General features: G+C 48.1%; 2 protein-coding genes across 7 annotated transcripts; both read right to left on the minus strand.

Moving 5' to 3' along the window:
* Positions 1-1,386: 1,386 nt before the first annotated feature.
* UPK3B (uroplakin 3B) lies at positions 1,387-5,410 on the minus strand. The gene is given in 7 exon segments (XM_049905060.1): positions 1,387-1,531; positions 1,975-2,104; positions 2,842-2,921; positions 4,206-4,443; positions 5,005-5,112; positions 5,115-5,147; positions 5,299-5,410. Coding segments are annotated over 7 exon segments (846 nt in total).
* A 661-nt stretch (positions 5,411-6,071) lies between these two features.
* Positions 6,072-55,208, minus strand: DTX2 (deltex E3 ubiquitin ligase 2). 6 transcript variants are annotated; one of them, XM_049903564.1, is made up of 11 exons: positions 55,074-55,208; positions 53,387-53,471; positions 39,130-39,487; positions 36,631-37,261; positions 30,020-30,120; positions 24,200-24,340; positions 21,084-21,157; positions 19,510-19,668; positions 18,312-18,473; positions 11,091-11,180; positions 6,072-9,399 (listed from the first exon to the last, which is right to left on the minus strand). In XM_049903564.1, the coding sequence occupies exons 3-11, from the start codon at positions 39,395-39,397 to the stop codon at positions 9,172-9,174; spliced, it is 1,854 nt and encodes a 617-aa protein (XP_049759521.1). In that variant the 5' UTR covers positions 39,398-39,487; positions 53,387-53,471; positions 55,074-55,208; the 3' UTR covers positions 6,072-9,171. The 6 variants fall into 6 exon arrangements, with proteins under 6 accessions (XP_049759521.1, XP_049759523.1, XP_049759522.1 ...); XM_049903566.1 differs by having other exon boundaries at positions 55,144-55,194; XM_049903565.1 differs by lacking the exon at positions 53,387-53,471.
* Positions 55,209-71,542: the final 16,334 nt, after the last annotated feature.

Here is a 71,542-nt window from a genome sequence, read left to right on the forward strand (position 1 = left end):
AATCGACTCCACGGCACTGGGTTTTGTTTTTTTTGTTTGTTTTTAAGATTGGGGCAGCCTGCTGGTCACTGGCCGGGCGCCCTTCATGGGTGCGGCCTACACAGTGGGAGCCGTGGTCAGACTAGAGGGCTGGGAGCAAGGCCCAGGGGCACGGGGTCGGGGTGGCAGTGGACAGAGGGAGGAGGTGTGCAAATCACTGGGCCTCGGTTTCTTCATCTAGAAAAGGTTGGGGCTGTGAGTTTGGATGGCTCACAACAGGCCTATTAGCAGGGGCTTGATTGCTCAGCCCTCTGGCTTGGCCAAGGTGAGGCCTCGAGCCCTGACCTTCCCAGAACCCGCTGAACTGCATCCACTATCCCACACGAGGCCACCATGCAGCCTGGTCAGCACGCCAGTCAACAGGTTCGTGAATAGGTTGCGCATGCGCGTGAGCCGTGCAGCTGCAGCGGCGTACTGGCGCCCCCGTGTGGCGATGGTGGGAAGCACCGGCCTTGAGGATAGAGGGATGCTTGGGGGCTTTGATCCTGAAGCGTTTCCTTCCAGGTGATCCACTGGGTTCAAGAGGCTAAGGGGCCTCGTAGGCCCCAGAGAACCCTTTGGGGTGACTGAGGGATTATAAGCCTGAGGGCTTGTGACTATCTGAGCCATAACCCCCCAACTATAATGGGTGACATCTGGACACGTGGTCATCAGGTCCAGAGCAGTGAGTGAGCTCCCCAAGGTCAGGACCTGCTCTGCCTGCTGCCCCATGTCTGACACTGTGCGTGGCACATGGCAGACTCTCAGTAAATGTGGAGTGGGTGGACAAGTGTGTGAGCCGTCTGTGTGTGCCGTATGGTTGGAATTGATGGCCCAAATGGGTGATCATATGTGTGTCTACACTTGGCCCAGAAAGTCCCTCTCTCAGTCAGAGCCCTACCCAGAGATGATGGAGGTGCCCCCCCCCCCCCCCCAGGCCTCACTCCAGCCCCAGCCTCTAGTGGCTGGGACAGAGGGAGGCTCAAGCCTCATATGACTGAGATGTGCCCAGTCCAGCTCCCTGAACAGGGCCAAGCAAGACCCTCTATGGCCTCCTCCTGAGGCCTGGAAGCTTCCTGTCAGGGCTGCCCCTCCACATGAACTTCACCTTCCCTCGCCGGGGTCCAGCAGAACAGAGGGAGGGGCTGAGGCGGGCACTAGATCTCAGCCTGACCACGCCACCCCCCAACTCTGCTAACTATAATATATAGATGCCTGGGGAGGGCAAGCAGGATGCTAATGGGGGGGGGTTTCAGGCAGCTGGGGGTGTGGGCCCAGGGGCTGGAGTTGAGCACTGCACACCCTGCTGCCCTCCCCCTCTGCCTGCCCCCCACCCCCCTGCTTCAGGGTCCAGCCATGCAGGCCTGGCTAGGGGCTGAGGCTGGGGAGAGGGGCCAGGCCAGGCTCGAAGCCCAGGGGCGGGATGTGGTGGGTTGTGTAGCGCTTCCCCATGAAGAAGCCGATCCGCAGCTGCTCAGGAGATTGGGCCTCTTTGGGCAACCAGAGGCTGGAGCTGGCAGGGAAAGGAGGACGCGCTGAGTCCCTGCAGCAGGGTGGGGTCGGGCTACCAACCTGGCTTCTCCTGCAGATCCCTCATCTTTCTAGCCTCACCTTTTCTCCCTTCGAGAACCCACTGCAGGCTTGCCTGACTACCCTGGTGTCCGTTCACTGCAACCACAGAGTAAAAAACAACGCCCAGGAGGAGAAGGGTGTGGCCAAGGACACACTGGAGGCCAGGGCCAACTGAGGCCCTTCCCTGAGGCCCGTCCCGAGGAGGTGCTGGACCACCTCCCTCACCCCTGAGGTGAGATGTGCAGTGTAGAAATTCCCTGCACACTCCCTGGAGGGGCCCTGCCTCATCAAAACTGCAGCGAATGGAGGCCTCTAGTCTGTGGCTGAAGAGGTTCGGGTGGGTGAGGGATGGGTCTGCCAGGGTACGGGGTGTGGGCCACTCACAAGTGCACGGTGGAGGCAGCCAGGAAGGCCAGGAGCAGGAGGCCAGCCAAAGAAGACAGGACAGCGGTGATGACAATCATACCCCCACTTCGCCGCCCTGGCCACGTGTCGATGGAGCCTGGGGCCCTCCCTGTACACACAGCGCCGCTCAGAGACTGTCGCCTCCCTCCCTCCCACCCATGCTCACACCCCAAGGCCTGGCCACCTCACCTCCCCAGATTCCTGACTCTACCCATCTGTCCAGTTTGGCCAGGCATCAGTGGTCAGCTAGTCTGATCACCCCCTACCCCAGCCTGTACCTGGTATCACAGCCCAGGCTGTCCCCGTGAATCCCCCCACCCCTGGCCTGCCTATGGCAGCAGAGTGGCTGCAGACCTCAGGACTGATCTTGGCTTCCAGACCTTCAGATAACAACCTCACCTTCCCCTGCCACTGCAGGTCTCTCCCTCCTACCACCCCCACCTCTGCAGCCCTCTCTATCCCCCAGCTCTGGCCCCTGTGGGGCCCTGCTCAGGGAAGCCTCCCCGTTCTTTCTGACTCTGCCTCCTTCGTGGGCTGCCCTTCTCCCACCACAGCACCACTTGGCATGGGGCTGGCTCCCTGCAGGAGGCGAAGCTGTTTCTGGCCACACTGGGCTGGGGCCTGGCACCCAAAGGTTGGCCACGCTTGGGGATGGGACTGACCCATGGTCCCACCCTCCCCTCCAAGGTGCTGTTGGGTGGGCCAGACTTGGGCACTGCCTGCAAGCCCCCAGCCCCATGGGAGCAGCACATGGAGTCAACTGAGCTCAACCATTTTGCAGAAGGTGTCAAGTTGACCCAGAGAGGCCAGTGAGTCCTCTGGGGCAGGCAGGCTCCCCCAGGCTACCTTGGTGGAGAGCAATGGAGTCTGACCACCTCGTCTCCGCCTTGGGTGAGCCCTCAGTGTCCATCAGGAGGAACTTCACGCTGGGGGAGGAAGAGGAGGGACTCCTCAGATGCCTCAACTGCCTGGGCAGGGTGCCTCCTTGGCCAGGCCCCAGACCTCTTCTGGGCCAGGCCTCTGGCCTTGTCTGTGGTTCGTGGGCGGGGTGGCTCTCCCTGGGGCATTGCTACCAGCCATGGCCTGGTCCTGTTACTGCCTCTCCGGCCACAGTGACCTCTGCCAGCCACCCCAATTTATCTGAGCTGTGGCTTTCCTGATAGCTGCCACCCGATTTAGGCTGGATATGCTGGGGTTTTTTTAATTTTTTTTTTTTTTTTATGCTGGTTTAGGGTACCCCAGATACTAAATGTCACACAGTCACCAAAAGGCAGAGAAGGAGGGAGGGCTAGTGGGGCTGGTTGGGTGGAGTCAGTGAGGGTGGAGGCCGGAGGGAAGGTGTGGCCAGGGAGAGGGACAGGGAGAGCCAAGGGCACCAAGAGCCTAGCAGAGGAGCTCCCATCTTATCTTTGTGCAGAATGGGGAGTTCTGGAAACTTTTTGAGCATTGAGGGATCCAGGGAGGTTGGCTTTGAGGGAAGCCAGCTCTGATGGCTGCTGGGGTTGGGGGCAGGGTGGGGAGATGGAAGCTGAGCCCAGGTGTGGCCACAGGGGAGGTGGGATGGTAGAACTGGCAAAGGTGAGTGAGAGGGCAGAGGGAGACGATCCTGGGCTTCGCTCTGCTGACAGAGTGGATGGCAGAGGGCTTACAGCCCCATGACCCACCCTGCAGTCCCCCCTTTCCCTGCTCCCACTTGGCCTCCAGGGGCTGGGGCAGCCTTGGTCCTGACACCTGCATTCCCATCTCAGCGCTGCCTTTGACCTTGACAGGCCACTTGACACTTTGTACCTCAGTTTTATCATCTGTAAAATGGAATGGTAGCCAACTCTCCTGCTTCCCGCACCCCTTAGACCCACCTGGTTATGCCTGAACCAAGCCCCCAGCCTGTTTCCTGCCAGGTCTGCCAGCGGTAGGAACAAGCGGGGTGCAACTGTGGCTCTGCAGTTCCCTGGCTTTGGTGCCCTTGTCTCCTCTTCTCCAGGCTCCAGGGAAGGCTGTATCCTGCCCCACCCCACCCCACCCCACCCCCACTGCTGGGATAAGGACTGTTGCCCCACTACAAGAAGGAAGAGACCAAGCAAGGCCTGCGTCCTGCAGCCAGGAAGGGGCAGGCCCAGGACATGGGGCTGACCACTAGGTGAGAGGCTGGGGAGGGCAGCCCTTGGCCCCAAGCTCAGCCCCAAACCCAGGTGCTAGGTGGGGCCGCCCACCTGTAAGGCCCAGGGCTGGGTAGGGGGGCATTGCAGTAGGGTGACTGTTGGAGGTCAGCCAGGCAACGGGCATCATTGCCCACCCGCAGCAGGAGGGCGCTCCCACTGCCTCCCACGGAGTCTGTGCAGGGCAGCTGGACTGGGGACAGGGGCAGTGTCATACAGTGCCCATCGGTCAGCAGCTGGGCAAAAGTGGGGATCTCAGCCTGTGTCTTTGGGTTTTGGAAGTCCTTGGAGGCTGCAGGATGGAGAGACAGATCAGGGTGTGGGGGAAGAGGCAAGGCCAGGTCATACTGACCAGGGTCCTGTCTTTACCTGCCCTGCAGCCTACCTGACCATAGCCCCTTGCTGGGTCTTTGGCCTCTATGCCTGCCACCTTAGAGCCCAGAAGGACCATCCGGACACAAATCAGGCTTTGTCATCCTGTAAGAACCCTGTCAGGGTGGAGCCCAACCCTGCCTGCACCCGACCCCTAAACGAGCTCCTCTCCCTCAGCCTCTGCATTCCCCTTGGCCTGGTGCAGACTGGCTGCCCTTGCCTGGAAAACTGCTCATGCTTCAAACCCCAGCTCAAATGTCACCTTCCCAAGGAATGTTTCCCTCACCTCTCCCTCCTGCTGCCACTACACAGTCAGACATTTCGGGTAGGGGCTGTGTCCGAGCCACCTGCATATTCACACAGCCCTGTAAGGCACTCAAGTCTTTGAACGCGAGGGGATATGTCGGCCTGGGCTTCCAGGCCTCCTGCCCCCTTCTTGGCCTCCAACCCTCACCCCAGGCCCCAGACCTGCACCACACACCGTTGCTGAAGGCCACCACCAGCCAGACGGTGTCTGTAGCCCTGGCATGTCCGTCGAGCACGCAGCACGGCTGCTCCAGGGAGAACGTGGTGGCTGTGACCTTCCCTCCCAGGCCGTTATCTGTGGCATGGAGGGGATCAGCTCTGTGGCCATGGGGGACAAGGTTGAGTACTGGTGGCCACGGAGATAAGAGTGAAGGACCACTGCCTCTGGGAGCTGCCTCTCCCAATTGAGGGATGGGCTCCCAGGGTCTGAACACTCCAGCAGGCCCACCCATCCCAGGACCCTACTCACCCAGGCTCCCGGTGGCCCTGAGCCAGCTCAGCACCAGGATCAGCAGCCATAAGTGAGGCTGCGTCTAGGGGAGCCCCGTGCTGGCCAGCCACCGCCTGGCCTTCTTGCACATCCACAGCCTGGGAGGGGCTGCGCAGTGATTCTCAGGGGCTACCCACTCCCATCCCAGAAGAGCTAGTCAGGTTGCCAGGTTGGCCCCAGGGCTGGAAAGACTTGTAACTGCAAATGCCCGCCCCCAACCAGCCCGCCCACCACGGGTAGCAGGCGTGGCCAGCACTCTCATGTGGGGCAAGCCAGTGCCAGGCCCCACCGCCCAGGCTGAGGGAGAAGGGCCACTGGATATCCAGATGCCAGCCCAGCCACCCCAGCACCCCAGAGTAAATATGTGGACCTGGACCCCACCAGGCCTCCCAGTCCTGGGGAGGGGGGGCCAGCCTCTGGCAACATTGCTCTGGGCTGCGTGCCTCAGATTCCTGTGCCCCAGGTGCCAGGAGCCTCCCTCAGGCCTCCTATCCCCACCCAGGAAGTGGGGAGCAGGGAGCAGGGTGTGCGGAGGGGGTAGGGAGCAGGGAGCACCCCAACCTGCCCAGCTCCAGCCCCATCAGAGGCCATACCACTCCTTCTTGGCCAGCCTCAGCTCCTTTGTCCAAAGCTGGACTCAGAGAAACGTTGGTGGAGTCCTCAACAGCTAACAGGTGGCCGCTTACGTTACTCCTTTTGGTTCTATGTATGTATTTTATTGAGATAGAATTCACGTATCATAAAATACCCTTTTAAAGTGAGCAAACCAGTGGTTATTAGTGTATGACAAGGTTATGCAATTGTCATTACTATAAAATTCCCAAACATTTTCATCACCCTCAGAAACCCGATACTCACTCTCTAACCTACTTCCTGTCTCTATGGATTTGCCTCTTCCGGGCATTTCACGTACATGGAATCACATAATCTGTGGCCTTGTGTGCCTGGGTTCTTTCACTCAGCATTGTTTTCAAGGTTCATCCATGTCGTAGCACATATCAGAACTTCATTCCTTTTTATGGCTGACTAGCACTCCATTGTACAGATAGACCACATTTTGTTCACTCCTCAGTCGATGGATACGTTCATTCAACGCGTTTAGTCGTCGTCAGCCACTTTTTGGCTATTATGAATAACGCTGCTAGGAATATTCACGTGGTTTTTGTGTAGGCGTATTTTAAGTTCTCTCAGGTCTACACCGAGGAGCGGAATTGCTGGGTCATATGGTAATTCTTGGAGCCCAGCTGGTGCAGTGGTTAAGAGCTCAGCTGTTACTCAAAAGGTCAGCAGTTTCAATCCGCCAGCTGCTCCTTGGAAACCTTATGGGGCAATTCTACTCTGTCCTACAGGGTCACTATGAGTCAGAATCGACTTGACCAGCAACGGCTTTTAAAAATTTTTTTTTATGGCAACTCCACTTTTTGAGGAACTGCCAAACTGGTTCCCAAAGTCGCTGCATTTTGTATTTCCACCAGTAGTGTATGTGGGTTCCATTTCTCCACATACTCACCGACACATTTTATTGTCCATCTTTTTTATTATAGCCATCTGCCTTAGTTGTCTAATACGGCTGTCACAGAAATACCACAAGTGGACGGCTTTAACAAAGAGAAATTTATTCTCTCACGGTCTTGCAGGCTAGTAATCCAAATTCAAGGTGCCAGCTCCAGGGGAAGGCTTTCTCTGTCAGCTCTGGGGAAAGGTCCTTGTCATCAATCTTCCCCAGACGAGGAGCTTCTCAGCGCAGGGACCCTGGGCCTAAAAGGATGCACCATTCTCCTGGCTCTTGTTTCTTGGTGCTATGAGGTCCCCATGATGTCTCTCTGCACACTTCTTTTATATCTCAAGAGATCCACTTAAGTAAAACCCAATGTTGTAGATTGAGTCCTGCCTCATTAACATCATGAAGAGGTAGGGTTTGTAACACATAGGAAAATCACATCAGATGACAAAACGGTGGACAATCACACACTACTGGGAATCATGCCCTAGCCAAGTTGACACATATTTTGGGGGGACACAATTCAATCCACACCATCCTAGTGGGTATGAGGGGGTATCTTATCTTGTTGCGGTTTTGATCTGCATTTCCCTAATGATTAATGTTGTTGAGCATTTTTTCATGTGCTTCTTGGTCATTTGCATATCTTCTTTGGAGAAATGTCTATTCAGATCCTTTGCCCATGTTTTCCCCTATTTTTTAATCAGGTGTCTTGCCTGAATTCCAAGAGTTTTTTGTATATTCTGGATACTAGAGACCTGGTGGCACAGGGGTTAAGAGCTATGGCTGCTAATCCAAAGGCGGGCAGTTCGAATCCACCAGCCGCTCCTCGGAAACCCTATGGGGCAGATCTAGTCTGTCCTATAGCATCGTCAAGTTAGAATTTACTTGACGGCAATGGGTTACAGGTTATGTGTTTCAGACCTTTATGAGATATACAACTTGCAAATCTTTTCTCCCATCCAAATTTTCACTATATTTTAATGGGTCCCAGCCTTCGAGTCCTCCACCCCCGTGCTCTGAGCAGCAGTGAGTCTCAAATTTGGAAACAGGTTTGGGGTAAGGCTGAGCTGAGGTGCTGGGGTTCTCTACCAAGACCTACCCTGCCCTTTACCACAGGACCAACTTACCCACTAGGCCACAATGCCTACGGCCCACGAAAATGTTCCCCCTAATATTATCATGTTATATAAAATTAATACATTCATCTTTATACCAACATGTTATAAAACAGATTTTTTTTTTTAAGGGATAAGAGGGCTCCCCAAGGCAAAAGTACCTCTGGCCCATAACAGTCATAATGTGGCCCTGTTTGTCCATCCAGCCCCAGGTCTGAACCCTTCTTCTCAGGCAGAGCCAGGTCTCAGTCCTGCACTGTTGGTGACTGGGAATATTAGTGACTGGTCCTCCTTTTAAGAGGGTCCAGCAGAATAAGAACTTTGAGGATGGAGCCAGGATCAATCTTCCAGCCCCAGGCCTACCACGTGACTAGTCTATGACCTGGAATCAACCACTGTGCCCTTCAACCTCATTTTCCTCACCTGTAAAACAGAGACAGCAGCACCTGCCCTGTGCGAACAGCATTCTGTAAACCAGAACCCTGGGGAGTAAGCATGGGGGGCGTTCTGGAATGGTAGGATGTGGCAGAGTTGTTGCCCTGAACCCTGGAAGGAGAATCAGACAATAGGAGGAACTGCAGCAGCAGTATAGGTCAGTGCCAGGGGCTGCCCCTCACTCTGACCTCAGCTTCATTTATCAAATGGGGGGTTGAACAAGCAGCCTGGGGGTACTCTTCCTGCTCTTGATGTTCTGCCTGCAGTGAGCACTGTGGGACAGCTGTGTGCTGGCCTCCTCACATGGGGTCCAATCATATACACACACACAGTCTTCCCACTGACAAACACAAGAGGGCCTGCTGACTTTGGCTACTGGGCATTTATTGCGAACAGAAAATATGAGGTATGAGAAGCTGACCCAGAACCTATGCCCACCCCTCGCTAGGGATGGGGCAATCTCCACTCACCCTGCACCAGGCCTGGGCACTGTGGGCCCAAAGCAGCCCTCCAGATGACAGAGCGGCCCCATGCACTGAGGTAGCTGCATCTTACACCTCCCCTTCAAGTACAACTCCCCAGGGTTGCCTAATTCCCCACATGCCCAGGGGGAAGAAGAAGGGAGACAGGCAGGTAGGTGTAGCCTGGCATCAGGGGAGCACACCCAGTGCCTGAGCAAACATTCTAGCCTCTTGGGAAAGGCACCTTCCTGCCTGCCCAACCCAGCCAACAGTGGGGGAATGGGCAGCTGCCAGAGGAGGCATGGCGGGGTGGGGTGGGGCCGGCCAGGCTGGTGGGTCACTGCTGCTCCAGGCAGTCCTCAGTCACCCCCTGGGCAGCCAGCTCAGCCAGCACGTTCTGCAGGTAGTTAGGGTCGGGGTAGCCGTGGCCTGTCACATTGCGGTCCATCTCTGTCTTGTGGTGGATCTCATTCCATACTACTGTGTCAGTCTCGCCTGTGGTACTGGACGTCCCTACTGTGAAGATAAGTCGCCTCTTCCAGGCCACCTTCAGGAGCTCCAGAACCTGCCCAAGGAGGAGGAGGAGAAGGTGGGGAGGGCCAGGTGAACAAGTACCCAGCCTGAGCCTTCATGTCCTCACCCTGGGGACAGGAGATGAGAGGCAGCAGGGCAGGAGCATCCCACCACCCCTCCAACCCGTCTGCAGCCACCCCTCCTCCTAAAACTGGTTCAAGTTTCCCCAGTGATAAGGACACAGCAGTACCCACCCACCAAACGCCAGCTGTGTGTAGGCACAGTGCTGGAGTGGGGCCTTTCTCCTCTCCAAGAGGCTCAACCCCAGTGATATCATCACAGCCCCTGGGCATTCAACACCATCGGGGGGGTCCCCCAGTCTCTAGCTCCAGCCCCAAACCCCCTGGAACTGGAACTGCCTAACAGAAATCCCAACGGCATCTCACGCACAACCTGCTCACGATACATCTCTTGGTTCCACCGGCACTGCCCCTACCCCTACTCCTCCCTTCTTCAGAAAACGGCACCGTCAGCTCAGATGCTCCAACCCTGCTTCCAAAATCCACCTAAGAGGAGCTCCCTCCTCTACATCCTCATTCAAATCCCAGCCTCCTTGGCCTGTCCCATTCTCACTGCTTGCTCTGCCTGCACTCCTGGCCACCTGTCCACCCTCCACAGCAGCCAGTGTCAGGTTTTAAACCTAAAAGTAGAGGCTCCTACTCCTCTACTGCCCCCGACCCATGGCTTCACATAGCACTTAGAATAAAACCCAAATGTCTATTTCTTGGCACTTGGGGGCTGCCAGCCCTGCCTTCACTCTCCCATACCCACTAGTTTAACCCCGGCTCTTTGTCTGACTCTTCATACACCCCAGCCCCACTCCCAACTCAAAGACTCCACATCAGTTATTTTCTCTGCCTGAGATGTTCTTCTCTGGACTTCTCCTAGCTAGAAACTCCCCATTCAGGTTCAGGCACAGCCCTCACTCCTCAGGCATGCCTGATCACCCTCCTTCCCTATCATGTCATGCTATACTGACTCGCTGAAGAACATGTAACCCCATCCAACAGGTTGCTGGAAGATTCTCCTTCTCACTAGAGCCCCTTGTAAAGTTCAGGTATCTCTGTTATGGATTGAATTGTGTCCCCCAAAACAATGTTAAAGTTCTAAGCCCCGGTACCTGTGACCTTGTTTGGAAATAAGGTCTTTGAAGATGGTATCAGTTAACATGAGGTCATACTAGAGTAGCGTGAGCCCTAATCTAATCTGAGCAACTCCCTATTAAAGGTGGAGAAGAAACACAGACAGAAAGGGACGAGGGCCATGTGAGAGCCAAGAAACACCAAGAAGCTGGAAAAGACAAAGAAGGACCTTTCCCTAGAGTGGAAGAGAGAGAGAGCCCTGCAGATGCCCTGAGTTTGGACTCACAGCCTCCAGAAGTAAGATAATAAATTCCTATTGGTTATAGGAATGCCTAACACACAGCAGCTGGGAAGGAACACTGGCAGGGTGGCAAATGTCCCAGCCCAGCCCCCGGGGCTCATCCTCACATTGTAACAAAGAAGGTGACCCAGAGGCAGAGCTGGGTATGGCAGCCAGGCCAAAACCCTTCCTGCACCCCAGCCTACTCTGCACTTTGTACAAGCAGCTGGCGCAGGCCAGCTTCCAGGAGACGGGAGTCCACTCTGGCCCACTAACCAGAGGTGAGCTCCCGCTTGCCATGGGCAGGTGGCAGGGCCTTACCTTACGGCCCAGTGCATTGTCCGGAAGGTAGCAGTGGCGGGGAAACCCTCTGGCGGTGAATGGCTTTCCAGGGTTGGGATGTTCAGGGCCCTGCAGGAGAAGCACAAAACCAGAAATGGGAGGGACCAAAGAGAGCCTCCTCCAACTGCTGCCCAGCTGCGGGGTCTGCAGGACACAGAAGCCCAGCCCCAGCCCTCGCCTTTCTGGCTGGGGCCTTTTCTTGCACTGAAGGGACCAAAAAATCCCCATCTTAAATCCCAGCCCTTCAAACACCCCACATAAACCTCACCTCAGCTTTGAGGGATTCTGAATCAGGGAGCGGAGGAAAGCAGTGGGGAACTGCATACAGGCAAGAGTCAACAAATCAACAAGTCGCAACAACCCACAACTACCCTCCCTGGTGAGACTGAGAGCCCTTCAGGGGCTGGGACAACTCTCTCCTAATCCTTAGCACACCCCTGGGCACTGAGCTCTCTGGACTGAATGGAGGAACTTCACTGATGATGCCCACACATCAGCACACAGAACACCCTCCTCCCTGTCAGGCTGCTCCTAGGTCTAAGCACTGGCTGGGGCAGGGGAGCTGGAGCAGGGGAGCTGGAGACAGCAGCAGCAACCCGAAGGGCAAGGGGCTGGAGCAGCAGACAAATCATGCTCCCTGTCCTCTGCCACACCGGTGATACGCCCTCATGCAACCCAAACACCCCCGTCTCTGCTCTGGGCTCTAGCCCTGTCTTGAATGTGTTAAATATCACCTGGAGCCTTGGAGAGAAGTGGAGGAAAAGGGGGAAAGCATGTTGATTAAACAGACCAGGTAAACAAAAACCCCACCTGCTGTAGACTGGCCCCACTTGGCTCCAAGTCCCCATAGCCCCATGTCTTCCCACCCTGTCCCAGAGTCTCAGATCAACCCTGGCCTAATGCAGGGCATCTACAGGGCCAATGCTCCTGTCTGGGTCTCCACTGGGGTTGGGCGTCTGGGCTTCTGTCTTGTTCCTGACATCCAAGATCCCGCCTTACCACTCCTAACACAGGCCTGGGTCTGGGCCTGTCTGTCAAGAACAGAGGTCCTGATCCTGGGGAAGATGGCGATATAAAAAAACCATCATTCTGACCCTGCCTCACAAATACAAGAAAAAAGTCATGCTCAGTTTTGAGGAACTCTGAATCAGGGAGCAGAGGAAAGCAGTAGGGAACTGCATATAGGCAAGAGTCAACAAAGCAACCAGTTGCATATAGTAGGAAAATCATTTCTCCCATCCCTGCCCCTTCCCCAGCCCTGCGGGCTGCCAGCCGCTGTGAACTGAAGTAGCGGCCCCAGAAGAAGAGCCTGCTTCCCTAACGACCATAGCCCCTGCTTGTAGAGAGACAGAACCACAAGCTTCTGCCCTAAAATCAACAAGGCAGACCTCCCCAGGGGTCCGTTTGGAGCTTGCCAGCACCTCCCCAACCCAGGCACTATCCTTTGTAAGCCTACTGCAAACTGCTACAGGAGGCCCATTCCGTGGAGTCTCATAGTCAACACGCTACCTGCCTCCCTGTGCACCCCATAGCTCTGACATCTGAAACCAACGGGACAGACCTCCCGGGGAGTCAGTTCTGGTCTGTCTGCTGCCTCTTTCAAGACAGTGCTGAGAACTGCTGACTGAGGCTGCTGTATGCTAAGAAGCAGGCATCTTCAGTGGCGGCTATACCCTCAGCCAACACACTCCAGCGCAGGGGTCTGATAGGAACAAGGCAGACCTTCTTGAGAGTCCATTTGGAGTGTACCAGCACCTCCCCCACTCAGACACTGTTGGCTGCAAGCCTACTGTGAACTGCTACAGAAAGCCCATAAAGTGGAGTCTGCTCCCATAATGAACACTCTATTGGCCTCCCTGAGCACCCTATAACTCAGGCCTCTAAAACCAACAGGTCAGCCCTCCCTGGGGATCAGTTCAGGTCTGTCTGCTCCTCCTGACAGTCAGCACTGAGGACTGCTCACTGAGGCTGCTGTGTGCTAAGAAGCAGACATCTGAGTAAAGCTATACCCACAGCCAACATACTCCAGTGAGGGGGAGGGGGGCTCTAATACCAACAAGGCAGACCTCCCCAGAGGTCCATTAAGAGTGACTACCCCTCCCCCAACCAGTAACTGTTGGCTGCTGGACTGATGCAAACTCCTACAGAAGGTTCCCTACAGTGGAGAGTCAGGAGGTGGGTCGCCTAAGTGGAGAACGCTCCCCCCAACCACCACAGGGCCACTGGGGCTCTGAAATCAACAAGACAGATCTCACGGAGGTCCTTCTGGGGAGTGCCAGCCCCTTCTTCTCCTGAAATGAAGGAAAGGAAAGTCTGCCTATGCTTCCTCTGAATGCCAGCTCAGTTATAAGCAGCACCCACAGTGCAGGGAAGGAAACCTGGAGCAAAACTGGAAGGCAACACCCAGGCCCAAACTGGGATCATTGGGTGTGGGTTTTCTGACTAAAAACATCACTGCAGAAACAGAGAACGGAAGAAAGTAATAACCAGAAAGTTGGAACTGCGCCTCCTGGTGAACAGACTGACCACAGTGTATTGTCTGGTGTGTTTGGGAAACACTGCAAGTTGAAAAACGAGATCTGGAACTTTCAAATCCCAGTTAAACCAGGGAGGGAGAAGGAGCTATCACAGATAGGGAGAGGAAACAATAAGCAAAAGCCAAAGGCTCTACCCACCTAAGAGTTTCTTGGAGATAAAGCAGTGTTGGAAAGAAAACACCAAACACTGGGGAAAACTGAGAAAATTAATACCCTCGAAAATCCCAATGCCACAACAAAAAAAATCACAAGACACACAGAGAACAAAGAAACAATGGCCCATCCAAATGAACAAGACAAAGAGTGAAAGTGCATCTAAGAATGACCAAATAACGAATATCATACAACATTAAACATAACTAAATAACTAAAGAAAAACAGAGAAAGAGCTAAGATAACAAAAACAACTCAAGAACAAAACGAGGATCTAAAAAAAGGAGATACTGCAACTGGAAGGAGCAATAACTGAAATGAGAAACACAACAGAAGGACTTGCCAACAGATTTAAATGGGCAGAAGAATGAATCAGCAAATTAGAGGATAAGACAGTTAAAATTACAGACGCTGAACAGCAACAAGAATGGAGGCTAAGAAGGCTGAGCACACAGTTCAATGGAATTAAGAGACAAAAACAAAAGACCTAATATACACATCACGGGAATTTCTAGGAGATGAGAGAACGGGACAGAAAGAATATTTGAATAAATAATGACAGAAAATTTCCCCAATCTAACAAAGAAAATGAATCTATAAATCCAAGAAGCTCAAGGAACCCCAAGCAGGATAAACCCAAAGAGATCTACACCAAGATACATCATAGCTACCAAGACACATCACAGCTAGGCTCTCAAAAATTAAAGATAAAAAGAAAATTCTGAAAGCAGTGAAAGAGAAGCAAACAGTCACATACAAAAGACTCCCATTAAGATTAAATGCCAATTTTTCCTCCGAAACGCTGGAGGCCAGAAGGCAATGGAATAACATATTTAAAACACTGAAAGAAAAAACTATCAACTAAGAATACTATACCCAGTGAAACTATCCTTCAAGAATGAAGGTGAAATTAAAACATTCCCAAACAGAAGCTGAAAAGGTTCATATCCACCAGAACAGCCCTACAAAAAATACTAATAAGAGTTCTGCAGATGGAAAAGAAAAGACACTAGAAAGTAATTCAAAGCTATACATAAAAAGGATGATCCCTAATAAATGGAAATGCATGGACAAGCGGTAGTAATAAGGAATTCATGCTTGATAATTCTAAATGTTTTGTCCTTCATGATTTCTTAGTAACAAATATATAAAAGGCAAGGATAGAATTATGTTACGTGAAACATAAAGATATAATTAGTGATAGCAAAAAGAAAAGGGGCAGAGGAAGAAATGGTATATAGAGCTTTTTGGATGTTACTGAGGTTAAGTTGGTGCCAACTTACCCTAGAATGTTATAAATGCAATACTTTGGTAACCACTAAGAAAACTGTATTTTTAAAAAAAATACATAAAAGGAAAGAAGGAACCAAAAAGGCTCACTACAATAAATCAACAAAACACAAAAGCAAGCAGTACTAAAAGAAAAAACACAGAGAAGGCTTAAGGCACACAAATAACAAAATGGCAGAAGTAAGTCACTTATCAACAGTTACAGTGAATATAAACGGACTATATGCTCCAATCAAAAGGCAGAGAGTGGCAGAACGGATTAAAAAAACATGACCCAACAACATACTGTTTACAAGAAACAAACCCAAGGGCACAAATAGGTTGAAAGGATGGAAAAAAATATTCCATGTAAATAACCACAAGAGAGCTGGGGTGGCAATCTTAGTATCAGACAAAGTGGCCTTTAAGACAAAATCTGTCAAAAGAGAAACAGGGACATTATATAGTGATAAAAGGGTCAATTAATCAAGAAAATTTAATACTCATAAACATATATGCACCCAACATTGGGGCACTCAAATATATAAAGCAAACACTGAGAGAATTGAAGGGAGAGATGGATACTACAACAATAATAGCTGGAGACTTCAATAAACCACTTTCAGTACTGGACAGAACTCACTGAGAGAAGATCCACAAGGAAATGGAGGACTTCAATGACACTACAAACCAACTAGACTTAATAGACATATATAGAGCACTCCACTCAAAAACAGCATGATACACATTCTTACTTCAGTGCACATGGCTCATTCTCTAGGATATATCACATTTTAGGTCACAGAGCAAGTCCTGATAAATTTAAAAAGATTGAAATCATACAAAGTATCTTCTCTGAAAACAGAGTGAAGCTAGAAATCAATAAAAGAAAATAAAAAAGACACAAATATGGAAACTAAACACACTAATGGATCAAGGAAGAAAGCACAAATTTCTCAGAGTCAAATGAAAATGAAAGTACAACATATCAAAACTTAATGGGATGCAGCAGAAGCAGTGCTCGGAGGGAAACTTACAGCAATAAATGCCTACATGAAAAAAAAGATCTCAAGTTAACAGCCTAACTCAGCAACTCCAGGAACTAGAAAGAGAAGAGCCAACTAAGCCTAAACCTACCAGAAGAAATGAAATAAAGATCAGAGCAGAAATAAATAAAACAGAAAACAGAAAAACAATAGAGCAAATCGATAAAACCAGAAGTTTGTTCTTTGAAAAGATTAATAAAATTGACAAACCTTTAGCTAGAAAGATAAGAGAATTGACACAAGTAACCAAAATAAAAAATGAAACAGGAGACATTACAACAGACTCGAGAGAAATAGAGAATTATGACAGAATATTATGAACAACGTTATGGCATCAAACTGGTTAACCTAGACATAGTGGACAAATTCTTAGAAGCACACAATCTACCCAAAGTGACTCAAGAGGAAACAGAAAGTCTCCACAGACCCATAACGAGTGAAGAGATTGAATCAGTGATCAAAAACCTCCCAACCAAAAAAAGTCCTGGACTAGATGGCTTCACTGGGGAATTCTACCAATCATTTAGACAACTGGCACCAATACTGTTTAAACTCTTCCAAAAAACAGAGAAGGAACACTCCCCTAATTCATTCTGTGAAGCAAACATAACCATGATACTCAAACCAAACAAAGACACCACAAGAAATCCACAGGCCAATATCTCTTATGAATATAGATGGAAAATCCTCAATAAAACACGAGCAAACCAGGATCCAACAGTATATTAATGGAATCATAAGCTATGACCAAGTGGTATTGATTTCAGGAATGCTAGGATGGTTCAACATTAGAAAATCAATCAATACACCACATCAATAGAACAAAGAAAAAGAATCACCTGACCATCTCTATGGATGCAGAAAAATCATTTGATAAAATCCAACACCCTTTCTTGATGAAAATCCTGAAGAAGACTGAAACAGAAGGGTGACTCCTCAATGAGATTCAGGTCATATATGAAAAGCCAACAGCCAACGTTACACTTAATGGAAAAAGACAGAGCTTTCCCCTTGAAATTGGGTACAAGACAAGGGTGCCCACTCTCACCACTTCCATTCAATATTGTATTTGAAGTCCTAGCCAGAGCAATAAGACAAGGAAAGGAAAGAAAAGGTACCCAGATTGGAAAAGAAGATTACCTCTATTTGCAGATGACAGGATCCTATATATAGAAAATCCCGAACAGTCCATTAGAAAACTTCTAGAGCTAATACAGGAAATTAGCAAAGTTACAGGGTACAAGGTTGACAAATAAAAATCAATTGGGTTTCTATATGATAGTAGAATTCTGATCAAAAGGGGGAAATGCAGAACAGAGTTTCAAATTCTCATGGACTCTAAACTTTACGGAGCCATGGAGGGTGGATGAAACCCTGAAACGACTGCCCTGAGATAATCTTTAAATCTTAAACTGAAGATATCCCCTGAAGTAATCTTAAAACCAACCAATAGTTTAGCTTAACTAGTAAAAAAAAAAATGTTTGCCTTAAGCATTATGCTCCTTTAAGAACTATCTATATGGAATCAAACTGACAACAGCAACTGGAAAGGTTAGACAGGAACCTTAGGGGGCAGTGAGTTCATGTTAATGAGGGAGGAACAACTCAGGAAAGGCAGGGGAGAATGGCTGCACGGCTTGAAGAACACAATCGATACAGAATTATACACGCGGAAATTGTTGAAGTGGTGTGTGCTTTGCTGTGTATATTCTCAACAACGATAACAAAATAATTAAAATTCAAGGGGGTAAAAACAAAGTAACCAGAGGTCCTGCCAGCCCCTGCTGCTGGCATATCCTTATCCCATGCGCTGCCATCTGGGAGGATCCCTCAATGCCCACCACGCCCATGGGCTCCCCAGTTACCCAGCCACTCAACGCAGCATTCTTACTGCTCATCTGCTTGGGCTTCTGCCCAATACAAGTCTCCTCCTCCAGGAAGCCTTCCCTGGCTCAGGAAAGGACTAGTGCCACCTCTGCTTCCACACTCCCTATGAGCTTGCCCCTATCCCAAGTACTATCACCTCCTTGCCCAGGCTGACAGGGAACTGGGAGCCTGAGCCTGGGCACATGGGGCTCCTCACAGCAAATCCAGGGGGTAGACTGCTGGGTGAGGGCATGGGAGGAGGAGGAACTGGGAGGGACCAATTCTAGAGGGGCCCAAGGAGGCTCCTCTTGTGTTGGCGTTGCCCTTACCTGGATGCCGTGAGGAATGTTGTAAACTATAAGGATCGTCCCGCAGTCCTCATGGCCAGGGAGGGATGCCTGGAACTTGAACACCTCCATCTTCCCCCGGGGTTGGGTCCCAGTTTTCTCTCCATAGATGGTTTTGCAGGAAGGACATTGCAAGCTTCCGTCCTGAATAAACAAGGCAGATGGCAACAGACTGAGCTGCCGGGCTCTGAGAGTACTGGGTAGTCACACTCTCGTTGGGGGTAAGACGCCAACCAGGGAACAGGTCGGCCAGAGTCCATCAGCAACTTCCTGGCAGGCCTCCCCTCACAGAAATGCCACTTTCCACAGCTTCCTTGTAAAGATAGGCTTTTCACCAAAAACTCACTATGCAATTCTCAGTAAAAGGGTAAGGTATCAGGTAGGAAAATTAGGTTTGAGCAAATGCCTCCACAGTCTAATGAGTTTAAAATCAAACAGAAAACCCTGTGATGGATCTCCTGTCAATGAGGCGCCCTGGCTGGTACAGGACAGCACTGGGACACTGCAGAGGGGCCACACCTGGCCAGGAGCACTGTCACATGACTTGGTTCTCCTTGTCTCCCCAACCTCTGTCCATTCCGGCTCAATTCCACTAAAGGAAAAGCAGGCAGGTGCCAGCTACTGAGGGCTTGAATGGACTCCGTCCGTGTGGAACAGCGTGGGGCTGAGTTCACTGTGTGGGACATCCCGGCTCCCCCTGGGCACGTTCCCCTTTCAGAGCTGGTTTCCTCATCAGGCCAGTATCTGCTTCAGAGGGAAGCTGTCAGGCTCGTGTGAGACTATGTATAGGAAACACCTGTTGCAGGTAATCAGTAGGTGGCAGAGGCCAGGATGGTGCTTTGCTGCTTAGAGTGGCCTGGAATCTAGAGGGTGGGAGTAAGCAGCCCAGCTGGTCCCCGTTCCTGACAACTGGGACAGGCTGAGGAAAGACAGCTGGGCCTAGTAAAGGGTTTTCAAGCCAGCTCTTTGCCCATGACTGCCTTGGTGATCCCACCCTTACCCACCCACAGCCCTCCCAGTGGCTGACACACCCTCTCTTGCAGGGCAAGGCCACACAGACATCACAGGACTGCCTCCCGGCATGCCCGGGGCCCTCTAGGAGGTGCCCGTGCCTGAAGGCAGGGGCTATGAGTAGGTTCCCCTCCTCCCTGTCCCCCGCCCCGGCCGGCCGTTTGGGCACCTTGTTCCCATTGCAGTACATGGCCAGCAGGCAGAGCAGGTGGAAGGCATGGCTGCACTTGTCGAGGCGGCCCACAGCCACAGGCCCAATGGTTTTGCTGTCAGTCACATCGCTGTACCCAGACACGGCAGACAGTTTCTCCATACAGATGATGCAGTCCTAAAGGGAGACCAACACAGGGCATGCTTGCCAATGGCCTACTTCATAGGAAGAGGCCTCCGTGTGCTAAAATGCCTGAATTACAGTGAACAGTCGCTGGTTCCAGGGGCTGGCAACACTGATGAGTCCCCCAGGATCTGTGCCCTCAAAAGGTTCACCACAGCAGAACAGACAACAGCTGGCACAGCCTGCTGGGTGGGTGGTACAATAAAAAAGCAGGGCTGGAACAGCAGTGGGAATAGGCAAACACGGAGAAAAGAGCAGAGCAGGCTCCACAAGACAGAGGCCCTTTTACAGGGGAAGAAGGTAAACCTGTAGGTAGACAAGCACCGAGTCAGGCATTCTAGGCAGAGGGAACAGAGTATTTGGAAGTTCAGTAGCTGGAAGAGCAAACAGTGGGTGGGGGTGGCACCTAAACGTGGCAGGTGCACTGAGGTATAAGAAATGAGACAAGAGGTAAGAGAGAACAAGATCCTGGAAGGTTCTTCTGGCTGCCATGCTCAGGAGTTGGGCTTTATCTTGTAAGCCACAGGCCCCGCTGAGGGTCTGAGGCAGAGAGAAGTACCATGACCATATCTTGTGTTGGCTGTGTCGAGGGGCTGGAGGCATAACAGCTCAGTTGTGCCTCATGAGCACAGGGGCAAAGGCAGGGGAGGAAGAGGACAGACGAGAGCTGTGTAGCGGAAGGACAGATAGGACTGGGGGGTGGGGGGCAGGACATTCGAGGAAGGCTACAGGTTTCTGTTCAAACCTTTACTAACCAGGCTTGACTTCTCTCATTTACTTGGCTTGCAGGGGAAAGAGGCCAGCATAAGAGTCCTAGGTTCTCTACTGGCCTGAATGACCTTGAACCCATGGTCCTACCAACTCTCCAGGACTCTCCATTCCAACTGGGTACCAGTGCTGCTGTAGCTCAAAGTGGGGCTCGGTAGAGAGAGGCTGGGGTTCTACTGAAGCTGTAACTGGTTTGGCAGGCACTATTTTTTTTATTGATTACAGGAACCTTGACCGGCTCTTCCCAACAGCCCAAGGGGGTAGGACTGGTGCTCTGGACATACCCATGTGCTTGTACAGAAGTGTCCGCCTGCAGGGGGTGGGGAGAATCCCCTTTCTCTTGTCTTCAGGCCCTAGGTCCCCAGGATGGCACCAGGAGGGGGTTATACAAGCCCCACACCAAGGGGAAGGGCTTTGCTCAGGACCACAGCTTGCCAGTGGCAAAGCTACGGCTGGAATACAGGTCTCAGGAGCCATGCCTGCCCGACTCAGTAGTCTACCTCTGGGGTGCAGGGAGAGTAAGCGAAGTGCTGGTGTGTGGCCCCCAGCCCCCAGGGGGACCTTGAGAAGAACCCTCAGTCAGAAAAGAGGCTGGTGTCCTCTGTAGCTACAGAGAGGGCCCTTCTTTCCATGACACGTACCTCATCTGGGGGAGCTTTCAGCTCTTCGGTGTAGCTTTTTACCACCTGCTCTGGCTCTGGCTTTGGAGCCCCTCCTAGGAGAGAGAAGAAGAGAGGCGGTGTCCCAGGAGTACAAACTGGAGATGGTGATGCCAGAGAGGGAAGAAGACAAGGGACAGGTCCAAGCTGCCAGGAGAAAATGTTAGGAGAGTTCAAGATGAGGAAAGTTAGCTGCAAAGGAAGAGAGGCCTTGGCCAGCGGCAAATGCCCCAGAGCTCTGCCCAGCCAGCCTCAGCCAAGCCCACCCTTTGTGGCCCAGTCCTACCCAGGAGCCCTAGCGGGGCAGACCAGGGGCAGGCTGAGAGCCCTGTCACAGCTTGCAGGAGCCACAACTGTGCCGCAGCCACACCACACGCCTGTGCCCAGTCAGTCAGGAAACCAGACCCAGGCTCTCCCAGAGGGTGTCCAAAAGAATGAAAAGCAACTGCTAAGACAAACTGAACAGAAGCACGTCCTGGCAGCATTATCTACTTAACTTTCATTATTCTTGCAGGAAAACCTCAGCCAGAAGTCAGTCTGAAGAGTCACACGTGTACTGGGTTCCTGTGTGTGTGAGCACTACGTGCATGTCGACCGCCCCAACAGCCCCCCCCCCACCCCAGACAGGTTGGCTGAGGGCGAGGGCTGGTAACTAGAGGATGCTGGGAATGTAAGCAGAGAGGTCCAGCGGGGGCAGCTCCTCAATGGTCTTGAATTCCAAGCAAAAAGTCTACACTCATTCTGAAGGCCAAGGTACCTGCCCCTCAAATCTAGGTCCTATCTTCACTTTTAGTTTAACTGGGGCAAAATAAACTCCGGCAGTTGGGTGGAGATACACCCGAAAGCCTCCTGACACTTATCTCTACGGACCAGGAGATCTCAGTCCTATGCCACTAGGTTCCCAAGTGAGGGATTCCAACAAGAGGCCAAGATGCAGCAAGAAGTGCATCCCGACGGCCCCATGTGTGGCTGGGGGTCCCCAGGCTACCCCCACGCCTCCTCTGTGCACACATGCGCATGAAGCTGGGAGGGCGGAGAAGTCCTACGCCAGAACCCCCCGCCCTGCCCCGCAATTAGTGAGAGAAAATCAGCACAGCCTGGGGTTTTCAAGGTGGCAGTGGCAGCAGCAGAACCATGAGAAATGAAGCAGCGCTCCCGAGGGAGCAGAGGAGGGGCCCAGGGAGCCCGGGAGCAGAGGAGGGTACCCAGGAGCAGAGGAAAGCACCAGGGAGCCCGGGAGCAGATGAGGGCACCCGGGAGCAGAGGAAGGCACCAGGGAGCCCAGGAGCAGAGGAGGGCACCAGGGAGCCCAACACAGCCCTTGAGAAAGCGACTCCAACAGCAGCTCCTCATTTCACCGAAGATCACCATGGAGCTGCTCATCCCAGCCTTCAAGACCAGAGGGACTTCAGTCTGAACACAGGCTCATGGTCACTAGCCTCGGGCTGCAAAGACTCAGAAGCCTGAGGGAGCCACAGCTGCACTCCCAGGTGACAGTTATGAGGGGAGGGGACTTGGTGCAGCTGAGGGGGTGAAGCTGGAATGAGGGGACCTGGGGTTTAACTCTGGCTCTCCTGTGTGAACGAATCCCATCACTTCTGAGTATCAATTCCTTTATCTAAAAAGTGGAAACAAACACGATACCTATACCAAGGCCGCAATTGTTGTAAAGGCAACGCTGCTACTCCCTGACAGGCAGCCACTGAGGAATTCCACGTGCCCATACGCTTCCAGGACTGTGACTCTGGTCACTGTGCTAAGAAAGCCAGACCAAAACACAATGACCACTGGCACACGGTGGCCATTTGGTAACTGGGACGCTTTGCTTGGATTGAGGAGGAGCATTTTAGAAAAGCCTGGTGGCTACAGGCCAGTGTCCAGATGAACCCCATGACCCTGTCTACCCAGACTGGCTCCTGGCCCACCTGTGGTGAGATCCCACTCAGCATCCCATCCCCGACCCCTGGCCCCAGCAGACCTTCAGCACTAACGGTAGCTTTCTACTAGCCCCATTTCTCAAAGGGGGCCATCCAGGTGACTATCTGCTCCATGAAAGTGACAGATGGCTCGTGTTCTTCCTGGGCAAACCTGAGTACCTCAGGAAGCTGCCTGCCCGCCCTGCCCTCAGAGCCCATCTCCACCTCCAAGGCAGAGTAAAAAAGGAGTGTGCGGAGCCCTGGACTGGGGTCCAGAGCACCAAGTCAGACCCCGACTGCTGGGTAAGTAAAACCGTGCTGGTCCCTGGGCCTCCCTCCTCCACCATGGAGTTGGGGTGGGTGTCAGAGCAGACGATGCACATGGTGAGAGCAGCCACCAGGAACTACAGGTGCGGATTTCCTACTCCTTACACAACCAACCTGCTAAGGCGGTGGCACCCAGCTCATAACGGAGAAATCTGCGGAAGATCACAAAGTGAGTATGTGATGCAGCCATGACTGAGGCCCAGACTGGCAGACCTGAAGGCCTGCTCCTTCCACGATGCCACACCCTCTCAAGGGCCATTTTGGCTTTTAGTGTCTACAAGTCTATGGCCAAATGATGGCGGCTAAGCCACAGTCAGCTTTAGAGAGATTCTCTGGAGCACTCAGTGGTACCTTCCATAGTCCTGAAATCCCTCCTTCAGCCATGTGGGAGGCAGGACAGCAGTCATCAGGGAGCACCCCTGAAATAGCCCCACAGAGGGGGGCCAGACGGGGCTGGGGTAAGGGCAGCAGGACTAGATTCTGTCTGGTGTCTTTTCTGAGGCACATACTACCCCCAGTGGAAGGGAACAGAATTGTCCCTTTATCCTGACCCAGTGGCCGGTGCAACGCCTTACCCCACACCTTCATGTCTACAAAGCTTCACAGGATCCTCGAGAACAAGCCCCGCATTCAAATTGTGCCAAGAAGAGAAGACGTGAACTCTGGGTCTTAAGTGGAAAATAAGGATTCCCCAGGGGCCACCCCTGCAGCAGAAGGCAGGAAGAAGGGGCCAAGAAGCCCACTGCCTCGAGAGGCCAAGGAAAGAGAGAAGGGCCATGGAGCTAAAAGAACAGCAACCAGTGCAGGAGAGTCAGAGGCAGCAAAGGCCAGAGAGTGTTTGTGAAAAGGAACTACCTTTCATTGACATTTTCCTCAATCTCTTAACTGAGCTGTGACTTTTAGAGGCCAGACAGGAGGCGGGAGGGCTGGCGGGCTGAGGCTCGCGGCTAAGACACACAGGGAGTCCAATGGCTGACATCAGAATACTCGTCATGCCTACACGGGGTGCGAGATCAAACATGCAGAGAGGGGAAGAAACATTAAAAGGAGTCATTCAGCACATGACATCAACAAACCCAGCTGAGTCCAGGGAGGCAGTGCAGTGAAAGGCCATCAGGACCCACGAAGAATCTAGGTGCTTCTCCTCCAGGGGCTTCCCTGAGGTTGGCTTTCAGGATATTCAGAATCTGGTCAGGGTCTGGGTGCAGCAGGGGGCCTGGGGTAGAAAGCAGCAATCCCACAGGGCCCCCTTTTCCCCCTCCACCCTCCGCCCCTTGAAGAGGCAGTGCTGCCCCCACCAGGTGATGCAGGGGGGTGAGGGGACTCGGGGATCCACCAGGGCCAGCCACAGAAGAATGAAAGCTCCCAACCTGGCAAATACCCCAGCTCAGGGAAGGAAGCAGAAGCCAGCCAATAAGCCTGGGCAGCACAGCCAAGACCAGGTAGGTGTGTGCCTGGCCACAATTGTGGCCGCTCAGCAGGAGGCAAAGGGGACACCAGACAACTAGGTTCAGGCCAGGATCCATGCTGACCTGCACTCTGGCTGTGTTCTCGCTTAGTTAACGCAACACCACTGCCACCACAAGGGTGTTCCTGAGCACAGACACCGATCTCTCAGGACCTGGGTGTTAGGTGAACAGAATGACAAGCAGGCACAGGTGGCAGAGAGAATGGGACCAGGTGTGGTTTTCCTTAAGAGAACCCAGGGCTTTTATATCCTCTGGCTGGATCGCCTTCCCCAATACCTATAAGCCCCCGCACTCCTGAAGTATCCACCTTCCCCGGCCACCTACCCAAAATGGTATGTACTAAAAGAATTTGGTCTTTGTCCCTGGTTCCTGGGAAGTAATTTCTAACCAAACTCATTGCCACTGAGCTAATTCTGACTCATAGTGACCCTATAGGACAGAGTAGAACTGTCCCATGCAGTTTCCAAGGCTGTATATACGTAAATCTTTACAGAAGCAGACTGCCACATCTTTCTCCCAGCGCGGCTGGTGAGTTCGAACTGTTGACTTTTGGTTAGCAGCCGAGAGCTTAACCACTGTACCACCAGGCTCCGTAGGTAATTTCCCTTGACTGGGATCTCTGTAAGGAGCCCTGGTAGAATAATGGTTAGGCGCACAGCTGCTAACTGAAAGGTCAGCAGTTCGAACCCACCAGCTACTCTGCGTGAGAAAGACATGGCAGTCTGCTTCCAGCAAGATTTACAGCCTTGGAAGCCTCATGGGGCAGTTCTACTCTGTCCTATGTGGTCGCTATGAGTCAGAATCAACTCTATGGCAAAAGGTCTCTTGGTTTTGGGTCTTTGTTATTTGCGGAGGGGCTCCGGACCACATGTACCTGCCAGGTTACGCCAGTGAGGTAACCCTTGGGTGGGGGCTAGAAAATGAGTTCATTCGCGGGCAATGATTCATCAACCACACCTATATAAATGAAGACCTGACCAAAACTCAACACAGAAGCTTGGTGAGCTCCCTGGTCGGTGCAAGATTATCAATGCTTAGGAGGGTCACGTGTCCCTTTTTGGGATATGGAAGCTCTACAGTGGGGTCTCTCAGACCTTACTCCCTGAGTCTCTTCATTTGTACCCTTTTTGCTGTAATAAAACTATAATCGTAAGCACAGTACTTTCCTGAGTTCTATGAATCCTTCTAGTCAAGTATCAAATCTAAGGGAGTAGTGGGAATCAGTAGGCCGGAAGAAACAGGGATGGGAACCCCTGAGCATACAGCTGGTATCCTGAGTGGATAGCCAGCAAATCCGTAGCCAGCATGGCAGAACTGAGGGTATAGTGGGGAATTGAGGGGGTAGTGGAAAAAAACCCCGATCTGTAGCCAGCAGGTCAGCAGTAAGCAAGGCGTGGGGATCTCCAAGCTTGTGCCTGGCGTCTGAAGTCTTGGGCAGACATGGCGGCCTGGTGGACTGTGTCCTTTAGCTTGTGAGATCTGACCGAGCTCCAGGTGGTTAGGGCCAGAGAAAGAATGCTACATTTGCAGTTGCTGTCAGAGAGCTTATTCAGAGTTGGAGCTGGCCTCAGGACAGGCAGAGACAGAGAGACACCCTTTACACCCTCCAGCTCTTTATCTCCTTTACCTTCTAACACTTCTCACCTCCTGCAACTACTTATATCTGTTCCTTTGGCTGTCTTTCCCCATCACTAGCTCCACAAGGGCCAGAGTTTTGCTCACAGCTGCATCGCCAGCATCAAGGGCAGTGCCTGAGCCATATGAGGTCCATGGTATATACAGACTAAGGAACAAATACACCCTTGACCGTCACTGGGTGTCCCTCCATCCTAAGGCCGCCACCAAAGGGCCAGCCTGAACAGCACTCTGGCCCTTCTCAATGCTGGAGCTTGAATCCAAGTCACAGGTTGGCAGAGCAATAATGCAGCACGCTGGAAGCCTCATGAGAGAACAGTCTGCTCTGTGGGTCTACCATCTTTTGAAAACATTTGAAAATTACCCACACCCAACACTTCGCCAAAACAGCATCAGTGTGCAGGGTGGAGGGGAGGCACACCAAGAGTGAGCCAGCATGTCTTCCTCAGCTGTAAGGTCTCAGGAATAGCCCCTGAAACTCCTAACAGCCGCGAATAACGTCAATACCTTAGACAGCCACAGCTTTTCCACACCCATCTGAAAGGATTCCCACTTTACCTGTGAGAGCCCCTGGAGAGTGAAGCCCAATATACAGCCAGGCTCTCACATCTCAACTTTCAAACACCCCCTTTCTAACAGCAAGGATAGATCTTTCATCCAGGGGCCAAGGTTTAGGGTGTGAGACTATCCTTCTTCCCGACCCCAACAACTGGATTCAGAGCCCAGCGCAGCTGATTACTGGCCCAGTGGTCTCGGGCAGGTTGCTTACTGTCCCTGGGCATCAGTGCAAAGCGCATACACTACTTCCTTCCTCCAGGGCAGGTGAGTAGGTGGGGTGGGTCAGGGTGGGCCATCTGCCTTGGCCCAGTAACACAAAGGACAAGGATCGGATTTCTGGGTTTGAAGGATTAGGATCATAGTCTCATAGGACATTTCAGTCAACGGGCATAATCCAGTTCATAAAGTTATATTCTACATCCTAATTTGGCAAGTAGTGTCTGGGGTCTAAAAAGCTTGCAAGTGGTCTCTAAGATACAACTACTGGTCTCCATTGTCTGGAGCAAAAGAGAAAGAAGGAAATCAAAGACTCAAAGAAGAAACTAGTCTACAGGACTAACAGTCTATATGAGCCATAGCCTCATCTACCTTGAGAGCAGAACTAGATGGTGTCGGGCTATTACTATCAACCACGCTAATCAGGGCCAGAATAGATGGACCCTGATAGAATAGGAGAAAAATGTAGAACACAACCTCAAATTCCTAAAAACAAAACAAAACAAAAAAACAAACCAGACCTACTGAGCTGGGTTGAGACTGGAGGATTCCCAGAGACTATTGCCCTGAGATACTCTCCAAACCTGGTACGGAAACTAACCTGAGGTCACCCTGTAGCTATACAACCGACTGGTTCACAAAATCATGAATATCACCCGTAAGTGCTGTGCTCCTTTAAAAATTCACCTATATGAGACCAAATGGTCAGCAATGTCTTTAAATCAAAGATGAGAATGTAAGCGGGGCAAGGAAACAAGATTAATGGAAACAGAACCACCAGAACAGAAAAAATGAGAACGTTCACTGATAATGAAGAATGTAACCAACGTCACTGAGCAACTTGTGTAGAAATTATTGAATGGGAACCTAAACTGCTGTGTAAACCTTCACGGAAAACACAGTAAAGTATTATTTTAAAAAAATAATTACAAAGGCAGAGAAAAGAGAGCAAGTGCTACTCAATATCCCTAGCTTGTGGGGTAGGGTGAGGCTTAACCAGACCATTTCTGAGATCCATTTATAGAGGTTATTTAACAACTGTATTAAAGCCCTAGAGGTTATACATGTCAGGCCTAGCCACAAAAGCTCAGTATAGCCAGGCGGAGGTCCTGAAGACCGGATTCTCCTCCGCCACTCTCAGAGCCCAGACACGAATATGGGGACCAAGATTGTTACTCATAACCTTGGCCCCAACTCCTCCTCCACCACCAAAAACAACACACACATGCCTGGTATTGCCCGATTCACCTACAGCATCTGACACCACAAGGCAACCTAAGCTGGGCAGCAGCTTTCTAGTTATCACATCTTTGCTGGCTCTCTTCTCGTTGCCCCAGCAGAGGTTAATGGGTCAGCAGCTGGAATAAGTCCTGCTGGGCATTGTCTTCACTGTGGCTTATCCAGCCCCACTCTCCCCAGTCTTGACCGTTTCTGTGACTCTTGTGTTTTCTCTGTGGGTGCCTCTTCTGTCACCACCTCCTTAGTTGTGCTGTTAACCTGCACTCCTCCCATTGTCCCTTCCCCACCCACCGTCTCCATGGGGAGCTCACACACTCTCTGGTGTCCATCACACTCCATAGGCAAAGGCCAGACCACTCTTTTGAGCACCATACCTAAACTCCACCACCTCCTGGACGGCACCACCTACAGCTCCACCGTCTATAACCATAGTCACCAACCTCCCTTCAGCTGCTCCTGCCACAGCATCTGGGCCACAGCAGAATGTAATGGGGAAGAGCCCAGAGCCGGGGGCCAGACCGCAGGCAGTGGAATCTCAGCTCTGCCAAGCGCTAGTTATCTGGCCTTGGGTTAAGTTACTTAAATTTGCTGTGCCTTCGGTTTCCTCAAATGTAAAATGGGAGTAATGTACCTACCTCACAAAGTTGTTATAAGGATGAAATAAATTAACACACGTGCAAAGCCCTGGTTCTTCTTCACTGTCATCATTACTATGGACTGCTATCCACAGCTGTGCACCAGCAGGCCTCATCCTACTCCTCCTCCTCTCTCACAGCTAATCCCAATCACTGAGTCAGAAGGATTTTCTGAATTTTTTACCTAACCTCCCAACCTCCCACCCCGACTGCCCTGGCACAGGCCTTCACTGGCTCCACACTGGCCTCCCTGCCTCCAGTCTTGTTCCCTCTAATCCACCCTATGTCACTACAGTGACTCCCTAAAACACAAACTCTGATTTTCTTAGTCCCTTTACAGCCTTTAAATGATGGAGGTTCACTAAACTATTCTGTTTTCCTTTGCATAATTTTTTTAATTTCCCATTAGTTAAAAAAAAAAAAAAAAACCTTCAACGGCTCCCTCATGCCTGTCAAATTTTAAACACAGTTCCAAGATGTATGGCTAACAAAAGATCTAACTGGACACGAAGGCAACTTATTCAAGATGTAACTGCAGCCAATACAGTTCTAGGAGCTCCCCAGACGGCCCCTTTAAGTAAATGTCTAAAGCCTTTCAGGACAGAAAAGTGACTCTTCAACGATAATTCAGTGTGACAAAAAAATTAAAAAGGTAGGGAAAGGTCCACACCCCGGCACCCACTGTCATTGAACCTGGCCCCAGAGAGCCCAGGGAGGGGGTGCCCGGCCCATTCACCGGGGCTGCACCATCACCAGACAGAGGCCCTGCTCCCCAAGGAGTCCTACAGATTTCCGTGGGAACTGAGGGTAACACAGTCCCTGACCCATTTCTTCCTCTCCCCCTCACCCCACACACACTCTCCCCTCTGCCAAACCAAGTCCCACTGGGCACTTTATTTCCAAACATGAGAGTGGGAGCCTACCTGCAAGGGCCTGCTGGATCCTGCTGGGCTTTGGCATCTGCACGGGCACACTGGCGGGGACGCTCCCAGGGCTGCTGGCGGGACCGCTGGGAAGGGAGGCACTGGGGGAAAAGAGAACAAAGCTTAACATGTGGAGCTGACTTACCAGAAACAAGAATTCACTGGTTATGAACTAACTGGTGCTGCCAGGTTTTGGGCCCAGGCTCCTTCAAGGTTTCACTTTTCACGGCTTCTGCTTTGTGAATGAGGAGTGAAGGGTATCTGGAATGAGGAGCGAAGAAATCCACATTTCACCACTCTCAGACACAAACGAACCCAGAGAGTCTGAGCACTTAAGAAATTAAGCCCACAGCTGAAATCATTTATAAGGAAGACACCTATGTGACAAGGAAGACACCTATGTGAAGCTTGACAGAACATCACGTACTGGGTGGAAGTCAAGTTTGAGGGTTCTTAAGGGTGGCTAAGTAAAACTAGAAGCCAGGCTTTAGGGAGGGGGAAAGGAACCGCAGCCAAGGAGACAGGGTAGCCCTACCAGTTTTACCACAGTGATAGGAAAGAACACTGCTGTGGGTAGGACTTCCATCTTTTTACAGGATTTCAAGAATAAAGCTTGAAGCTGTCAAAAAAATATTTTACTAAGCAATTCAAAGAGTCTCTGAAGACAATCCTAAAAGAAGAGCTCAAAATGTTTTGAGCTCGCCAGCTTCAGCAAAATGGGGGCTTTAATCCAAAGCCAAACCAAACCCGCTGCTGTCGAGTCGATTCTGACTCACAGTGGCCCTGGAGGACAGAGAAGAACTACCCCATAGGGTTTCCAAGGACTGCCTGGTGGATTCCAACTGCCAACCTCTTGGTTAGCGGCTGTAGCACTTAACCACCACACTACCAGGGTTTCCCGGGGCTTTAACTGCAACTTAAAAAAATTAAAACCAGCTGTCGTTCAGTCAGTTCAGACTCATGGTGACCCTACGGGTGTCAGAGTAGAACTGTGTTCCATAGTTTTCAATGGCTGAGTCTTTCTTCTGATGCACCCCTATGTGCACTGGAACCTCCAACCTTTGGGTTATCAGCTGAGCTCGTTAACTATTTGCACCACTCAGGACTCTCAATAGTTAGCTTTACGATGGAGAAATCCAGCAGAAACCACTTTGACAAGTGATCAAGATCACCATCAATACAACAAATCGACATCACATACTCTATGACAGGATGCACCAAGAAGGACACGACACAATTTTTGTGGTATTCCTGTCAAAAATAGTGCGTAACCTCAGTCCAATCATGAGAAAGCATCAGACGAGCCCACATAGAGACTTGACAAAGTAAGTTTTCAAAAGTGTCAAGGTTATGAAAGATCAAGAAAGACTGAGGAGCTGTCACAGACTGGAAGAAACTAAGAAGACATGCAACTGGACGCAATGTGAGATCCTAGATAAGATCCTGGGACAGAGAAGGTAAGAGAGATTACCGGAAAAACTGGTGAAAGTTAAAAAAAAAAAAAAAAAAAAAGTCTCTGGCTTTAGTTAATAGTGTTGAACCAAAGATAATTTTCTGACTCCATCAATTTAGCACCTGTGGTTATGAAATACGGTTACATTAGGAAAAGTCCAGTGAAGGACATATGGAAACTGTCTATACTCTCTGTGTAACTTTTCCGTAAGTCTAAAATTATTTCAAAATAAAAGTTTGGTTTGGTTTGGTTTTTTAAAGGAATTGCCATAAATCTGAATCAACTTGACAGCAACTGGTCTTAATTTTCTTTAAGTTGCTGTTAAAGCCTCCCTTTTGATGAAGCTAGCGAGCGCAAGACATTTTGAGCTCTTCTGTTTAACTTCGGCCAAGTTTCTCCCTTCCCGAGCCTGTTCCTCCCATTTTTCTTTTTTTAAAGGAAGGTGGGTAATCTCTGGCAACCTTTGCAATTCTCCGGTTCTGTAAGTGAAGGAATTTAAAGAGACACAGCCTCCCAGGCACCTTCACCTTCTCTATGGGCCCAGTTCCCATTCCTCCCCAGCTCAGGTCTCCCAAACCAACTTTACACGGAGCACTGAGCATGAGTCCTGTGCTAGGAGGCCCTTGTCACTGGAAGCCAGAAAATCTAAGCTCAGCTCTACAACCCCACAAAATCAGTGGGCTACTCAGAGGATGGGGGTCCCTGACTGCCCCACTCCACAAAAAAACATCAGTAAGTGGGGTCTTCCTCCACCAGGGAAAGGTGCATATTTGAGAGGACTAGCCTAGCTCCACCACCAAGAGCTCGAGCAGAAAGCAGACATGCAGTGAGGCTTCTAATGGATATCTCACCCTGAAACCAGAGACCAGGAATCAAGACTAAGTTCTATATAATGTCCTCAATATGCTGCCACTTCCCCATATTGCTTATCCTAGTTCCTCTCCCATATATTTTCCTGCCGTGAGCAGCAGGAACTGAACGGTCAAAAGGATCCAGCAGTTTCAAGATGGGGACTCTCAGAGCTGGATAGAACCTCAGAGGTCCCTGATCCTGAACTTTACTCCTTCCGTCCTCAAAGGGCTCAGACTTGATGACAGGATGTTCCCCAGTGTGGGGTGCCATCTGCCCCATGAAGCGCCCTTCTCTGGGAATTATCTCTAGTCACCATCTCAGGTACTCCCCTTCTTCCCACCAACAAAAATAAAATAAAACCCTCCTTTGTTTCTGGGCTTGGAGTCCCTGGGTGGTCCAAACAGTTAAGTGATTGGCTTACTAAGTGAAAGGTTGGAGATTTGAGTCTACCCAGAAGTACCTCGGAAGAAAGGTCTTGGCAATCTACTTTTGGAAAAAATCAGCTATTGAAAAACCAATGGAGCACCTGAAAATGCTCTGGTTGCCGCGAGTCAGAATCAACTCCACAATGACTGGTTCACTTTTGTTGTTGTTAATGTTCCCAGGCCTACCTACTAAGTGCCCCACCTGGCTTTCCTCTCCAGGACCATCTCAAAATGCTGTCAAACATAGGTAGAACATAAGAAATGATGAGGACTTCTAGCCTTCTAATTTTATAGTCCCAAGCAAATGGCAGAGCCCTGGTGGCAGAGTGGTTAAGAGCTTGGCTGCTAACCAAAAGTTGGCAGTTCGAACCTACCAGCCACTCTCTGGAAACCCTATGGAGCAGTTCTACTCTGTCCTATAGGGTCGCTATGAGTCAGAATCAAATCAACGGTGATGGGTTTGGTTTTTTTGTTTAAGCAAGGGGCAATGCTAAGAGGCTGTAGAGTAAGGAAATCCAAAGCTTCTCTCCAGCTCCCCAAGATCTCCAATTCTGACTGGTAAGCCAGCACCAACCTAGGAATCTCTAACCACATGATGCAGGACAACAAGCACGAGATGTGGAGCCTGGAGACCCAGACTCTGATGCCAGCTCCCCCTTAAAACTGTGGGGCCCAGGCATATCATGTCTCCTTCCTGAGCTTCAGTTTCTTCAGCTGTAAGATGAGGATAATAACAAAAGGCTCCCAGGGTGGTTGTGAGGCCCAATCTAAAGCCCAATACAAATGTCCATTGTTGTCCAGGACCCAAAGGAGCAGGGAAATCTAAGGCAAAGCTCTCAGGGCCACCAGACACCTTCCCGCAGGGCCCTCACTAAATCCGGAAAACCATAGCAATATTAGAGCCAAAGGAAACATCAGAAACTGAGCAGTCCAACTCCCTAATCTAAACAGAGGAAAAACGAAACATGGAAAGGGAACAGAGCTGACCCAAGGACCTACAGTGAGCCAGGAGCAAGGCCCCGCCAGCAACCCAGGACTCTACTCGAACAAGCCAAGACTGCCAGCAACCAAAACAGGCTGGCTGTCAGCAAGAGGGCATGGGGAGCTATTAGAAGCAGGAAGAACAGCAGCAGATGAAAGCAAACCAGGAGAGCCATTTTCTAAGGCCATTTAGCACAGGCGCAAACCGCCCATAGGCTTAACCACATCACTGAGCTGCATATGACTGCTGGTCATAATTACTACCCCCAAGTCATCAAAATACTAAACAAGAAGTCACGCCCTCTATTAAAAAAGGCAAGAGTGTGCATGACACATTTTGGAAAGTTTTCCATCCAACATGATTAAACACAAGGGATAAACTTCAGATACCAGGAAATTTTACTTAAACCCAGCAGCTCAGTCACCAATGACGCACCCCCCGGGGCAGGGGTTGGGGTGGTGGGGGCACAAGGATATCTATCAGCCAGTGTGTTACCAGGTTGAGCAAGAAGCAATTTAAAACCACATGGGTTCCACAAATTTCAACTTTACCCATGAAAATGATATTTCCAACAGCTACCAGTAAAGACAAGATTCCTTAGCCATCCCTGCCTTTAGACCTGCCCCCTGCCCTGCCACCATACACATGTAAGTTTCACATCATCCTGCTGACACTCACTTGGAGTTGAGAACTTTACCACAGCCCTTAGGGAGAACAGGGTGCCAAATTTTTCCAATTCTCAGCAGGCCCCTGCTGGCTCTACAACACCCATCAGGGAAGGATTAACTGAGGAGGCCCACGCTATAAATTAGATGTGAGTAACCCATTTTTCAAAACACGGGTAGGCCTGTGCAAGAGAATTATATGACCCTCCCAGCTCCTGAAGAGCTGGAGGAAATAAAGACGTACACATACCCAGAAGGCAGACCCCTCTGAGGCAGTTTCAATTAACTGAGCCTGCTGGCCAGCTTCCCCCCCCCGGCTTACAGTGCTGGGCAAGCTGCAACACGCTTGTCCCAGCACAGAAGGTGAAGGTAAGACAGTCTGGCCCAACCACCTTCCTTCCTGGAACTTGCCTGGCCTGCACCCGAAGGGCTAAACCAGTCAGCTTTCTCAATCCCACAATCTAGAACTATTTAGAAATCTGCCTCAAAGTAATCTGTTAAGAACCTAAGAAGCCCCAAGAGACTTGGTGCAGGAGATCTAGCAGAAGGTCCAGCATTGCTGACAACCATTCTGAGCTGACAGCTCTATTACACTCTTCTCTAAAACAAACTGACCCGCATATTGAGGGTGGGAGGTACGGGGAGAACCTCGCTGAGCCCAGGGTGGGGCTGGGATACCACAGTCCTGCTTGCTTACTTCTAAATGAAAGTTCACAGACAGGGCCTAAATGAAATCTCTCTGTACTCGCAATTCCCAGAAAGATCTCGGATCCACAAGCCCAACTCCCAAGAGAAGCTGCCCAGGAAAACCTTGACCCATCCAAGCTCCTCACTCCCCTCTGTGTCTACAAGACTCCTCCTCACTCATCGCTCAAGATGCCTTCAGCCTTCCACATTCCTCTACTTTTAAAAGAGCTTCAAGAACTCCCCACATGTACCACAGAGTCAGCTCTGCAGGCCTGGGTTTTAGTCCGAGTTCCAGCACCTGCTAACTGACTTGCAACCTCAGTGGCCTCAAAGTGTCAATCTGTAAGTTGAGGACACTACCTACCGTAAGGCCATTAAGAGGATTGTTAAAATCACTCATGCTGCCTGTTCAACAGGACCTGCACCTAATGTCTGCTCAACAAACGGTAGCTTCTGTCACCATATCCTGTAGAAACTGGCAGGGTCCTCTGAAACCCAGCTTGAAAAAATATTGGAGGCTCAAGAACTGCCACAGCAGTCTCAGCCACTTTGTGAAGACTGAGCCCTCAACAGGATAAAGTAGGCAGGGATGGGGTCAGGTGAGCCACGTAGTACCAAGATGCTGAGTGGCCAACGTCAATCCAAATCAACAAGATGTTCACCTATCTGGGAAACAGGGTAGCCCCAGGCCCACACGATCAGCCACTACCCACTGAATCATTCTCTCAGAAAGCAGCCCCCGTGGTGGCTAACACTTGACTTCTCACAGTGTTCTCCATGCCCAACACTCCCAATAATGACTGATTAACAGCGAAGCCTCTAGCTTCAGCCAGCTCAGTCACAGACCGACCTAAGAGCACACACCCACTGGCCAAACCCTGGGGGTTTTCTCGCTTTAAAGGACCACCTGGTCTGGACTGGGCCCGTTATTTCATCGTCATTCTCCAAGTCCAGAGGGCTCTCAAAAACTGAGACACTTAGGGCTGGGCTATCTGTTACCTGCTGCCATGTCACCATCCCACCCGCAACATTTGGTCATCTCAATACATCGGGATGGCGGCCCTCCCTGTACTGGACTGTGAGCTTGGGGGCAAGAACTGTACCTTCCAGCTTTGCATCTATAGTGACTGGCACACAAGAGGAGCCACCGAGTGCACAGTACTGAAATGGTGTCAAGTACACAAGCATAGCTATGTGGCACACCAGCACAAGAAAGATGCTTAAATTTGGCTCTACACAGCCCTATTCTCGTGAGTGAATGAAAAGATTACTGATTTCAACCCCAGTGCAGCAACTAACAGAACTCAAGTAACCAGACGTCAAGCAAGCTCTGTGTGATGCAAGACCATGGACAGCTGTGGCACATCTGTACCAACGTGACATATGCAAATGAGACTACTTAACAGGAACAACCGAGGGAGGAAAGTGAGCAGGAGCCGAGTCCACAGGTATTTGGATGGGTTTTTCCGGCTAGGTAAAAGCAGAAACCCAAGCCTGCTGACAAGGCCCATATGGTGGACCAAATGACTAGCAATCACACAAGATACCTGGCTCCACTGGAAGTGGAAGATCCTGGGGGCAGGTGCTGTAGGTGAGAGAGGCTGGAGCGGTAGAGGGGTTGGTTCCCCAGAGTGGAAGGTGCCCCACTCCAGGGGTTGGTAGTGTTCAGCCTGGGTGCAGACCTAGCCCCAGACAGTGAGGGCTTGCTGTAGGGGGCAAAGGCCTGATGGGCTCCAAAGACAATGGTGGTCCTGTGGGGGGTCTGAGAGACAGGGTATGAGGGGAGGTTGGTCATGGAGTGGCGATAGCGGCCTGACACAGGGCCAGTTCCGCTGCCACTGAGGCACTGGTGGCAAGAGCAGACGACTCCCGTGTGGCCCAGTGGGGCAATGACGGTGGTCACCGGGTACGGGAGCCCTGCTTGGCGCCGCACGCTACGGCAGAAGCTCGAAGTCTTGTTGGTCTGCGTGTGGGTGGCAGAGTTGACAGTGTAGTTGTACCCCAGGGGAGCCAAGTCCACGAGCTGGTTGCCCCTGGCCACCTGCTGCTCCACATAGTCACAGACGCTGGCTTCATAGGCTATCCAGGAGCCATCGTCACTCAGCCACTCCCAGACAATACCGCGGCCCGCAGCTGAATGCTGGGGAAACAGATGCCTCCGCACGGCCCGCATGGTGCCTGTTTAAAAGGAAAGTTACGGGTAAACCAGTAATCTTCCAGCACCCCAAAACAAAGGGCATTTCAACATTCTTTTTTCTATAACCAAAATAAACAACTTTGATCACTGTGTATATACCACTGTGCTGTTACTTGATCCAGAAGCTGACATCAGTATTCTTTCCAAATTTTGGGGTAATGAGCAGAGAACTCTCCAAAGGTCAAGAACCATGGCCCAAAGGAGTCAAGAGGCAGAGGGTTATCAGCACTCTTGGGCAGAAGAGGGGTATGTTGGAAGCTTAGGTCAAAGGACTCCTGCGGCTCAGACTGAACGAGGCTTTTAAAAATCTAATAATGAAACTTCTGCATCCTAATTTAAAAAAAAAAAAAAACTGGAAACAAAAAAGTATAAAGAAAATTAAACCACCCATCATCCAACCACCAAGAGAAAAGCACACAATTTATATTAAATTTCTTCCCATCTAGTCTTCTAGGCACACACACTTAAGTAGTTGAAATCACCATACTGAAAACATCTCCTGCTATTATCACATACTATGCCATAAGCTTTACCTACGTGTGTAAAACTCATACCATCCCTTAGACTTCTCAAGTCATAACTGTTGGGCAACGCCCTGCAGCCAGCTTACAGTCTTAATAAAGCAAGCCTGAAGATGAAAGAGAAAAGAACATTTGGGCCACGCTTCTGTTATCACTTGCCCAAAGAGGGGTTCTTGCTATTACCTTCTAGCTTGGTCTCTGAACTTCAGCCCTGGCCTCCTCCCCACCCCTTTCATCCATAGTAGCCAGAGGAATATTCTGAAACCCCAAATCAGATCAGGTCACTCCTCTGCCCAAAACCTGCCAATGGCTCCCCCTTTCAGAACAGTAGTTCCTTCTCGAGACTGAAAAGCTCTGCAGGACCCGCCCCCGCCCACCCTCCTTCAGGGCTGTCTTCAGTCTCTTCGCAGCACCCGAGCCACTCAAGCAAGCTCTCCCAACAGCTTACACCCTCCTCCCGCACCGGCTGCTCTTTCCTCCTTAGCATCTATTGTTATCCCACACAGCGCACGTTTTATGTCCTCTGTATCTCATCTGCTGGCTTTCTACGCTGACAGCCAACGCTGTGACAGCAAGACTTGTGTCTGCGTCAGACTGGTTAGGAGCCATAGGGCTGACAGGGAACAGAGCAGGTTTCTCAACCTTGGCACTATCGACATTTTGGGTCGGTGTTGTGGGGGCTGTCCTGTGCACCGTAGGATGTTTAGCAGCATCCCTGGCCTCTACCCACTAGATGCCAAGAGCACCCCTCCCACCAAGTCATGACAATAAAAATGACTCCAAACATTGCCAAATGTCCCCTGGTGGGAGGAAGGGAGTAAAACCACCCAGAGTAAAAGTACCGCTGGATTAGCGGGCCAGGCACAGCTCTGGGAGGACACTGATGGCCCCATTCTCTGTAATACTCATTATGGATTAAAAAAAACAAAAGCAAAAACAAACATGACTGCGCAGAGAAGTGAAGGCCTCTGCCCAGGTCACACAGCTACTTAGCAGTGAAGCCTGAATTCACCACCAGGCCCTCGTGACTACAGCAGAGCACTGCCTTCACGACAGACTGCCCAGCCACCAGACTCAAGTCCTCGCGCATGACGTCAGCAAAATGGGAGACAAGAGGGCAGGGGCTGAGGTGGCTTCCATGACGTGCTCCCACAGCACCCTCTACTACTCTACTACTAAGAGGTGTATCTACCAGCACCCGCCTCCCGATCCTGCGTGTTTCAGGGCAGGGACAGAGCTGTGATTTACTTCTGTAGCCCTGTACCCCCAACACCTAGCACAGCAGCCCGCCCAAAGCAGGAGCTCAGATATATGCTAAAGGGTCTTACCAGTGTCTTGGCGAAACTGCGTCCAGCTGGGGAGGTCGATGATATAAGGGGCCAGTGAGGGGTCAGCCTGGCCTAAGGGAATGCTGTGGGCCAAGCTCCCCAGCCCGAAGCGCTGCCCCTTCTGCTGGACAAACTGCTGCTCAATGTAGCTACAGACAGTGGCGCTATAGGGGTGCCAGGTACTCAGCTCGTCCTGCCATTCCCACACAGCCACTGCCATGGGGCTGGTGTACACCTGAGCCAGGGAGGGGCTTGGGGCCATGGCCATCTTTCTCCAAGACTCCCTCTGCTTTCCCACACAGCTTCAGACCACTCTGGGCTGGAGCCTGAGGTTCATTGCTCAGCGTCTCCCGCAGACCTGTAAACAGGACAGACACAAGGGCACATCAATACCCCTGCCAGAGCCAGTGTTTAGATCAGTCAATGGCAAATCGATGCAACCTCTTCCACTCCTCACTCCGACACCAACTGAGGCAAACCAATCATTTCCATTCTGTCCCATCTGGCTCCAAGTGCCCAGGCACAGCACTGCCTCCTCTCTGATGTTCAGGAAGACGTAGTAGAGTTTAGGTGCTCCTCATTAGCCCAGTTCTACCTGTTTCCAATAATTTCCCTTTGACCCAACTACTTAGCATATACTGCATTTATACTGTATGTATTTTCATGAGTCACCCCAAATCTGTGGAAGGAGGAGGCTATCACAATTCCTTGTACTGTGTTAAGGACTTTTTAAAGACAGTTTGTTTATAACATTTATATTAACACTCCCTATGTTACAAACCAGGATTGGAGCAAGATCTATTAACAACCTGTGTTATGCAGATGACACAACCTTGCTTGCTCAAAGTGAAGAGGACTTGAAGGACTTACTGATGAAGACCAAAGACTACAGCCTTCAGTATGAATTAAACCTTAACGTAAAGAAAACGAAAATCCTCACAACTGGGCCAATAAGCACCACCACGATAAACAGAAAAGGCTGAAGTTGCCGAGGATTTCACTTCACCTGGATCCACCATCAACTGCCACAGAAGCAGTGGTCAAGAAACCAAACAATGCATTGAATTGGGTACATCTGCTACAAAAGACCCATAAAGTGGTAAAAAGCAAAAACACCACTTTGAGGACTAAGGTGCACCTGACCCAAGCCATGGTATTTTCTATCGCCTCATGTGCATACGAAAGCTGGACAATCAATAAAGAAGACTGAAGAATTGATGCCTCTGAGTTATGGTGTCGGCAAAGAATACTGAATATACCATGGACTGACAGAAGAATGAACAAGTAAGTCTGTCTTGGAAGAAGTACAGCCAGAATGTTCCTTAGAAGCAAGGATGGCGAAACTTCGTCTTACGTCCTTTGTACTTCTTATCAGAAGAGACCAGTCCCTGGAGAAGGACATCATGCTTGGTAACGTAGGAGGGGAGCAAAAAACAGGAAGACCGTCAACAAGATGGACTGACACGGTGCTTACAACAATGAGCTCAAGCATAACAACAACTGTGAGGATGGCGCAGGACTAGGCAATTTTTCCTTCCACTGTACACAGGGTTGCTATGAGTTGGAACTGACTCCAAGGCACCCAACGACAATCTTTTTCCAGAGATTTCCCTTTGAACCAACTATTTAGTATATGCATTTATACTATACGTATTTTCGCAAGTGCCCCCCAAATCTTCTGTGGAATAAGGCTTTCATGATCCTTTATACCTGTATAAGGACTTTTCAAACAACGTTTGTTTGTGAGATATATGTTATCCCTCCCTGTGTTACAGATGGAGTCCCTAGGTGGTGGAAACAGTTAATGCAAACTTGGCTGCTAACCAAAAGGTTGATAGTTCAAGTCCACCCAGAGGCACCTTAGAAGGTAGGTCTGACGATCTACTTCCAAAATAATCAGACGTTAAAAACCCTGTGGAGCACGGTTCTACTCTGATGCTCATGGGGTCACCCTGAGTCAAAATCAACTTGACGATAATTGGTTTTCATGTTACAGATGACAAAAATGTGTCTCAGAAAGGTCCAGGGACTAAATGACATACAGGGGCATCAATGGCAAAACCGGGACTCCAACTACAGATTCTGGCTCTTTCCGTGTCTCCAGGCTCCCCCCAGAAGCATCACTAGACATGAAGAGAGCCCCACATAAACATTAAAATCCCCAGAGTGCTGAAGCCCCCACTCCCCGGCCTTCTCAAGCCTCTCTTCGCCCCACCCCTGCGCCTGGGCCGTGCTGAGCAGCTGTCAGGCCCAGAGAACTCCGCCACATCCGGGCCTCCCACTCACCTTCTGGGGCTTTCTTCCATCCACTCCAGCCCTACTCCTCTTCCCTTAGTAAATTCTCCTCATCCTTCGGGTCAAGCCTGTGTCATCCAGGGAGGCCTTCCCTGGCCACCTGTCACATGACCTCACAGTACTCTTCACGTCTCCACTGCACTGATCAGATCTGTCATGACCACATACACGTCTGAGTATGATGACTGTTCCATGTCTTTCTGCCCCACCAGACTGGAAGCACCATGAGGGCAGCAACCTAGGAGTCTGTCTCACGGCTGCACCTCCAGCACCCAGTGAGGACCTGACACGTAGTAAATGTTCTATACATATGAGTTCAAAACATGGCTGAATGAACGTGGAAGAGGATTCTGCTATGAGCCTGCAGCAGCGGGAATGGGGAAAGAGGTTTTACCATGGCAGCACCCCCAGAACACTAGCTGAGAAGGGACTAACGTTAGAGACAAAAACCAAACATACTTATCTCACTAAAGCTAATGGACTGACAAGGTTCAAGGAGGTCCACTGACTTATTCAAGGTCACACGTATCCTAAGTGGCAGCAAACCCAGATCAATCTGGTTCTAACACCTATTTTCTTAGAGAGGAAGGCTTACCCTGAACTCTACTTTGGGCTCTACTTTCAGGATCCTCTTAAACCAAGGGAAAGAGGAAGGGAGAGAAGACTCTGCACCCCAAGCTCTAAGCACCTGCAGTTGTTCCAGCATGTCCACGCACAACCCTGGTGCTGACAGGGTTCCCACTCATCATCTCTTCTGAATCCCACACATCAAATTTTACCCCCATTTTGCAGATGTAGAAACAGATCCAGGCAGCTGGAGTGACTCGCTATGGTCACACGGCTAATAAAAAGGCTGGAACTCCAGGCTCTGCTGCCCCTTCCCCTGTGCTGCACCATCATGGTTTCAGCGAGAAAGCCAAGACCACATGCCCCAGAAGGAAGGTAGAGCTGGGACTGTGGTTCTTGTTAGTGGCCTTCGAGTCCATTCTGACTCATGGCTACTCCAGGTGTGCAGAGTAGAACTGCTCCATAGGGTTTTCAAGGCTGTGACCTTTCAGAAGCAGACCGCCAGGCTTGCCTTCCGAGGCGCCTCTGGGAGGTTTTGAACTGCCAACCTTTCGGGTAGTAGTTGGACGCTTAACTGTTTACACCACCCAGGGACTCCTGAAGTGGCACACAAAAATGGAATAGGCACTAACACTCCTGAAACATTTGCTGTAACATCTGATAAAGTTACTTAGCTCTCCAAGCTTACTTTCTTCCATTTTAAAAATGGAGATAGCAACAGCTTTCCTAAGTTCTTTTCACTGGAATTAAGAGACAGGTATATATAAAGCACCCAGCACAGCACCAGGCATACAGCACATCTTCAACAAATCTTGGTCCCCTTTTTTTCCCTCAACCCAAGAACCTACCCATACCTCACCCCTCATCACTGAGGAGTGGTGGCAAAGGGTGGTACTGAACTGCACCCAGCATGAGAATCTAGGAGATGAGTCAGGTCTGCAGTAAGGCTGGGCACACCATGGGTGCCAGGCCTGCCCTGAGCTGCTAATTCCTCTTTGAAGGCCCTAGAGGATTAGATCTGGGATGCCCTTGGGATGGATGGCTGGTGTAGCTCAGTACCAGCAATTAGAAGCCTCTATAACCATTCTTTTTTTTTTTATAACCATATGCAGGTACAAATCACAGGACTGGTTTCAAAACCAATTACTCCTGAGTCCTGACAAGCCTTCTGCCAGGTGTCACTCATCTCTCAGGCAGTCGGGGCTTCCCACATCACCCGCACATGTGCTATGTTCCAGCATGTCGACACATCCCTAGATGAACAAACTCACAGAACTCTGACAACAACCTGAAAAATACAGTCAAGAACTTCAGCTAAAGCTTTACATGAAAGCATTCAACCTTCACGGACCGAGGGCTCCCCACGGTCCAGGCCCTGTCAGGGTGCTAGGGACCCAGAAATGAGGAAGACACGGCACACAGCCCCTCCATGACTGGCCGCTGTCCCCACTCATACCAAGCCCTACACTCTTTGTATCTTATGGCCAGCAACATCAAATTCTCAAAAAAAAAAACACTAAACCAGGTGCCACCTAGTGGGCTCCGACTCACGGCAACCCCATGTATGTTTAGAGTAGAACTGTGTCCATAGGCCTTTCAAGGTCTGATTTTTCAGACACAGATCACCAAACCTTTCTTCTGAGGCACCTCTGAGGGGACTTGAGCCACCAATCTTCTGGTTAGCAGCCAAGCACATAACTGTACCACCCAAGGATTCCATCAAATCTTAGCAAGTCTCCAAACATTCTGAGCCATTTCCCACTTCCCAGCCACTGATCCTGCTGGTGCATATGTCCAGATGCCCATCCTGCTCTCTCCACCCAGGCCACCAAGCAAACATGGCCACCTTTCCAGATTCAACCACAGCACCCCCTCTTCTGAGCCCTCTGACCCAACCCCTCACCGGAAAGGGCTGACTCCCCTCCTGTGTGTCTTTACCACATACTACATCTATCTCAACATGACTGCATGTATTGGCTTCCATGTCTGTCTCCCCAGAGCAACAGGAACTCTCTGAGGTCAGAGCTACAGTTCCGCAAACACCTACTATCCCAGAGGGTCTACAACAGCAGAGGACAAGGAAAGGAGAACTTTCTGCTCCAGAGGTATGGGAGCAAATCTGAGGCAATGCCCAGAAACTCCCACTGGCAGTCTACTTGAACACAGCAATTATGGGCAATCAGGTGGCCGTGTCGACGTAGCCCTTCTCAGCAACAACCTCAGCCATCATTCAACAGCAGTTCACAAACCTAATTTGTTTCAGCTCCTAATTATGGGGCTACTTAGGGTATTTTTTGTTTTAAAAAATTATGATAAAAATGCTCGTCATTAGTCTTCTTGTTGCTGTGAGCTATCCAGCTGATTCTGAGTCATAGTGACCCTACAGGACAGAGCTGAACTACGCCATGGTGTTTCCTAGGCTGTGATCTTTACAGGAGCAGATCGCCAGGTCTTTCCCTCCCACAGAGTGATGGGTGGGTTCAAACTGCCGATCTTTGGGTTAGCAGCCAAGTGCTTAACCACTGTGACACCAGGGCTCCTTGTCAGTAGTCTTAAGGAAATGCATATCAAAACCACAATAAGACACCACTTCACACCCACTGGGATGGCTATTATCAGAAAACAGAAAATAACGAGTGCTGGTGAGGATTTGGAGAAATTGGAACACATGTGCCCTACTAGTAAGGATGTAAAAAGGTGCAGACCTGCTGTGGGGAACAGTGTCGTGGTTCTCAAAAAGTTAAACAAAGAACTACCATATGACCCAGGAATTCCACTCCCCTGGATATACCCAAAACTTGAAAACAGGGGCTCAAACAGAAACTTGTACACCAATGTTCACTGTACCACTATTGACAATAGCCAAAAGGTTGAAACAACCCAAGTAAGTGTCCATCAACAGATGGACACAATGGAATATTATTCAGTCATAAAGAGAAGTGAAGTTCTGATACATGCTACAACACAGATGAACCCTGAAAACATTATGCTGAGTGAAATAAGTCAGGCACAAAAGAACAAATTTGTAGGATCCTGGAGTATCTAGAATAGGCAAATGCATAGAGACCAAAATTTATTAGTGGTTACCAGGGGCTAGGGGGAAGGTAATGGGGAGCTATTGCTTAAGAGGAACGGAGTTTCTGTTCGGGGTGATGAAAAACTTTTGAAAACGGACAGTGGCGATGGTTGTACAACATGGTGAATGATATAACTGATGTAGCTAAATTGTACACTTAAAAATGGTTAAAATACCAATGACTACCCTGACAGGAAACACAACAGAGAACCCCTGAGGGAGCAGAACAGTGGCATGCACACCCCAAATTCTCATAAAAAGTCCAGACTTAATGGTCTGACTGAGACTAGAATGACCCTGGAGGTCATGGTCCCCAGACCTTCCTTTAGCCCAAGACAGGAACCATTCCCAAAGCCAGCTCTTCAGACAGGGGTTGGACTGGACTATGGAAAAGACAGTGGGTACTGGTGAAGAATGAGCTTCTTGGATCAAGTCAGTACAAGACTATGTTGGCATCTCCTGTCTACAGGGGCATGAGAAGGTAGAAGGGGTCAGAAGCTGGCTGAATGGACCCAAAAAGAGAGAGTGGAAGGAAGAAGTGTGCTGTCTCATTATGGGGAGAGTAATTAGGCGTATATATCAAGGTGTTTATAAATTTGTATGAGCCTGACTTGATTTGTAAACTTTCACTTAAAGCACAATAAATTTTTTTTTTAAAAAAGGTAATACTAAATCTACATGTTCTGAATCTCCAAAATCATTCTTTAAAGTATTTACCACGATAGCTTTAAAATTTTTGAAATAAAAACTTTGCTTAAAAAAAAAAAAAGGTTAAAATAGCAAATACTTTGTTATATATTTTCACCACAATAAAATTTTTAAAGGGTAAAAAATAGTTACAATGGCAAATGTTTTATTTTATCACAATAAATTTTTATCATCACTATCGGCTGGGGATAAAAGTCTCAACCTGGAAGCAACCTAAACAAGGAAACGCTAAATAAACTATGGACATCCTAATGATAGAATAAAAATGTTCACAAAGGGATTAAGGACCTACGATAATGCTCATGAAAAATTAAAAATACAGATACAGAATTGCACACACATTCTGCTCTCATGCGGCTGTGTGTGCCATTTACCGAGCGCCCTTTACCACGTGGCACGCACTCTGCTTGGTGATTTTGCCAGCCACCTCTCTCAAACCTTCATGACAACCCCGAAAGACAGGGACTATTCCTAGTCTTACAGATGAGGGAACTAAGTCCAAAAACATTAAGCATTTACCCAAGATCAGGCAACCAGTCTGTCAAAATATAAGGCCCATGTTCTATCTTACATAAGCCAGTTTATAAGGCAGGAAGGGACAACACTGAAATGTTATTTGGGGTGGTGGAATTATGGGTAACTCTATACTTTGAAAAGCTCTACAATGTTTGTATTACTTTTTATGATCAGGCCAAGTTTTCGTTTTTTTTTAATCAATGACCTTGACCAGCTTTCCTGTGTATCCTCCTAGCAGCTTTAGCTGGAAACCCCTGTCCAAGCACTGCACTGCTGAGGCACAAGGGAAAATGCTGTTATTTTATCTGCAAGGCACTTTCACTGAAACAAAAAAAAATTGCATGTACCTACGAATCTTTCTATCCTCAGAGGATTTAGATAAGCTTTAAACAAGGTATGAGCTGGCAGAAGAAGCTGAGTGAAATTCATCCTGCCTAACTGCGAGCTTCCAAGTGGGCAAGCCCACACGAATGGCTCCCACTACAGCTGGCAGCCTCTGGGAAGAAGCGTCTGATTTGAAATTAGTACGCAGCCAGGGCTACGGTGGCAAATCACTTACAACTGCCAGCGTGTGAGAAATCCGTTTCATCCCTCCAAAGCCTACCAAAATGTTTAACACTGGGGCCTCCCTCTCCCCTGGCCTGAGTGGAGCAGGAGCCTGCCCGGTGGACGCCTCCTTCTGCTCACACCTGAATGCTGTAGCAAGGAGGGCATACTGGCTCTGCGAGGGACACCTCCACTCAGTCTCCCACGTGCTTGGTGACCTGGGGACAGTCATTTTCCCTTCTCTAGACTACTTCTCAGGCGGCTGCATTGGTTTTCTAACTTTTTATAAGGAGCAGAAAGCTTTTCCAAATTTGACATCTGCTGCCCATCAATATGCAAAACACAGAATAGTGGGGTGCTCTTCCTGACACAGAAGTGGGCCTCCATTCCTACCTCTCAAGAGGCCCATGGAGCTGCTGTGCGTAACAGGAGAGTTCTGGGGAGCCTGGATTGGAGACCAGGGAGACCAAGTGACTTCTAAAGCCTCTTCCAGCTCCAGCTCCACAAATACGTCTGGCATCATTGCTCAGTTCCCTTCGGACCTCTCTGTGGGCTGAATCTCCCAAACTCACTCAACTCACCTCACTCTTTAAGTCCCACTTCCTAAGCTGCCTCTCTTACTGACCCTTTCCAAGATGGATGGGCCTGAAATGCCACACCCCATCAGCTGACACTATGAGCAAGACCTATAACTAGAACATGACCTTCAAAGACTTCTTACAGTACAGTCGGAAAGTGAAATCCTGTGCACAAGCATATCAAAAAAAGTTCTACTTGCTAGGAAAAAAAAAAATTTTTTTTTTTTTTTTAGTTAAAAGCAATGAATACTATTTTTTGCTTAACAAATCAGTAAAAAAAAAATTATACGGAGACTTCATACTACTGGGAAGGTTAAAATCTTTTCAGAAAACCATTTGGTTATATATATCAAATGAGTATCAAGAGGTTTAAAAATGTTCACTTTCATCCAGTAATCAAGAACCTATCTTAGTAAGACAGGTTCTTAAGAAAAACTTCTGAGAAACCCCAAGAGTATGGCCCCTGGACACTCCTTCAGATCAGTAACAAAGTCACTCCTGAGGTTCACCCTTCAGCCAAAGATTAGACAGGCCCATAAAACAAAAAGACTAAAGGTGCACAAAAGCTCAGGGGCAAGGACTAGAAGGCAGGAGAGACAGGAAAGCTGATAATAGGGAACCCAAGATCAAGAACAGACAGTGTTGACACGTCGTGGGGCTGTTAACCAATGTCATAAAACGTGCACTATTTAATAAGAAACGTTTGTTCTGTAAACCTTCATCCAAAGTACAATTAAAAAAAAGAATACAGAATTCTGGGAAATAAAAAAAAGTGATTACATAAATAAAAAAATACATAAAAGTAAAAAAAAAATTCTACATAAAAATATTTGCCACGGCTTTATCTCAGCTATGTAAAAGAAATGCATAGAGAAAACTCAAATGAAATATTAACAATAGCAGCCTTTGATTGGAGAAACTATAGAGATCTTTTGTTCTACTTCCCTATATATCTGAACTCTTCACATTTTCTAAAGTAAGAAAGCATTACTTTTGTTATCAGAAAAATTTCTTTCAAATGCCAAACATTTTTAGAAGATCATAAATATAAGCCAAACCACCACCACTGTGCCTTACTATCATTACTTTAAATGGCTGCTACTACCCTGGTGGGATTTCACTTAGTAACAGGCTTTGTCAAAGTATCATGGCACCGCCTTGCCGACACATAACCCCCTCCCCGAGTTTCAAGAAAATGCCTAGAACAGACTATCCAGGTGCCTAAATTTTTTAAATAGCAATAGTCCTGTGAGAACTGCAAGATGGGGCTTTTGTCTTTATAAGAGATCATTCAAGCCAGTGCCACCCAGCTGTTACTAGGTCTCTAAGAGATGAAAGGAAACCAACACACCATTTATTCCTTGCACACCAGACAGCTGGAAGGGAGGCGCAATGCCTCTTCTGTTTGGTGCCTGACTTGAGCCCTCCAGGGGCAGGCCTCCAAATGGCTCTCAGAAAGCCGCAGGGCAGCCAAGTGCAGGCCTCAGCAACATGAGAGTTCCTTGTGGGCACCCTCCATCACCAGCATCAAGAACCGGCTGCTCCTTCTTCAGGAAAAGCGACCTGATGACCCACAGCTAATCAGAGGGCTGAGCCCTGGTCTACAGGTCCACCCAGGGGCCAAAATGGGGGGCTAGTGAAGCTGTGACAGATGTAGTAATAACAGTGATGGCTACCATCTGAGAGCTTACTAGGCGCCACCGTTACACCGAGTCCTTCATAAGCGTTCTCAGTGAATCCTCCCAGTCCTGGGAGGTAGATATTAAACTCATTTTCCACACGAGTGTACAAATGAGGCAAAAGAAGGTAAGCGACTTGGTTGAGAATGCACAGGGACTAAGTAAACCCAAATTTGTTTCTAACATCCTTGTGTTTACCACCAACACAAAAGGGGTAAAACAGTGCTAAACAAATCAGCCCGTAGATGTGTTCTGCTTGGCCTACACGAACCTTTTTTGATTTGCTTGGTTTTAACTGAGTCAACGTTTAAAAATTGATACATTCACCATCAAAAAAAAAAAAAAAAAGATTTCCACCTTCTCTTGAAGAAAACATGGCAACATTTATAGGTCTGGCCTAGATTAGATCCATTATCCACCCAGCAAAAACTGGGCAAGACCAGAGCAATGGCTGATCTGTTCTCTTCAGGTCACCAGTCACCACTACTCTCAACTGCTGAGGTTGGCAAATTTTTCATGTTAAGAGCCTGAAAGTAAGTATTTCAGGCTTTGCTGACCATGCAGTTTCTGTCACAACTACTCAGCTCTGCCACTGTAGCAAGAAAGCAGCCACTAACAATGTATAAACTAATGGGTATGACTGTGTTCCAATAAAACTTTGTTAACAAAAACAGTGGGCTGGATTTGGCCAGTGGACCAGTTTGCTGACCCCAGCCCTCCTGCCGCCCCAACATCTATCACTGTTCTTCCACTTAGTTGAGAAATACTTCCCTGAATTTGCCTACCAATAAGCAAGAGAGAGCTTATGCCTCTGGCCAGCCTCACCAATGACATGCCCTGCCCTCTGCAGACATGTCAGTCTTTGCCCAATACCTGACGATGACGCGCATCCAATAGCACAGCAGGTAAAGTGTTGTCAGGGCCTACCTCCTGGGGTTCTAACTGCTTCTCAGAACCACACCAGGTGCTGATATCCTTCTCTGCATCAGCAAGTCAGGCCCTGGTCTACCTCTCCTCCTTCTCCCCCTGAATCCTCTCATCTCTTCCCATGGCTTCAATAACTTCCTGCTTGCCAATCCTAAAACCTTCTTCATGCCTGAGCTCCTCAGACCCTCCACTCCAGCCATACAGACCTCCATGCAGTGCCTAGAATTGGCCAGGCTGTTTCACGCCCTTCGTAACACACTCAGAATGTTTATCCTCACTTGTCTACTTACTCATCTCTTAATTCCTGCCTTGGGACTCTGCCTGTAAAATCTTTCCTACATTGTTAGAAAAGAAATGGTCACTTCTAACAATCAGTGCCCAGGTGCTATCTGAGTGTAAGTATGTGTCTGTCCCTTACACTAGAGTGTAAGCACCTTCAAGGCAAAAATTATGTCCAGGAAAAGACTTTTTTAAACAAGACACAAAACGCCAACTACGAATGAAAAAAAATTAATTTTACTACGTCAAAATTAAGAATGCTTGATGATCAAGACTCCTTTTAAAAGTGTGAAAAGACAAGTCACAAGTAGGGAGAACATATTCACAACACATATGAAGGATTAAAATCAAGAACACATAAAGAATTCCTACAAATCAACTTAGTTAAAAAACACAAGTTCACAGAAAAAGTGGCAAAAACATGAACAAATATTTTCCCAGAAAACACAATGGCTAATAAACACATAAAGAAATGTTCAACATCAGTGTTAAGGGACAAAGAAATCAAGATCCCAAAGACTCCATTTATACCCATTCCAAAAAATAAGTCTATCAATACCAAGTGTTGCCAAGGATGTGGAGCAACTGGAAGGCCCACACGCTGCTGTTGGTGGGAGTATAAACTGGTACAACCACTTCAGAAAACAGTTTGGCAATATCTACTAATGTTGGACATCTATTTACCTTATGACCCAGCAATGCCATCACTAAGTTAATATTCAATATTAACTCTTACACTTGTAATACAGGAGACCTGTACAAATATGTTCAGAGCAGTATGCTCTCAACAGCAAAAACCTGGGAACAACTAACTGCCTATCAATGGCCGATCAGATGAATAACCTCGGGTGAATTCACACTGATGGATACTACTAGGTGGTCAAAACAAATGAGCCACATGACACGATGATATGCAATAATATGGGTAAATCTTAGTAATGTAATACACACAGCTATGACAAAACTATATAGAAAATGAAGGGATGCTTGCTACCTCAGGACTAGAAAGGGAAGAAAAACCAAATGATTAGATGGTTACTTCTGTTTCAAGATCCTAACTTTTGTTAGTAGCTGGATCCCGGGAGCTTAGTACATTATTAAAAATAACATATGAAATGAATCAGCGAATGTTATGTTATACATATTTTTACATCAATAGCAACAACAAAAATAAAAGCTAAATAAGTGAAAGCAGGCCAAACATGGACACTGATGAGTTTATTAACCTGATTCTAAGTACCTCAGGTAAAAATTAAAACAAACACAAGAGAGACTGACTCCAAGCACCAAGCACAAGCCCGGCACAAAGAATTTCATAAGCGTTTGTGGAACAAATGAATGACTTTTCTCCCCAGCCCAGGGCTCCATTTCTTGTTGGACCCTTAGGAACCTATGACATGTCTGAAGCCAAATTCATCTTCCTTTTTTAATTCGCCTTCTCCTCCTGGATTCCCAGGCTCCACTCTGCCTCATGCAGCTAGGAGAAAAATCTGGGATTCTTTTTCCTCTTCAACATTCTCCACTATAGCCCATCAGCTACCAAGGCCTGCTCACTCCTCCCTTCAGCAGCTCCCCCTGCCCTCACTGCTAACATTTGGTTGGGATCTTCATGTCTTTCACCTTGATAAATACTTCATCCCAACTGGCTTCTCCATCTCCTGTCTCTCCTTTAGTCCATCTCAGGTATCAGGCCATGACTGGCCCTGCCTCTTCCACACCTCCCTCTGGACCTCCAGAATAAAATTCAAACTACTTAGGTTGACATTCAAAGCCCATAATAACCTGGTCCCTCCCTACCCACCTATATTTGCCAGAGTTACTTCCCTTCAATAACCTCTCTCATCTACACCTCCCTTCCCCAATCCCTCCAAAAGCATTTAAGTGATAACTTTCTCCCCCATATACTTCCAGCATTTCCCCACCTCCACGTCTCTGCTTTACCCAGAATCCCATCTACTTAACAACCCAGCCTCAACTTACCTATACTTTCAAAACCCAATTTAAACAGCACCTTGATGAGTGCAACAGAAAGTAGCTACCCCCTTAAAACTTGCACAGCACTGTCTTTCCTCTACATTTCTCCATTTTATCTCTTCAACTAGCCTATAGCAACCTGAGGGTAAAACCTCACGTCTACCTCCCACTACCAGAAGCTGGCATGGTATAAGGAGATAGTCAAGAAGATAGGTGAAAGAATGGCAAAAGGAATCACAAGGCTTAAAAGCAAAGAGATTAATCTAATCCAATGTATGCCACACTTTCCAGCCAGGGTGCTCTTTTAAAACGCCCATCGTGTTCTGCTCAAAATCCTTTCGCTCCCCAGAGCAATGGCATGGCTTACAAAACCCTCCATATTCAGCCCCCTGCCTCCCTTTCCAGCTTCCTGTGCCCTGCACCCACCCTTTGTTGTTCCAGCCACACTGCACTTCTTACAGTGCCTGTGTCTAACAATTTCACGACTTCGTCTACCCCGAAGCCCAGCCACGCTGTTTCTCCACACTTCCAAAATCCTACTGCCCCTTCCCAACCCACCTCAGCTATCAGCCCCTACAGTAAGTCTTCCTGGCTCTCTCTTCTCCCTCTTCCCTTCCTGGATCAATCTGAGGCCTCTGCCTGGTGCTTCCCCTGCACCTCAACAGGTATCACACTGACAACACTGTTGTGGCTGTCGTTTGTCTATCTCTTCCACCCAACAATGAGCTCCCACAGGGCAGAGATCTTGTTTCTCATCATTGTACCCCCAGCACTGAGAACATGGCTTGATAGAAAGGAGGCACCCACTAAAGGTTATGTGACAAAGAAAATTTTCCAGTTCAAATATAGAAATCGTGATTCCGTCCTTCATCCCATTAAGTATGTCTTAAAGTGGAAATCATGTGGAAAGCATCCTCTAAGACTGGCTAAACTGGAGAAGCAATTAGCAAGAAGCCACTTTAATTTATCTGAGTCAGCTGGCAATCAACAATCAACTTCCCAAGGCTCACTTTTCATCCTGGAGCCCTCAAATTCCACCCTCTTCAGTCCCTACCTTCTCTGTTGAAAATGAAATTGTGAAGGCAGCAAAATGAAGTCGCCATGGCTCTCACCTTTTCTCTAAGGAGAGCTGGCACAAACTCCCTTCTTGATGGAGACACCAGATCGTTAGCAGGAATAACTTGTTTGAGTTCCCATCTTGATATAAAAAGCAAACAACAAAAAACAGGCAAATGTGAAAGGCTTGCTGACTCTGCGACACACATTCCAAGGCACCTTTGCCGGTAAGAAAGGAGAGATCAGGTTTTAAATTGAGAAACAGCAGTTAGTGAAAACGAACGCACAGATGCTGGATCCGTGTGCTGCAGCTCGGGAAAAGGACAAACCATCAGATTTCCCAACTCAGCCTGGGCAGAGCAAGAAGGTACAGTAGTCTCCCTCCACCCACTCAACAGTCAAGGGCATAGTTCAATACACACACACACACACACACGCTTTTATACCTGCTTGTATCCAACCAAAAAAAAAAAAAAAAAAACTGTTGCCATCGAGTCGATTCCAACTCACAGCGACCCTACACAACAGAGGAGAACTGCCCCATAGTTTCCAAGGAGTGCCTGGTGAACTCAAACTGATGACTTTTTGGTTAGCAGCCGTAGCTCTTAACCACTACACCACCAGGGTTTCTGAGCCCTTGAATAAACGAGGACCAAACCCACTGCCGTCGAGTTGATTCCGATTCATAGCGACCCTACCTACAGGACAGAGTAGAACTGCCTTACAGAGTTTCCAAGGAGCACCTGGTAGATTCAAACTGCAGACCTTTTGGTTAGCAGGCGTAGCTTTTAACCACTACGCCACCAGGGTTTCCAGCCCTTGCTTAGAAGGCCTAAAAGGATTTCATAACCCCGTCTACAGTGCAGACATCCAGGAAGTCAACACACCAGATGGTAAAAGTTTGGCCATGGTCACAAAGCAAATGAATAAGAGGCTTACTTAACCTGATGGCTCAAGTAAGGCCTGATTTTGGCTACCAGAAATTCTACTTTCCAGAATTCTAGAGGGGCTAGGATAGCATGCAGAAATATTTTGAGTTTTCTTTTAATTCATGGTCCAAGAGTCTGTACACACCCTATGTCTACAGCTGTGGGCGCTAAGGGAAGTGGAACCTGTGTGGAAGGCAGCAGCAGACAGAGAAAGGAAGGATGAAAAAGAATAGCTCCAGAAAAAGGAAGAGTCTTTTAAATCCTCTTCAGCATAGTTTACAGATCACCCAAAAGCGACCAGGAAACAGCTTCCGGGAAAGAGAACCCCACTTGAGAGGAGGGAAACTGAGTTACGAAGTAAAGTCTTCCAAAGCACAACCCCGGGTCCCAGTTAGTCCTTCACCTGGCGGCAGACCTCATACCCTAATCAGGTAGCCCGGTGGCAATGCCACCACCTCCTCCAGGTCCTAGCGGAAAAGGGCGCACGTCTCCCGACGGACTCCAACTCTTAGGGTCTGTGCCCCTCCCCCTGCAGCCTTTCAGCTTCTAACTAAGCGTTCACCCTCCTCCCCGGCACCCAGTCCTGTCCTAAGCCCCTAGCGCCTCCCAGTTCCCCCAACTTCCGCCTCTGGGACCCCCAGCCCGGAGGCCAGTCCTCCCAGCCCCAGACCCTCACCCCCAGGGCTCCGGGACCCCAGCACAGCCCTTCCTCACTCCCACGCCTCCCCCTTCCGGTCCCAGCTCGGCTCAGTCTCCCCCCGCCCCTGGGACCCCAACCCAGGCGACGGGCAGACGACCTGCCCGTCCCTCTCACCAAAGCTGAGGCGGGAGAGGAGGACAGGTTGAGGGGAACGCTGGCGCTCGCGCTGGGACTCCGGCTTCACCTGGGCAGCACTCCAGTTAAGGATCCGACTCTGAGGAGACAGCTAGAGTGAAACTCGGCGTCGCAGCTTCCGAGCGCTCTGTACGCATGCCCACGACGCGCGGTCTTCTGGGAAATGTAGTTCCGGCGGGACAGCGGGCACAGGGATGAAAGCAATTCGCACCTGTGCAGGTCTAAACTCACTCTTCACCTATTCACTTGTGACTTCTTTAATTCACTGACTCGTTCGAAAGAATTTGTTTTGTTTTTTACCAGTACTATATGATGCCAGGCCCTGTGCTGACTAAAAAAAAAATATTGGAGGTTAAATGGTCAAAGTTCGTTTCTCTCCTGGGAGAACTTCCTATCTTGTTGGAGAGACAGACACTTAAACACACAACTACAATCTAGGGCGATAAATGCTGTGATAAAGAAGTGGAAGCCAGAAAGAGGTGTGCCTAACTTTGGGTGGGGGTTGGTAGTCACGAAGATTCACAAAGGAGATGACCTCTGAGGTGGATTTTGAAGTAGGTGGATTTTGATGTGCAAAGGAAGAGAGATATGAAAGTTCTTGACACATTCAGGAACCAGTGAAAAGTTTCAAAGTTCCCTGTGGCCCTAAGGTAAAAGCAGAGGGCTGGAGAGGAGGGGGAGGAAGGAGACAATGGGTTAAGTGTGGCAGGCTATGAATATGGAGAGAGGGCTGAGTAAGATCATGATGGACTTTAAAAGTCATGCAAGGAATTTGGGCAACTGGAGCCAATGGAAATATTTAATCGGGAATGAAAGGGTCAGCAGTGCAGTTTAGAAAGATGCCCTGTGTGGTAAGCGGAGGATCTATTGGCGAGGAGGAGAAAGGAGGTGGGGAGACCAGAGGCTATTGCCATAGTCCTGACAGAAGATAATAAGGCCTGAAACCAGGCTGGTGGCTTAATCTCTTGAGATCACACACCTCCTTTGAAAAACTAAAGAAAGCGACTCTCAGAAAAAAGCTCAAATGTGAATGTTTACATCCATAGACCATTTCGCAAGCCCTTTCAGGAAACGCAGGGTCTTTGGAATCTTGGGCTGGCTACATGCAGTTAAGTATCTTTACATGACCTAATGTACTCCTACCTTATCAGGAATTTAACACAGATTCAGACTGCTGGAGAAGGAGGAAGAAACCTTGCCTCTCATTCAGCTTAAAAGCTTCATTTTATAAAAGAGGAAACTGAAGCCCAGAAGGGGGGAGTAGCCTGCCCAAGGTTAGTGAAGAAAGAATCTGCAGCAGCCCCAGTCTCTGGTTCCTAGGCCAGGACCTTTTACAGCCTGAGAGCTGCCTTAGAGGACACAGACCTTGGGTCTGGGGAGGCCCCAATGTCAGATTTACACAATTACTCTCAGAGCATAATTCATGGAAAAATGGAGGGTGGCACTCTACCTGTGATTTATACTAGGTACCTGCAGTGTCTATATTAGGACGAAAACTTCTCACTTCCCCTTGGAGAGCCTCAGTTCTCTCAACTGTAACCATCTATAACATTTCTAAAGTACTTAGTATGTACGTGGCATGCATCACCTCATTGAATCCTCTCAATGAAGTAGGTACTATCATTATCGTCCATTATAAAGACTACAGTACCGAGGCACAGGGCTTAAGTAGTGTCTCTAAGATCATACAGTTGGCAACTAGCAGAGCAGTTCTTTAAATCCAGGTAGTATCTAACTCCAGACCTGAGCACCCCAATATGGTTGGCCTCGTGGTGAGCAGGGGTAGCGCAGATGAAATGGTCTGAATCATTAGAAAAGCCTTTCTACACTGAAAAGCTATTTTCTGACGATTTCGTTTTTCCTCAGTAAAATGCTGGAGCAATGGTTATTGCCCAAGAACCCCGCTGCACACACACACACCTACACTCTCAAATAGGCAGAGCAATGGCAGGAGGCTGGGTTGGAAAGTTTCTGGAACCTAGGCTCATGGGGGAAGAACCCTGCTGCCACTGAGATGATCCCATGTGTGCGGACTAGGACTGCACTTCATCAGGTTTTCAAGACTGACCTTTTGGAAGCAGATTTCCAGACCTTTCTCCTGAGGCACCTCTAAGTGGTTTTTGAACTGCCAGCCTTTCAGTTAGAAGTCAAGCTCTTAACTGTTCGCATCCCCAGGGATTCCTGGGGAGGGGAGGGAACTTCAGGTTCAGAGCTGGAGGCTTGATGAGGTCCTCTAGTTGTGGCTGGAGAGGCCAAGACTGGAGACCAATGTGAGAGTCCAGGATAAGGCCCAGGTAGAGAAGTCCCACAGCTCCCATAGAGGCAGGAAGTAGGACACGACCTGGTAGATTGGGTGGATGAGAATACCCTCCCATGAGGCAGAGAACAGAAGAAAAGGACCAGCTCCAGGGAGTTGACAAGTTAAAGAGTGTGAGGTACAGGAGGGGTGGGAGATAACTAGGTATGAGTCTCTAGAAAGATGTGGGCTGGAGATAGGGAATTTGGAGTCACAGGCAGTGAGATGGAGATCACCCAGAGAGACCACAGAGGACAAGAAAAGCTGAGTCTAGGACAAGGCTGAGGAACACTAGCTTTTGAAGAACAAATGAGAGGTAGAGTAGCCTGAGAAGGAAGCTGGAGAGTGGCTGAACTAGTGGACACTGGGTGTGCACAATATCAGAGAAACTAAAGGGAATGTCTCATGAAGGAGGTGGTCAGTGCTGTCACATACACCTGAGAGGCCCAACAAGCTGGTCCCCTGGAAGGGGAGCCTAGGCCACAACATAGAGCTCCTACCTCTGGTCAGGGGTTCTCTCATCTTTTAGTTGGCCAGATGACTTCAAGAAAGGTCCCAAACCTCAGGCTTAGCTACAGGAAGGTTAGCATAGAATGGTTTCTGTTGTACAGTAGAGGCTCAAGCACATGTCTCTGGGTTGTGAAGTTTAGGAATGGAGTCTGGAAGCGTAGCCAGCTCTTCTAACAAAAATCTTTGTGTTTCCTGATGTATTTGGAGGGGGGGGGCAGATGACAGACACATGTGGGTGGAGTGATACAATTTACATAACATTGCCTATGGCTGTTCATGTGCAGATGGTGCCTGGAAGCACACTAGCCAAAAAGGGGCGATGGCAGGTGATTTTTACTTTCTTTGTACTTTTTCTATATCATTTGAGTGTGTCCCAATGAATGGTTTCCATTTTTATAACTGGAAAAGGACTAGCTTTATTTGAGAAAAATAAAGAGTTCTGGTTATAAAAAGAAGCAAAATAGGGCAGCAGCAAGAGGGAGGTTGGGGGGCATGGACTTTGATTTTTCAGGCCAGAGGGAACTGAGCATGTTCTGAGGCTGCTGTAGGATGTTCTTGGGAACCTGGAAATGAGGGAACAAGATTGGCCACTTGAGAACTAAACTTTAACCCAACATACACAGCAAAGGCCCAGAAACAACTTAAATGCCTCACAGAAGGGGGTTGGTTAAATAATCCTGGAACACTAGGTAGCCCTTACAAAGAACAAGGAAGACTCCCAGGTGCTGATCAGGAACAGACTGCCAAGGTCTTTTGTTAAGTGAAAAAAGAACTTTCATAACAGAGGGTAGATTAGAAGGTACACATATTTGTGTTTAAAAGAAAAAATGCACATAGACTTGGAGGCATTGAAAGTTTCTGGTAGGAAACTCAAGACCCTAGGAGAAGTCAGGGGATGGCCTGAGGACTCTTTTTTTTTTTAATTTACTATGTAACCGAACCGAACCCACTGCCATCGATTCCATTCTGACTCAGAGTGACCCTACAGGACAGAGTAGAACTGCCCCATAGACTTTTCAAGGAGCGCCTGGTGGATTCGAACTGCCAACCTTTTGGTCAGTAGCCATAGCACGTAACCGCTACACCACCAGGGTTTCTAATTTACAATGCCCTCATGCTGGAAACCTTGTCCTATAGGGTCGCTATGAGTTGGAATTGACTCAGCAATGGGTCTGGATTTTTTTTTCCATGCTATTTTTTTCTAAAAGAAAATTTTGAGTGCCACAGCACACAGCAGGGCAGGTTAAGCATACTTTGCCTGGAAGTGCTCAGCATAGGTGTGAATGGGAGCAGAAATGTTCCTGGCTGGGGTACTTTGTCCTCAATTGTCTGCCAGGGGTGGGGAGGGGTCTTTTCTTCTGTCTCAAAGGCTTAGGTTTGAGTCACCTATGCATGGATGACTCAAGAAAGAATGTGGCTGTTAGCCATGGAATGGGGAGTGGTTGTGGCCAAGGAAGTTTAGATTAAAAAAATGAACTTTTAAATCCTCTCTAGGTGGCAGAGTTACAGCCTCCAAGGGTTCCAATCCCGGAAGCAGCCCCAGGCTCACCTGGGAGCAAGAAAAGATCAACACACACCTGAGAAAGGGCAAGACGCTGGGGCCAGCACTGCTGATAATGGACTGAGAGCTTTCTGATGTTCTGTTTGGAAAGGCAGAATTTTGTTGCTTAGCACCTCAGCTAATTGGTGTCCATCTGACACTCTGGAGGGATTGGGGCTGATTAAAAGCCACGGCTGCTTTGCTCATTATTCCTGATTAATGGACAGCACCTGGCCACTCTGGGTGAAGGCAAAGACGCCTGCCCAAGACCCAGGTATGGCCTACACAGGTGACAAAGACACGATGGCTGAACAGTCCTAAGGAGTGAAGCCGTCTTCCTTAAAAGCATTGAATTATGTAGGTCCCAGCCCTCGGAATACATTCAGAACTGGCTCGTCCCTTTTTGCTGGTTCTCTTGCTGCAAGGCTGAAATTAGCTGCAAGTTGTGGTCATAGTTAATCCATCTGAGAAGTTTGTTTTAACACTAAGCAACCACACTGAAGCCATGCCCCCCACCGCTCAGTTAGTATTCTCATTGTAAATTAATACTCCAGCATCTTGGCTTGGGATCTATGAATTGCCCAAGAGAAGGGGTCAGTTGTGGGATGTGAGCAAGTCAGGCTTCTGAGCTTAAAGGTTGAGGGCAAGAGGACCCTTGGGAGACACAGCTTTATCTTTCTGATGGTCTCCAACTTGCCCTGAAAACTTCCATTAGCCCACTGGAGACGCTTAGACTCTATTGCTAAAAAAAAAAAAACCTGATAAATCTAACACCTGTCAGGAAATATTGTGAAAGATTTTGAAATGGGCAAAAACGCCTTTCCAGGTGTTAAAAAATATAATCATGTCTTAATTCAAAAGAATAACACAATATTTGATGACTCGACAGCACTGGGTTTGTTTTTGTGATAATTTAATCAGCAATGGGGAATTCACAGAGAAATAACTTTTGCTTAAAGAATACAGGTTTCCATGGTGATAAAGTACTTAAAGGTACTGAGTTAACATTAAAAAGGCAACTTCCTGGAAGATTTGACTCTCCACCCACCTACAGTCCAGAGACCTCTAGAAATTTAAACTAAAGAGCCCTGGAATCTCTTTCATTAAATCACAAGTTGATGGTTTTGTTATTGTCTGTTCCTGGAACAGGAAAGAAAGGTTGATTAGCAACCTTGGGTGAGAGAGAGGAAAAAAAAACCCACTGGAGGATTGAATTTGAGACAGGAATTTCTGAGTTCTTAGATAAGAAAAAGCCTCTTGAAATGAAAGTAAAATATTTTTAATACAAATTTCATTCCACACAGGTTATCTGTGAGTCTGTGAACTCTATGGGGCAGTTCTGCTCTGCCCTAGAGGGTCACTATGAGTTGGAATCGACTTGGCAACACCGGGTGGGTACCTTCCATGGTCTTTGACTAAGCTATTTCACAACCCTGTGAATTGTAAGAAACTGATGGTCACGCAGATCCCTAGGTGGGGCAAACCTTTTACATTCAACTACTAACCTAAAGGTCGGTGGTTGAAACTCACCCAGCAGTGCCACTGAAGAAAGGCCTAGCTATCTGCTTCTGTAAAGATACTTTGTTGTTGTTAAGTGCCCTCAAGTGGAGATTTTGACTCATACTGACCCCATGTGACTGAACTGCTGCAAAGTATTTTCTTAGCTAGGGTTTTCTTCTTACCTGCTGTTGGGGATTCAATCTGTACGCTAAACAAATAATCCCAGAAGCTGGACTATATGAAGAAGAATGGAGCATCAGGATTGGAGGAAGACTCACTAACAATCTGCGTTATGCAGATGACACAACCTTGCTTGCTGAAAGTGGAGAGGACTTGAAGCACTTACTGATGAAGATCAAAGACTACAGCCTTCAGTAGGGATTACACCTCAACATAAAGAAAACAAAAATCCGCACAACTGGACCAGTAAGCCACATCATGATAAACGGAGAAAAGATGGAAGTTGTCAAGGATTTCATTTTACTTGGATCCACAATCCACACCCATGGAAGCAGCAGTCAAGAAATCAAAAGACATTGCATTGGGCAAATCTGCTGCAAAAGACCTCTTTAAAGTGTTGAAAAGCAAAGATGTCACCTTGAAGACTAAGGTGTGCCTGACCCAAGCCATGGTATTTTCAATCACATCATATGCATGTGAAAGCTGGACAATGAATAAAGAAGACCGAAGAAGAATTGATGCCTTTGAATTGTGGTGTTGGCGAAGAATATTGAATATACCATGGACTGCCAAAAGAAGGAAACCCTGGTGGTGTAGTGGTTAAGTGCTACGGCTCTTAACGAAGAGGTCAGCAGTTCGAATCCCCCAGGCGCTCCTTGGAAACTCTATGGGGCAGTTCTACTCTGTCCTATAGGGTCGCTATGAGTCGGAATCGACTCGACGGCAGTGGGTTTTGGGTTTTGCCAAAAGAATGAACAAATCTGTCTTGGGAGAAGTACAACCAGGATGCTCCTTAGAAGCAAGGATGGTGAGACTGCGTCTTACATACATTGGACATGTTGTCAGGAGGAATCAGTCCCTGGAGAAGGAAATCATGCTTGGTAAAGTACAGAGTCAGCGGAAAAGAGAAAGACCATCGACCAGATGGATTGACGCAGTGGCTGCAACAGTAGGCTCGAGCATAACAACGATTGTGGGGATGGTGCAAGACCGGGCAGTGTTTCCATCTGTTGTGCATAGGGTGGCTATGAATCGGAACCGACTTGACAGCACTAATAACAACAACAGGGTTTACTCGGCTATAGTCTGCAAAGATCATAGCTCTGATCTTTGTTCTACTCTGTAGCACATGTAGTTGCCATCAGTTGGAAGCTACTGGACAGCAGCAGATTTGGTTTGTTTTGGATACTAATGCAAAAAATTCTTGTCCACTGAGATGCAATTGATTTGTGCCATGTGAAAGAAGCCATTTTTGCATCTGTCAGCAAATTCATTTCAGCATTCCTGAATGCCTATTGTCAAAAACCTAAATGTGCAGAAAAACCCCCAAAATTAGTATAACGGAATATATTTATTTTGACTAGATATGATTCGAATCAGGCAGCGTCAACTGGAAATATGGAAGGTATCAGGAAGGTGCTCCAAAGAGGAGACAGTGAAAACAGGCTACATAGGCAGGGTCCAGGCAGGGTAGTCTCCTGAAGGCCATCGTTAGTCTCCAAAAGAGCCCAACACCTAAGGCAGAAGGATCTCTGCTAAGCTGCTCACTAAGCTATTATTTGACTTGAAAACGACTTTAGAAAAACAGTTCCTTAAAGGTTCAAGGTTCAAAAGGGCACCTAAGGGGAGATGGCTTGAGTGGGTCACCCCAACTCTATGGACCCAGAATTCCAGGAGAAATGGTTTCTCACTGTATTGTCTGTTCTTCAATTCTCCTTTGAACCAGTTTTTACATCTTAAGGAGTCCTTCAGTTAATGAATTAAGCAAAATCTTTTACATATTTTCATATTTGTGAGTCATGATTTTACTTTTTAATTGTCCTTTAACACACCTCATCTCCCTTTTACCCTGGCTACCGGAAGCACAGAGGCAAAATTCTAAACCCCTACACAAAGTGTCAATTCACCAAGAGTTTCACATTATATAATAGGAGGCTGTGCCAATACTGTAGTTATGGATTGGATTGTGTAATTGTGTCCCCCAAAAAGATATGTCTAAGTCCTAACCCCCCTAACCTGTGAATATGACCTTGTTTGGAATTAGGGACTTTGAAGATGTTATCACTTAACATGAGGTCCTAAGATCCTAATCTGCTATGACTGGTTTCCTTATAAAAGAACAGACACAGAAGACACACAGACACGGTGCAGGAGGAATATGGCCATGGAAAGGCTGAAGAAGAGATTAGAATGGCAAAAAGCACCAGCCATCATCAAAAGCTAGGAGAGAGGCACGAAACAGGTTCTCCCTGATTTTGGACTCCTAACCTCCAGAATTTCTATTCTTGTAAGCCACCTGGTTTGTGGTACTTTGTTATAGCAGCCTTAAGAAACTCACAACTGTGGAAAGAGGGGGCTGTCAGTGAATAAACTGAGACAATTCTCATCTCCCTTCCAACGTGTCTGTCAGTGTGTTGTACTGTGGGGGCTTGCATGTTACCGTGATACTGGAAGCTACGCCACCAGTATTCGGATACCAGCAGGGTCACCTGTGGTGGACAGGTTGCCAGCTGAACATTGTCTGATATAGTGTGGGAAGATGATCCCCCCAGGTTGGAAGGCACTCAAAAGACAATTGGGGAAGAGCTGCCTCCTCAAAGTATAGTCGACCTTAATGACGTGGATGGAGTCAAGCTTTCAGGACCTTCATTTGCTGATGTGGCACAACTCAAAATGAGAAGAAACAGTTGCAAACATCCACTAATAATCAGAACGTGGAATGTACAAAGTATGAATCTAGGAAAATTGGAAATCATCAAAAGGAAATGGAATGTATAAACATTGATATCCTAGGCATTAGTGAACTGAAATGGACTGCTATTGGCTGTTTTGAATTGGACAACCACATTGTCTACTATGCCAGGAATGACAACTTGAAGAGGAATGGCATTGCATTCATTGTCAAAAAGAACATTTCAAGATTTATCCTGAGGTACAACACTGTCCGTGATAGGATAATATCCATACACCTACTAGGAAGACCAATTAATGCGACTATTATTCAAATTTACGCACCAACCACTAAGGCCAAAGATGAAGAAATTGATGATTTTTACCAGCTTCTGCAGTCTAAAATTGATCAAACATGCAATCGGGATGCACTGATAATTACTGGAGATTGGAATGTGAAAGTTTGAAACAAAGAAGGATCGGTAGTTGGAAAACATGGACTTGATGAGAGAAATAATGCCAGAGAGCTCATGATAGAATTTTGCAAGACCAATTATTTCTTCATTGCAAATACCTTTTTTCACCAACATAAACAGCAACTATACACATGGACCTTGCCAAATAGAATACACAGGAGTCAAACCAACTACATCTATGGAAAGAGGTGATGGAAAAGCTCAATATCTCAGTCAGAACAAAGCCAGAGGCCAACTATAGAATAGACCATCAACTGCTCATATGCAAGTTCAAGCTGAGACTGAAGACAATCAGAGCAAGTCCATGAGAGCCCAAATACAATCTTGAGTGTATCCCACCTAAATTTAGACACTATCTCAAGAATAGATTTGATGCTTTGAACACTAATGACAGAAGACCAGACGTGTTACGGAATGACATCAAGGACATCATACATGAAGAAAGCAAGAGGTCGTTAAAAAGACAGAAAAGAAAGAAAAGACCAAAATGGGTGTCAGAAGAGACTGTAAAACTTGCTCTTGAACATTGAACAGCTAAAGCAAAAGGAAGAAATGATGAAGTAAAAGAACTGAACAGAAGAGTTCAAACAACAGCTTGAGAAGACAAAGTGTTATAATGACATGTGCAAAGGCCTGGAGATAGAAAACCAAAGGTAAGAACACGCTCAGTATTTCTCAAGCTGAATACCTGAAGAAGAAAATCAAGCCTCGAGTTGCAGTAGTGAAGGATTCTATGGGGAAAATATTAAACCATGCAGGAAGCATCAAAAGAAGATGGAAGGAATACACACAGTCATTATATCAAAAAGAATTGGTCAATGTTCAAGCATTTCAAGAGGTAGCATATGATCAGGAACCAAAGGTACTGAAGGAAGAAATCTAAGCTGTACTGAAGGCATTGGGGAAAAGCAAGGCTCCAGGAATTGACAGAATATCAATTGAGATGTTTCAACAAATGGATGCAGTGCTGGAAATGCTCACTCGTCTATGCCAAGAAATTTGGAAGACAGCTACCTGGCCAACTGGACCGGAAGAGATCCATATTTATGCCTATTCCCAAGATCCAACTCAATGTGGAAATTGTTGAACAGTATCATTAATATCACACGCAAGTAAAATTTTGCCGAAGATGATTCAAAAGTGGCTGCAGCAGTGCATGGACAGAGAAATTCAGGACAGATTCAGAAGAGGACATGGAATAAGGGATATCATTGCTGATGTCAGATAGATTCTGGCTGAAAGCAGAGAATACTAGAAAAATATTTTATGTGTATTTTGTTGACTATGCAAAGGCATTCGACTGTGTGGATCGTAACAAATTATGGATAACATTCAAAGGATGGGAATTCCAGAACACTTAATTGTGCTCATGAGGAACCTTTACATAGACCAAGAGGCACTCTTTCAAACAGAACAAGGGATAGTGTGTGGTTTAAAGTCAGGAAAGGTGTGTGTCAGGGTTGTATCCTTTCACCATATCTATTCAATCTGTATGCTGAGCAAATAATCCCAGAAGCTGGACTATATGAAGAAGAATGGGGCATCAGGATTGGAGGAAGACTCACTAACAATCTGCCTTATGCAGATGACACAACGTTGCTTGCTGAAAGTGAAAAGGACTTGAGGCACTAATGAAGATCAAAGACCACAGCCTTCAGTATGGATTGTACCTCAACATAAAGAAAACAAAAATCCTCACAACTGGACCAATGAGCAACATCATGATAGACAGGGAAAAGATGGAAGTTGTCAAGGATTTCATTTTACTTGGATCCACAATCCACACCCATGGAAGCAGCGGTCAAGAAATCAAAAGGCTCATTGCATTGGGTGAATCTGCTGCAAAAAACCTCTTTAAAGTGTTGAAAAGCAAAGATGTCACCTTGAAGGCTAAGGTGTGCCTGACCCAAGCCATGGTATTTTCAATTGCATCATATGTATGTGAAAGCTGAACAATGACTAAAGAAGACAGAAGAAGAACTGACCGACTCCTTTGAATTGTGGTGTTGGTGAAGAATATTGAATATAACATGGACTACCAAAAGGACAAATAAATCCGTCTTGGGAGAAGTACAACCAGAGTGCTCCTTAGAAGCAAGGATGGTAAGACTGCTTCTCACATACTTTGGACATGTTGTCAGGAGGGATCAGTCCCTAGAGAAAGACATTGTGCTTGGTAAAGTAGCAGGTCAGCGGAAAAGAGGAAGACCCTCAAGGAGGTGGATTGACACAGTGCTGCAACAATGGGCTCAAGCATAACAAGAATTGTGAGCATGGTGCAGGACCAGGCAGTGTTTTGTTCTGTGGTTCATAGGGTCGCTATGAGCCGGAACCAACTTGACGGCACCTAACAACAACAACTCATTTCCTTTACCACTCAATCCCTGTTAGGAGGCAGGAAGGTACACACTGGCGACCAGCTGCCCAGCTGAGCTCAGATCCATTTGGAACTGATGGGATCTGATCTTCAGGGTCATGTCCTTGTCACACTTCTTCCCCACACCAGGCACAGCCACTTCCTCTTTCTGCTGGACAGCAGAAGTTGAATGAAAGAAGAATTCCCAGGATGTTGCAATACCAGAAATTTGTGGGCAAGTAACACATGGGTGTTTGGTGTAGAGAGCATCCCCCCAGGGTATCCTAGGGGTAGCATTAGCTTGTAGAATAGCTGCAGATGAACACATGCTATATACCAAGTATCATGTTAAGACGAGTTCTCATTTAATCTTTGCTATAGCCCCAAATAGAGCCCTGATGGTTCCGTGGTTAAGAGCTTGGCTGCTAACTAAAAGGTGGGCAGTTCGCATCCACCAGCTGCTCCTTGAAAACCCTATGGGGCAGTTCTACTCTGTCCTATAGGGTCACTATGAGTCAGAATCAACTTGACAGCGACAGTTTTTTTATAGCCCCAAATGCTCCATAGAAGTGAGGACGGCGAGACTTCATTTTGCTTACTTTGGATGATGCATCATTAGGAAAGACCAATCGCTAGAAGAGGATATCACGTTTGGGAAAGTAGAAAACAAAACGAACCAAAGTCACTGCCGTCAAGTTGATTTCAACTCATAGTGACCCTGTAGAACACAGTAGAACTGCCTCATGGGGTTTCTAAGGCTATAAATCTTAACGGAAGCAGATTGCCACATCTTTCTCCCTTGGAGCATTTGGTGGGTTCAATCCACCAACCTATCGGTTAGCAGCCAAGCACTTAACGACTGCGCCACCAGGGTTCCTTGTAGGACAGCAAAAAGCAGGAAAACTCTCAATGAGATTGATTGACATGATAACCTCAACAATGGGGTCAAACATATCAAAGATCATGGACATGGTGCAGGAGTGGGCAACATTTTATTCTGTTATACCTAAGGTTGTCATGAGTTGGACCTGACTTGATGGCAACTAACAAAAACAACATAACCCTGAAGTAAATAACTCCATCTGAAATGAAGACAATGCTAACTAGAGGTATTTCTGTAGGAAACAGCCTCACTCAGTATAGAGCTAGGTGGAATTTGAAACAGACAGTCAGGCCCCAGGCCTAGAGACTTTTAACAGTGGCCTGCTGCACAAACCATGATTCTACTCATGGTTACTCATTAACCCCTGAACTGTTCTGTTATTACCATCTTACATAAGAAGTGACCTGCCCAAGCTCCCATCACTAAAAGTGACAGGGATTAGGGAGCAGGGACCAAGGGACCCCCTTTTTCCCAGCCTCCAAGACACACCCTCTGCTGTTCCAGTTGATCTTCCTGACCCAGAAGTTGTGTTCATGTCACTCACCTGCTCTGAGCCCCTTTGGTGGCTCCATTACCCTCTGCCAGGAGTTCTTATGCCATCTTCTGCCCTTCAAAGTCCTCCCTTTCCAGCCCAACTCCTACCCCTTACTGGAAATGAAGACTTCTGTTCCCCCAGCTAGGATCTACTAGTCCTTTGAAGTTTTGCTCCAGGATCACCACTTTCAGGAAGCCCCCTGTTATGGATTGAATTGCATCCCCCAAAAATGTGTGTCAACAAGGCTAGGCCATGATTCCCAGTATTGTGTGGTTGTCCACCATTTTGTGATCTGATGTGATTATCCTATGTGTTGTAAATCCTAATCTTTATGATGTTAACTGAACATAATATCTAAACAGAAAATTTCAAAGGGCAGCTCAAGAAGACAAAGTATTATAATGACATGTACAAAGACCTGGAGTTAGAAAACCAAAAGAGGAGAGGGAGCTCAGCATTTCTCAAGCTGAAAAAATTCAAGCCTTAAGTTGCAAAAGTGGAGGATTCTATGGGCAAAATACTGAACAATGCAGGAAGCATCAAAAGAAGATGGAAGGAATACACAGTCACTGTACCAAAAAGAATTGGTTGATGTTCAATCATTTCAGGAGGCAGAATATGACCAAGAACCAACAATACTGAAGAAAGAAGTCCAAGCTGCACTGAAGACATTGGTGAAAAACAAGGCTCCAGGAATTGACAAAATACCAGTTGAGATGTTTCAACAAATGAATGCAGCTCTGGAAGTGCTCGTTTGTCTATGCCAAGAAATTTAGAAGACAACTATCTACTCATCCCATTGGAAGAGATCCATATTTATACTTATTTCCAAGAAAGGTGATCCAACAGAAAGTGGAAATTATCAGACAATATCACTAATATCACACACTAAGTAAAATTTTGCTGAAGATCATTCAAAGGCAGTTGCAGCAGTACACTAACAGGGAGCTGTAAGAAATCAAGCCAGATTCAGAAGAGGAGGTGGAACAAGGGATATCATCACTGATGTCAGATGGATCCTGGCTAAAAGCAGAGAATACCAGAAAGATGTTTACCTGTTCTTTATTGACTAGGCAAAGGCATTCAACCATGTGGATCATAACAAATTACGGATAACACTGTGAATAATGGGAATTCCAGAACACTTAATTGTGCTCACGAGGAACCTGTGAACAGATCAAGAGGCAGTCTTTCAAACAGAACAAGGGGATACTGTGTGGTTTAAAGTCAGGAAAAGTTTGTGTCAGAGTTGTATCCTTTCACCATACCTATTCAATCTGTATGCTTGACAAATAATCCCAGAAGCTGGACTGTATGAAGAAGAATGGGGCATCAAGATTGGGGGAAGACTCATTAACAACCTGTGATATGCAGGTGCCATAACCTAGCTTGCTGCAAGTGAAGAGGACTTGAAGCCCTTACTGAAGAAGATCAAAGACCACAGCCTTCAGTATGGATTACGCCTCAACATAAGGAAAACAAAAATCCTCACAACTGGACCAACAGGCAACATCATGATAAATGAAAAAAATACTGAAGTTTTCAAGGATTTCATTTTTCTTGGATCCACAATCAACACCCATGGAAGCAGCAGTCAAAAAATCAAAAGGCGTGTTGCATTGGCCAAATCTGCTGCAAAGGACCTCTTTAAAGTATTGAAGAGTAAAGATGACACCTTGAAGACTAAGGTGCACCTGACCCAAGCCATGGTGTTTTCAGTCTCCTCATATAAGTACGAAACCTGGATAATGAATAAAGAAGACCAAAGAAGAATTGATGCCTTTGAATCATGGCATTGGTGAAAAAAAATGAATATACCATGGACTGCCGAAAGAACGAACAAATCTGTCTTGGAGGAAGTACAACCAGAACGCTCTTTAGAAGCAGAGATGGCAAGACTATGTCTCACATACTTTGGACATGTTCAGGAGGGATCAGTCCCTGGAGAAGGACATCATGTTTGGTAAAGTAGAGGGTCAGTGAAAAAGAAAAAGACCCTCAAAGAGATGGATTGATACAGTGGCTGCAACAATGGGCTCAAGCATAACAATGGTCATGAGGATGGCGCAGGACCAGGCGGTGTTTCCTTCTGTTATATGTAGGGTCACTATAAGTTGGAACAGACTTGATGGCCCCTAACAACAGCAGTGATGGTAATGAGGCAGGATTAGAGGCAATTATGTTAATGAGGAAGGACTCAATCTATAGGATCGGTTTGGATCTTGAGTCAGTCTCCTGAGATACAAATGAAAGAATCGAGCAGAGAGAAGAGGGACCTCGTTACCACCAAGCAAGAATTGCCAGGAGTGGGGCTTGTCCTTTGGACCCAGGATCCCCGTGCTGAGAAGCTCCTAGACCAGGGAAAGATGGATGACAAGAACCTTCCCCCAGAGCTCATGGAGACAGAAAGCTTCCTCTGAAGCTGGCACCCTGAATTTAGACTTTTAGCCTCCTAGACTGTGAGAGAATAAATTTCTCTCTGTTAAAGTCATCTACTTGTTGTATTTCTGTTATAGCAGCACTAAGACACGCCCCCTACCCCTACCCCTAGAACCCCAGCCTTCTACTCTCTGACACAGAATTCCAAAATGTGCTTAAACAAACAAACAAAAAACCCTTTGCCATCAAGTCAATTCTGACTCATAGTGACCCTACAGGACAGAGTAGAACCGCCCCATAGGGTTTCCAAGGTGCGGCTGGTGAATTCAAACTGCCAACCTTTTTGTTAGCAGCCATAGCTCTTAACCACTGTGTCACCAGGCTCCTATAACCTGCTTACTAAAAAACCAAAACCAAACCTGTGGCCATCGAGTCGATTCCGACTCACAGTGACCCTACAGGACAGAGTAGAACTCCCCCATTGGGTTTCCAAGGAGCGCCTGGTGGATTTCAACTGCCAATCTTTTGGCTAGCAGCCATAGGCTTAACCACTACATCACCAGGGTTTCCATAACCTGCTGAATAGGTGGGCACAATTCTGATTCAAAGACTCTGTTGTTGTCGTTAGGTGCTGTAAACTCATAGAGACCCTGTGTACCACAGAATGAAACACTGCCAGGTCCTGCACCATCCTCACAGTCGTTGTTATGCTTGAGCCCATTGTTGCAGCTGAATCCTCTAGCAGAATACATTTTAATATGCACCTGAATCACCTGAGGATTTTAATATGAATATTCTTAGGTTGGGATGAGACCTGAAACTGCATTTCCAACAAATTCCCAAGTAGTGGCAACAGTGGTTGGAGGACCACACCCGAACTGCCAAAGATTGAGATCAAGGGTCCTTTTTTCTCAATAGCCCCTGACCTGCAGAAAACCTCTCTTTAGACATCTGCCTCTGCCAAAGTCAATGCACCTGAACCCCTGCACCCAGAACCCAGGCCACAGAGACCAAGAGCCATTTCAGACACATCTAAGCACCTTCTGGCTCTGGTCAGTTTATGCCTAACAACCCTACCCATCAGGGACTAGCCCCATTTCAGCCACCAGGGCCCTCAGGCTCT

Source organism: Elephas maximus, chromosome 12 (assembly GCF_024166365.1).
Source record: "Elephas maximus indicus isolate mEleMax1 chromosome 12, mEleMax1 primary haplotype, whole genome shotgun sequence".
Taxonomy (NCBI): domain Eukaryota; kingdom Metazoa; phylum Chordata; class Mammalia; order Proboscidea; family Elephantidae; genus Elephas; species Elephas maximus.

What these genes read in the sequence shown, in the direction of transcription:
- DTX2 (XM_049903565.1), bottom strand. Translation starts at nt 39,397, where the DNA reads ATGGCCATGGCCCCAAGCCCCTCCCTGGCTCAGGTGTACACCAGCCCC. An exon ending in TGTACTGCAATGGGAACAAG is followed by an intron (nt 18,474 to 19,509) that starts GTGCCCAAACGG and finishes TTGTTTATTCAG; the next exon opens with GACGGAAGCTTGCAATGTCC. An exon ending in ACATTCCTCACGGCATCCAG is followed by an intron (nt 11,181 to 18,311) that starts GTAAGGGCAACG and finishes CTTCTCCTGCAG; the next exon opens with GGCCCTGAACATCCCAACCC.